This window comes from Scophthalmus maximus, chromosome 11 (genome assembly GCF_022379125.1).
Source record: "Scophthalmus maximus strain ysfricsl-2021 chromosome 11, ASM2237912v1, whole genome shotgun sequence".
Lineage (NCBI taxonomy): Eukaryota > Metazoa > Chordata > Actinopteri > Pleuronectiformes > Scophthalmidae > Scophthalmus > Scophthalmus maximus.
In genome coordinates this window covers 11300345-11365396 of record NC_061525.1, presented here as the reverse complement: position 1 = coordinate 11365396, position 65052 = coordinate 11300345, and the positions used below count along the sequence as shown (strand labels likewise).

The following is a 65052-nucleotide window of genomic DNA, read 5'->3' as shown; positions in this document are numbered from 1 at the left end:
TGAGTGCAGAAGCTGTGAAAGACTTAAATATGGTACATTTTCACAATTCTACCTGCATAAAAGTTGAAGTACTTTATCGCACAACTCATTGATAGTGGAAAGTAAGCACATTCATTCAAGTACTGTAGTTACTAACCTTAATACTCCACGACACGCAAGTAGTCTACATTTACGTTGCACATTAAGATGTTACAAGAAAACGTGATGTACAACTCGTAGGTTAAGGTCAAACCAATCGTTATCAACCCTTTTTGCTTATGATCCCTTACAAATTATTTTTTTTTGTTCGTAGCAACAAAAGTCCTCAAGCCTTCACAATATCAGGGAAGGGGTTAATGCATTTCATTCATATCAGCAGGATATGACGCAGTCAATTCAAAATAAGATGATAATCTATCTATCTATCTATTTGTCTAATGTAACCGAAGGTTGTTGCCTGTAAGACAACGCTGAGGGCATACGCAGAAACGTATTCGCCACAAGGGCATCAGGGCGGAAGATGGACCCTTCAGTGACAGGAAATGCCTGTACATCATTGTGCCAATGTGCTTAGTGTCTGAAGCCAACACCATCTCCACTGGACCAATACCGATTCCCAATACTGCACCAAATCAAATATTACAAAGGCATCTTAGAATCACTGATAATAAACAGATGTGAAAATTAATGAAAAACATAATTTTTTTCGCAGTATCTGAATTCCACATTAAAAAACAGATGCATCCCCTGTAAGTATGTATGTACTGCTGGCAACAAAGGGACCCTGCTGAGATTCAATTAATGTATTTTTTTTGATTCGTCTTTATTTCTTTGCTTGCATGTGGGTGCTTAGATTCCTGCTCATAAACAGCAGGTGGCAGTGTAAAACCAGACATTATTTCAGCTGTCAAAACATCAGACATCCAAATCATAGCACCAGCTTATGTTAATGTATGGACTGTAATGGTTTTCATATTATATATAGTTAATTTTGCGATTCTTCAGTTAACCCGATATTTTACAGGGAGAGTATATTTATAAATCCCATTCTTATAGTAAACAGTTTAGAAATGATGGTAGTCACCTTAGCTCCCAGCTCTCTGATTTCAACCCTCTGATTCACCCGCTAAAATATAAAAAGCCAAAACGGAAAATAAATGGATTTTTTGCTTGTTTAAATATTTCGGTACCATCAGACCATCCCAGCTTGACTTGTAACTGTACATTCACATTGTTTCACAGATGCAGTGACACAATAAATACATTTTGTAATTTTTCTTCTCTGAGAATAGACTCAAGGATTTATTTATTAATTTAATTTGTCATTGTAAATTCCTTGCAAGGACATTTCATATGTATGTATGGACTAGGGATAGGCCAGAGGTCAAAGAGCTTCTGACTGTTAACATTTCTCATTGGAAAGACAGTGCAATATCAAGAAAGAGATGTAATACAACCCCACAAAGACACAAAACAACCCTAAAAAGACAATCAAACCACAAGAAGATGCAAAACAACCACAAAAGATGCACAAATTACCTTAAAAAAACATAAACAAAGCACAAAACAATCACTGAGAGACTCAAAATGACCACAAAACGACCGCGAAGAGAACCAACAATCACCACAAAGAGTCAAGTGTCATCCAGGAGGGTGGGGGTCTCATAATCTATCCACGTGTTCATATTTCAGTCAACTGAGGTGAATCTCATCCTGAGCCACCATGACAGTGACTCATTATTATAAACTTATTCCTGCCTTCATTTCCTGTGGAATGTAGTAGTTACGTGAGGCGGTGACTGTGTTTTGCCTCCATGCATCATTTGCACATATCTTTCATGGTATGAATAACGCACTATAGTGGTTTTTAAAAAAATTTCAGCCTATATTCAGTCACAAACCCATGAGCCCTGTTCCAGTTAGCTTGACAGACAGGTCTCACACCAAACTAACTATTTAAGGTGCTGAAATAACCAGAGAATATTAAAGCACATCACATCAGCCTGCAGGATTATTGTAAAAAAAAAAAAATTACAGTGAAATGAGACTGTAAATGATTATACCACGGTGAATAGTATGTCAAGAAACATAAACAGAGAGCCCAGCTGTATTTATGAATCAATAAAAAAAGAGTTGACTTTAGTAGTGCGAAACATGAAAAAAAGCCTCATAAGCACAGTTAAACAGATGATTATCCACATAGATACACAATGATATACCAATGTTTTGCCTATTTGCTTTTTAAAATTTTCATCTAAGAGTTTAATTTAAATCTTACATTAATTTCCCCCTCTTATAGCGCACACGTCAGTCATTTGAAGCTTAATTTCTCTTAATTGCTGGATTATTTTATGGAAAATTATATTGAGTACAGAGAATACAGAATAAAAAGCTCACAGTAGTAATATTTTTCTGAACCCCAAATCAGTGATTTGTGTATGTTGGTATGAGCTATTGTGACACATGATCTCTTTTCTTACTACTCGCGATAACTGAGGCACAGGTTGGATAGTTAATGGCAACCCGAGTCTTAAGTGATTCAAAGAAATGCTAATGTACACTATATTGGTCATAACTGTCACAGTTTCTTTGATGGATATTCTTATCTCCAACTAACCTTCTGTGAGCGTCAAAAACCTGCTCTTTGAAGATTCTCATAAAGCTCCCAACCCCCTTTCCTGCAGCTATAATTAGTGTGCTTGAGAAGCAAGATTTTTGTTCCCCCTCTGAATGTTTCTGATTCGTGTTGTTCTTCCACTATCTGTGATTCAAGTGTATTTGAGCTATAGTCTGCATTTTAAAAATAAATGTTTCCTCGGGAAGTGTGTGCTATTTTTATGCTCTCTGCTCTGAATTTTATGATATAGAATGAAGACGTCAACTGACACACATTCTGCTTTGGACTTTTAAAAGCTGCAGCCAACAGCGTTGGCGAGGCTCCTCAGAACAGGAGGGGGACTTGAAGAAGCACCTTGAGGTTCTGATAGTGAGGTGGCTCAAATTCCCAGACATGAAGAGCTTCACGTCCTGGTGACTGTGACTTAAAGGTGATAATGAAAGGTTTTGTATTTCAGCAGGTCTCTCGTTTTGGCTTTGCAGCATGGCTTATTTAGTTACTTCAAAACAGTATAGTCAATATACATGATTTCTATTTATTTCTAGCGTCTCACTCCGTGCAATTGGACATTTGACAAAACTAAGACACTGGGTGCAACGACCTGAAATTGGAGTGACCTTTGGTAACCACAAGATAAATAATCAAACAGTTCCAAAAATGCCCCCTTGCTTACCCCCTAAAAGGTCTGTCATTGTGTTAGTATTATTCTCATCAGCAGCAAAACGTTGGTGTGCTATTGCCTTTGCTCTAGACAAGCAATCAACAATAAAAATATATAGGTCATGTAAACTATTATACATGGATGATATGTAAGGGATTATCATGTACATGCCATTGCTCTGACAATGCTTTATATCCATGCTAGTTTTCTCCATTGGAATCGCAAAATCTTAACTCTTTTATGTCCCCAGCTTTGCAGCTTCAATGTTTTTTGTTACCACCACCCCCCAGATAAATCCGATTAGAAAAGCCATCTACATATAATCTTTGAAGAAAACTAGAAGCAAAGTCATGCATTTAGAATGTTAACCCCGTACAAGTATGGACGTATAATCAGGAAAATGTACTTCAAGTATCAAAGAGTAGAAAATAAAAGTATCTGTCTGACCAATTGTCCAAACCTCAAAATGTATCAAAAATAGTTAAAACTATTAAAAAGAAGAGAAGTAAAATTTCACATCTTTGTTGCCAGAATAATAAGAAAAAACATGAAATGTTTGATATTGTCACATGAAAATTTCTTTAACCTCGAGCACTGTGTATATACAATTGGATGCTTTTAACAATACAATATTGAAGTATTGCTTTCAATCTCTTGTTTCTTAATCTTAATATTTGAAGTAAATAAATTTGTCAGATAAATATAGTGCAGTAAAATGTACAAAGGTTCCCTCTGATGTGTAATGGAGTACTTACTACCTAGTAGTTGAGTAAATGTGCTCACTTTCCACCACTGTTTGTGAGAAACAGTCTAAGCTTCTTAGCTACAGTAGTGTTAATCATTTGGGAATAGACTGTACAGATGTAGAGTTGGCTGATAAGCTGAATCAGTTTGGGTTGCCAGGCACTGCAGAAAGTTTCCACGTTTGTCGCAGTGGGATAGACTTTCTGAAAGTAATCTCAAGTCTAAAAACAATTACGGACTCTAAATACGCTCGTCTCCGTCTTTCTTTCACAGACACAAACAGATCCTCCCCTCGGCCGCAGCGGCCTGAGGTCCTCTCAATGAAGAGAAGCGGTCAACAGAGTGTCGTCCACGTGAAGTTCATCACAATCACAGAGGCTAAATGCTAAACAATGCTGTGCATAAGAAGAGTCAGGAATTAGAAGCTCAGCTCAATTAACACGTGGTATTAATAGATTTCACAAGTGAACTGAAAGATGACACGATGCACAGGAGAAAAATAAATGTTCAGAGACTTGACGATTTCAGTGTGATAAAGGGAGCAGGCAGAATTAGCTTAAGGTTTGTAAGGCTTCATCTTCCACAGTGACTTTCTTTTTGCCTGGAACATTAACGACTGGGTGTATTTTAATACCCACTAAGGACTACTATGTCTGGCAGCAACATGCTGTACACCTGTAAAGAGACATGTGAAACCATGGCAACCTGCTTCCTATTATATCTGCGGCTGAAAGGGGTTCAACAACGTGTTTTAATGTCAGCATTGGTGATACTGAAAGCTAACATGGGGCTTTTACAGTGATGGGTGTGCAGATATGGGGTGAAAATTGTCATATCAAGCAGAATGTAGAGCTGGATTATAATGAGTCCAAGTGAAGATTTAATGGACTGACATCAGACCAATAAACAGTCAGTTATTTAATTTCCTGAGGTTACACTGTGCAAACGTGTTTTCATTCAGTAATCTAAAAAATATCAAGGGAGGCACTTTACTCACATTTTCCACAAAGATCCACCATTTGGACGGGTTGTTCACAGACTCTGCTGACGACCACTGAACATCACCAGTGATTTAGCAGCAGTGCAGAGAGTGCCGACTGATAACTGGTCAAAAGCATGAATTATGCTGATATGAAGTGTGAGATATAAGGACATGAAGATCTTATAAAACACCATAAACAGACATGCAACAGAGAATCTGTTCAGCAGGTTAGTCAGCTGCAGGCTGGATGAGGCCTTCAGCGTACACAGCCACATGTCTCTGTCACTAAAGCATGTGAGTCTGGAAGCATTTGGGTCCGTGCTTAGTCAGACCAATGAACGGGTTTACAGTACATGGGAATAAAGGTATAATGCAAACATCTTCTTTGGTATCCTTGGAACATTATGGATAAAAAATGATCTACTTTTACCTTGTTCTCCGTTAGAGGAAATAAAACAAATCCGTCACCTCTTCAGATATTAAAAAGCTGTGAGCAAGCAGCTGAGAAGATCCCACTGAACAATGACCCCCAAAATAAACGAGTGTGCTGTAGACGAATATGTATTAAGTAGTGTATCTATTAAGTGTCATGCCATTATTTTTGGAAGGGCCCTTGACAGACAGCAGATACAGAAACTGAGTTTACCTCGTCAGAAAAGAAATACAAATATATAGTGACCTTCATTGGTTTCTGCTCAAAATAAGAATGTACTGTAAAAGTAGGGAAAAGTGCCCATAAAACAATGTAAAAAAAAATACTCATTACAAGTAAAAGTTCCACACTCAAATCTATGTCATTTACATAATATACAACATTATTAGATTGTTTATACTGAAGCAAGCTGGATGATAGGGAGGCAGTTATAACTAATATGTGTACAGTTAGCTAGTTTTGTCTAGTAGTTCCGGGCCAATCAGTTGATAACAGCAGTAACTAATATGTTTTGTTATTGCAGTTAAGTCTGAGTCAGTCCATAAATGTAATCAGTGTTAGATTTTAGAAGGGAATCAGTAACTAGTGAGCAGAGGTGGCGGAAGTATCCAGATCCTTTAAATTAAAAGTAAAAATTCTAACACCACACAGTAACAATACTCCATTAGAGGGAAAGGTCCATATTCCAGTAAAAGTATGTAATTATAATCAGGAAATTGTACTTCACGTTACCAACATTTAAAGTACAACTCATACATGAAATACCAATGGTCTGACCAATAGTCAGGGCCCCTCCTGAGAGGCAAGACAACTGTCATTACTAAATCAAACCATAGAAAAAGGTTGAGACAGGACATATGACACAAGGATACTAAAAAGTTGAAAGTAACTTACAATTTTTACACTTCTTGAGTGTGATGGTCATGGCCTCACATCGCAATGTTGCATGATGGCCACGGCCACACACGGTAATGTGGCTCAAATACTCACCTGATTAGTTTGCTGCTCACATAATTGTTTTCCTTTATTTCTCATTTCTTTAGTTTGCCACACCGTGTCATCTGATTTGCATTCAACAAAATTAATTTAATTAACAATACATTTTATTTCTTTGCAACATTTACTTGTCTTAGTGTGTTATATTAATCCTTTGTTTCATTGTCTCTGAGTTACCATGCGCATGGGAGATCTCTTCCTGGTTCTGCAAAAGGTGTGGCTGAGGGCTGAGGACACTTAAATGCTGGAACCAGCTGATTGGGCTAAACCATAGGCTGCTATATCATGGGGGGTGTTTGGATTTAGTTGGTTTGGCTTTGTATTCAGTTGTAGTTGGCGGCCATCTTGTGGAAAAACATGTGGCAAACTTTTTAAGGTAAACCCTTATTTCCTTTGTTTCAAATCCATAACAGTTCATCTCCCACTTTGAACATGAAAAGGGTGGAGTGGATACTGTGACCATAAATGGGAATATCCTTTTTTCCGATCAAGGAGAAGCCGTGAGTTCAAACACCCACATGAAACTGATGAACCATACATGTATCAAGGGTTTTGAGATGTTTTCTGCAGGAAATAATCTTTGAAGCTGTTTTTCTGGTCCTTGTTTCGTTTGAAATTTAGGAACATTTCACGGTCCCTCCGTGCCCTTTGGTAACATGCCCCCCCCCCCCCCCCCCACAGAGGCTGTACAGCTAATAGTTGTGTTGCATAAGAGATTATCTTAACTCTTTATATATATTATCTTCGTTGTGGCTTATAGTAAAGAACACTCTTTCCTGTGTGTGTGTGTGTGTGTGTGTGTGTGTGTGTGTGTGTGTGTGTGTGTGTGTGTGTGTGTGTGTGTGTCACTGTGGAAACAGTCTTGCCAAGCCTCATGCTACTGAACATATAAGCACACAGTATGCTGTGGTGTTGTGTCAGCAGGTCTGTGATTTTTACGTGAGGGTTGGAGGAGGGAGAGGGGCGTTGGCAACGTGACCTTGCTTTGAACGCAACAGCCAGAGCTATAGCACACGTCCACTAACAGTAACAGTGAGAACATCTGACGGACGCTCCGCCTTCCAAGCGGACGTTAACCAGCTCCTCCAAGCAGCCCTCTCTGCTGAGAAGAGTTTTAAAATGTGAATGCCTTCATTTCTCCTGTTTGGTCAAGCAGCTGTATGACTAACAAGGACTACCTGCTGCACAGCTATTGATTGTTTGGATTCAAAACGTATGACTCATTGCTTGAGTTGTACAGTATATGCCACTGAGTCTTCTGCAGAGTAAACTTTTCCATATTCATCCTAATCTCTTACTAGAGGAGAGTTTTTTTATGCCCAAGTTCTCTTTAGATGGGCGGCTGTATCTCAAGAGTTGGAGAGGGTCGTCCACAAAACCAGAAGCTCGATGGTTCATGGCTGCTCCAGTGTGTCCTTGGGCAAGACACTTAAGTTGCAATGTTCTTGTTGTGTCTTCGAAGTGCTTTGAACGGTCGATAAGACTATCAGCACTATATAGATACAGTTTATTTACATGTACCATTTAGCTCCCAACACTGGGTCTGGCATCTTTACCTGTTTACACTGAAACATGTACGTACAGTACATACTGAAGCATATGTATGTATGCTGTGCCCAGCTGTGAGGGAGGAGCTCAGAGGGCTCACTAGCATCAGATCTGAGGAAGCTGGCTCAGTTTTAGAGTTGTGGTTCCAAACCTTTTGGCTTGGAAGTTATTTTTCAGAGAAGCCGTGATGAGCCGCGTCCCCATTTTCGGTTTGATGAGCATGAAAATGATTTGAGCCTCATGTGCTGTGGCCTTCAGATTCACCAAATCACAACCTGACACCTTTTGGAGTGACATGACGGACAACGCTCGCCTGCCACCATCAGAAAAACAACACGAGGGAACATCTTTATGAAATAATGGCTTTCAAATCTTCCAGTACAGTTCGGAGACTTTAAGAATCTACGCCATGGATCAATTGAAGCTGCTCTGGTGGCACATGAGAGAACAACACCAGATTGAGACACATGATTCTTTTTTATTTCGCCATCCCATCTGTGTGTAACATGAATAGAGGCCTGATGAGATTACATCATTTAAACACACATCAAGGGTGAATGGTCTAGGGACCAAACGACATGAGCTGGTGGAAAAATAGTGATTGAACACGTTCAAATGTGTCATGAAACTATTACTCAGCAGGACGGAAAGGCTCTGCATAAAAAGACTGATTTTTTTTTTGGTGCCACTTTTTTAGTCTCTGATTTCAGACAGGGAATGTGACAGTCTCCAAAAAAGGAAAGGGAGGGGAGGGGGGAGACAGACAGACATAACTGGCGAGACAAAAAAAAAGAAAAAGTGACAATTTGCTGAAAATACCAGGATTTACAAAAGATGGTCATATGAGACTGAGTCTTCTTCACACAGCAGCAGGCGGGGGGGCTGATGTCGAGCAGCCAGAGGCGCACACAGGCGTCATGAGTCCTCTGTGGTCATGCATGTAGAAAACAGAGGGAGCGAGTCGGAGGCAGCCTCATCCTCAGTGGTACCCGCGTGTGAGCGCGGCGCGGCGCGGCCGTCGAGGAAAATCATCCGTATCCGTCGCCACACCCATCACACGCATCCAGACACGGTGCGGTACTGGCGAGGGGAGAGAAAGAGAGCGTTTTCTAATGTCGGTGACAGCGACATGACAGCAGCCGAGGGCTGTCGGTGAGCGACGGATGAGTCACGCACCCCCCCCCCCCCCCCCCCCCCCCCCCTTTCCTCACAGACACTGTCAACCTGCAGCACAAAGAGCCGCACGGTGCCAATATTGAAAATGACGAACGGCGCAGGAGGCCGCGTGGATGAATGGCCGGTGGTGCACGTGGGGCCAGTGTGAGGAGACGTATTCGAAGACGTGGCCGCGGCTCCCTGTCAGTGCGCATGATACTGCGGCTCCACTACTACGGCACGCTCCAACTCACCTTGAGTCGGCGCACGGGCCGCGCGCCCGTCAGTCGGGTGCGGGGCGTGCGGAGGACCAATACACGCCCCAAAGCCTCCAGCCGCAGCCAATCCGATGAGCGCGGAGGCGGACCCGCGGCCGCATTCTCACACTCGGCTTCACTATGCGCTCGTAAAACGGCTCCGTCTACTACAAGCGCGGCGGTGCAGGTGCTCTGTCTCTCCGGGAGAGGATGCGGATGGAAGGACGGGGGAGGGAAGGGAATGAAGGAAAACGCCACGCGGAAAGAGAGCAGGACATGAGAAGGGGCTCGTGCTGAAGAGACCGCGAGGCGCAAGGTCGAATATGAGAGATTGGCTGAACGGGGCACTTTGCGTGGTAATAGCTGGTCGGCAATAGTACTATGATTTGGTATGTGGCCACTCTGATAGCAAGTGTATTCAGCACCAGAGGAACGGCCGCTCAAGGTGAGTTGAAGTGCAGTACACATATACATCGCATAGGGGTTCTGCCGTGCGCTCGGTGCCGCTTGTTGTAGTCGCATGGACGTGGACGTGGACTGTGGTGCCGTTTCATTCTAACGGACGGCTGCACAGGCTGCCTCGTATGTCACGTGAAAGTTCATCCCCTGGTCTGTCGTGTTTCTCCAAGAAGGGGCCTGGTGAGTGTGCACGATGATATCGGGCGGTGGGGTAATTCACACGCTGGCGACGAATTACGCGTGTCCACGGTGACTGGCCACGGCACAGATAGCTTGAGTGACACGTCGGTGGGGCCGTGGGCCTGTATTGTGATTCACGTGAGAACCGTCTGTGCGATCGAACAACGAGAGAGAATTGGAGAAGATAACGTCCCCGCTGCCGAGGGGGAGGGGGGGGGAGATGTGTGCATTGTATCATGGCCAGCAGTCCCATTTGTGTTCTCCAGAGAGGGGTGTGACCGGCTCAGCCCTCAAGATGGAAAAGTAGCTAAATAATGCATCACATGTCAGATAAAATGCACTCCTGAATCGGATGGAGCCCGTCGCCGCATGCATGGGATTCATGTGTGCTGGATTCCACATGGCACATGCATGGGGTCACACTGCTGTGTGTGTGTGTGTGTGTGTGTGTGTGTGTGATCCACTGAGCACATATAAGCTGCCAGGTTCGTCTGGTGCAGATCCAAGTGCTTCATAAAACTAGTTATTCCTGGAGCTACAAACTGCACAATATCCCTTTTGTTCATTTTTTTTTCCCTTCTTCTCCCGAGCACTCTGCATTGACCCATGTACTTACTTAACCTTGCTCTTCCACTTATGTCCAGATGAGGGAGACAAGTGCCAAGCTGTCGTCTGGTAACTGATCCCAACGACCCCTCATACCCAGTCAGAACTGGTCTGCTCACAGGTCTGGCTTCTCCTGTGATGACAGACCGATTGAAGATGAGCACAATCTCTGCTAATAACATAGTGGAGAAAAAAAATCCCCACTTGATTTAGGAACAGAGAGCCTCTCGGTGATGTCATTGCTTAGAGCACAAATTCTCTCCATTTAATGGAGGCATAAATGTGACTCGATGATATCGATTCAAAGGTGTTGTCTGATATCGGCACCGCACTGAAGGTGATTTACTTTAGAATTACAGGCTGCACCAGAGGGTCACACATGACAACATACGGTATAAAGAATAAGAGCTGCAATGGTTTCTTCTTCCATTGCACTGTCCCAGGATTTAGTGTCTGATCATTGTCTGATGCAGCATGTGTAAAGTACAAAATAAATAAAGTAAACTAGAAAATATGTCAGTGTCTAAAAAACATTCAGATACAGTCTACTGAAAGTGTATGTAGTTTGACAAGCCTCCAGGAAGTCACTCTTTCAAGCCAAAGCCCTTGTATTTTTTCACTTTGGTTAAATAAGATTATGACATAAAATGTTCAACTATTCCTTTAAGTAAAGGTAGTAAGTGTCCAGCTGCTTACTCTGGTACGAACCTGCCAAAGAAAGGACACCAAAGGCGAGTGATGTTAACTGAGTTAGCAGCTGCCCTCTGATCTTGTCCTGTTGGATTGGATATAGCCAAATACTAGCACAGTGGTTGTCCACCCCTGACACCAGTCCACCCAAAAGAAAACAAACTTTTAAGTAATGTGATTTGATGTATTTCATTAACTTTCTCCCATTAATACATAGAAGGTGCATGTCAGATTTCCGTGTACCTACCAACATGAATGAAAACAGATGGTTAAAAACTAATATGTGCCAAAGCAAACAAAAGAAAAGTAGGCTTAGGGCAGAACAGTTGAGCTGAGATTTGGCTCCTTTCTCATTGTTTTTTGTTCTATTTGCACATTGCTTAGTGTTAGACATAAACCAAGAACCAATCTACAGCAAAATGAATACATGAAATGCTTTAATATCCTGTAGAAAAACACAAAAAGGACACAAACTTCACGATAATATTTCACACAGGCCTGCAAAGTAAAACAATATACAGGCACCATATGCCAGTTTTTTTTGTGCCATTACACAATGGGATGCATGTCTTGCTGTTCTTACCCTGACTTTAAGGTTGTGGTATAGCAATGAATGTAGCATCACCTGCAAATAGGAGTAGTTTTTGTTAGGCACACAGGCGTAAATGGAACAAACAACGTGGAAAGACACACATTCCAATAATACTGCAGTGTGGCGTTGATGAATCCTTTAGACAGAAAAGACAAATTTAGAAGTTTTGATAATATTGTTAAACAAAAAGGCAAGGCATTTGTTATTTACTTTAAAACATAAACTGCTTCATATCGTTTTCATCTGAGGGAGAAACTAAAAGCCACCAACCCAGTTATCGGGTGAGAATTAGCTGGGATTGTTTTTTGTAAAGTGACTGGTAAGATGGTGTTTGAAGTAGAATGTTAAGTCAGCGAACATAATCCTGACATAAAAGCCCAGAGTCTGTGTTGATTGTATACCCCCATTTACAAATTCACCTTTATTCATTCAAAAAAACAAAAACAAAACATTGCTCAGCTTTTATGTATAGTAATGCAATGTCAGCTAGCAAGGTGCCAATCAAATACAGTCAGGCCCACATTCCTGTAGGACTACATCGTGGCACACAACTTTATGAATTAATAACGTTACAATATTAATAAATATACAATTACATTCAATTGTGAGAATAATAGCTTACGGTATACTGTCGAACTCCTCTTACAACCAGTATAACCACATAAGTCAGTGATGTACACAGAATTGCTCAGGTATGAACAATCAGTCACAGTAAATGGATGGTCAAAGAAGTTTTCTGGTGCCAAGTGCCCATTGGGGAGGCAGCATATGGTCAGGGAGACTCAAGGTTAGTTCAACAAAGTCAATGGTGACTTGGCAACCAATCAAGGTGAAGCAACAGGGACGCTGATGGCAATATAGAAGTAATTAAATGTCATTGGCAAGTGGTGAGGAGTGGTATATTTGAAGGACTATTTTCAGCCCGGCTCACTGATGGCAGACCGAGTCTCCTCTGTGGTCCTGGTGTTTTTTAAGCGTTTGTTGAGCTGGCTTTTGGCCAGATGGTATTCATCTGTAATTCCCTACTTGGGAGACGGCTCCTTGTTGTTTCACAGGATCCGGAGCTCCCTCATGAACCGTGCCTTGGCGCACTTGTTCTTGTCACTGGGTTTCTTCTGAAGACACGTTTCTTCAAAGAGAGTGATATATGGAAGCAGACAGGAATCGTGAAGGTGTCAAAACTGTCACTCACATATCTGAGGCCTCCCACGTGGTGCTGAGGCCGTGTCTGAGAGCCCTACCCTGTCTCTGCGGGTCAAGTTTCAGAAAGGTGGGGCTCGCTTCAGTTTTTGTTGAAACCGGCTGCGATTCCATGTTTTGACAGCAGTGTTTTAATTGGTCGGACATATGCAGTGTTTTCAAAAAGTTTTAATGATATGAAGGTACAAGTGAGGGTACGAGTGAGTGACATTTCTTTAAGCATAAGCTTCCTGTTAGCTGATGTTTTTTATGACTGCTTTGCCAAATTGGTTGAAAATCCTACAAACCTCTCAAAATGGTAGTAAAAAAAAAAAGTAAATTAAGTTTTTTTTACTGAGAACAATCAAAAGTTTTGGTGGACTTTCTTTTTTAAATATGTTTGATATAAAGAAATCATGTCATGTAAAATCATGTCAAGTTGGTAGGCTTTCAACATCTATAAGAATCAAACGTCTCCTTACCCCTGAGAACTCTTGCAAGCCTGGGCAGTATATCAGTCCGGTAATGTGGAGTTCAGGGCAGGACTGCAGACGTGGGGTCAGTTTATTTAAAAGCAATCAAAGCTGCGAATGATTACAGATCAAACAATACATGATGGGTGTAGTTTGTTTTAATTATTTTTCTGGCTCTATAAGTTTATGAAATTGATATGTTGCAATTTTTCTATCTTGTTGTTTCAGAGATTGTGGTCATAAATGCTGTGCTGTCTGCACTGGCTTGTTCATGAACACTAATCAAAACATCTGTGAATGTTTTATATATTTATTCTTTATTTTGGATTAAGTTTTCAGAGCCTAGCTAGACCTTTGCTCATGTAAAAGTAGCAATACCGATATTTAAAAATACTTCAATACAAGTAAAAGGAAAAATATTAGCAGCAAAACATTATAAAGAATGAAAAGTAAAAATACTAAAATACAGAAAGACCCACTGACGAGGTTGGCTTATATTTGAATAACTGATGTAATTGCTATATTTTTTATATTTATTAATAATTTTCTTGTGTTAGAAAATTTATGTGTTAGAAAAAAGAAAGTCTGACTGATCCCCCTCATTTTTGTCCATTTTTTTCACTCCCGTACTGAAATCATGAGAGTAAAGCTTAGTCAAGAGCTCAGGAGAGAGTCTGTGCTCAACGGGCGGATGGCAGATTCTCAGTACTGGGCATGTGCCAGCTCTTCCTGGTGATGCCCTCTCCTCTATCCTCCCCCAGGCCAGTCCCAGTGGAGTCTCCTTGCAAACAAACCCTGCAGCATTCTGGGAATGCCAGTTTTTCAGATCATGCAGATCTGGTTGGATGGACTAAATTTCATAGGCATTAGATTATCATCTCTCTTATCATCACAGGGATATCGATGATGATGATGATGATGATAATATTAATAATAATAGTAATGGTAATAATAAGGGAAATGAAGAAAATGTCAGTGTCTACAGGTGTAAAGTAGGCTACCTGCTCATTATTTATTTAATACATTTGATAATTACCAAACACTTTCCTCATTTCCCATTTAATAAATGCTAAACTGCATGGGCCTCTCTTGGAAATATCCTTGAAGTGTACAGCTAGATACCAGGTAACTTATGGGAAATACATTTCACAGGAAGTTAAATGGAAAAGGGACTCTTCTTCTTCTTCTCATCATCACATTCGATTTTGATTTTCCCCAAACCCTCAGTTTCAGTTGCCTAAACTCAAACGTACCTAATCCTTAGGAGAATCTTACTTGATGCTGGAAGAATATGCTTTGTTGACATACAGTATTTTATTGTTAGGAGGACTTGTTGGAAATTTTTTTGGGAGGGAGTGGAGTAATTGGGAGGGCACCAATCTACTGGTTAAAGCCCACATGACAAATCAATTATCAAAATAGTTTTGAATTAATTGCTGCAGTGCTAGTATATTTAAATATAATTACCTCCATTAACACAGGGAGGAGGTTGTTGTATTCTATCATATTTTTATTTGAAATGAATCCTGACAACCCTAATGATTTTCACTATTTTTCATGATACTCGAAATTGAAAATGGACAAAAGACAATAAGGCAAACAAACACAAAACAATGCTGAGACATAAATCATTTTATAGCGTATAATTAAGCAGCTACAGTGCCATGCACTGATATCATATATTCTTCATCAGTACCTTCTCATCTTCACATTCACCAGACGAACTCCACCTTTAATCTGGAACACATTTCATGCAGCTGAAAGGATCTCAATCTGTTGTGTTTTTCTTCTTTTTTGGGACACACACACACACACACACACACACACATACACATACACATATGCATCTGCCAAAGAAGTAAGTATTTCCAGAGATAAGTGTTGAATCCACTCTGAGCACTCTTATGACGCTCGGAGCTGCAGCTCAAGTGTGTGTGTGGTTGTGTGAGTCATAGAAAGAGGAAGTGAGTGTGAGAGAGGGAGAGGCAGCGGATGGGAATTATATGGAAGTGGGTTTGTTGATTGGGAGATATGTGGAGCTGATGTGTGGATGTCTGAGCAGTTCACATGTAGCACGGGAGCTCTGTGTTGCTCTGTGTTTTCCACTCAGACTGTTTTATATGATTTATTGATCCTGAATAAACTCTGTCTCATAATCATTTGTAATTAGACAAGCCTCATATAAGCACTAATCATTGCCATTAGCAGCAATATGCCAGTGTAATTACTTTAAAACACCTTTTGCTAAAGCCTTAAAAACTCATGTAGAAAAATGATATGAGTCTTAAAAATGACTGAATCACGGCTGGACTGAGGCATTTCTGTGACTTACAGCTTCTGGCAAAGATGCCCTGTGATGTGCACCTCTGGTAGTGCAGCCGTGCACTGCTACTTCACCCTTTGTGCCTTATTTGGCGAGCCAAGCCCATGTCACACATCTCTCTCTCTCTCTCTCCCCGTCCTCGCCGTGTGCTCGAGCAGGTGTCAGCACATCCATTGCATCCCTGACTGAGCATTGCTTGTCTGCGAGGGGACCTTTGCTATTAAAGAGAGCTAAATAATGAAGTGACCAAATCTATCTTGAATTGTCCCTGTACAGAAGTAAAAGCAGCAGACGCTGAGGTCGTTGTCTGCGGAGTGCCACACTGGTCAGCATCTTTGGTCCATGCCGGAAAGTATATACCTTCTGTTCTGCAGACTATTGTGCAAAATGTTTGCTGAATGAGCGGCTTTACACTTTGACTGAACCAGTTGTGGCCTTTATGTTTGAATTACAAACTTCTGAGCTGTGTGTGAATGTATTTTAATTGCCTCACTCTAGATGGCAAAAATACCAACAAAGATAAGGCTGTTTGCCAAAATAAAAAAAAGAAGAAAAAACGACTTAATCCCACAGCGACTATAAGTTTGACGGCTCAATTTCTACCTTGACTGCCAGGTGGGGCAGGTCGATAGACAGAGTTGAAGTAAAACCCAAACTTCTGTGTTCTGTACCAGCAGCAGGGAAATCTCACTGACATTTGTAACTACTACCACCAATGACTAAAAACTCAGAGCAAAGTCTCAACAGTGTGCTGTGTGGCTCATTTTTTTTGTCCCTACAATGACAGTAGTTTTCTGAAAAGCAATCCAGCATTGTTGTCTATCCAATAACTTAGCTAAATCAAGCAGGGTTGTAATTGTGGCTATAGAAACAAAATGTGTTGCTCCTACAACCACAGAGGAAGAATAATGCAGGTGTTGCCCTTCATGCCGTAATTTCCGTTTCAGAGCAAATGCACTTTATATGCCATGTACTGTTTTTGTATTCTGTTGTACTTTTGCCGTTGTATACTTGAATTTTACGGACCTAGGCTAAAACTGATGTGTTTCACACACACACACACACACACACACACACACACACACCGACCATTCTCTTATGTGACCTTCAGCACTTGCAGACTGGCATTCAATTACCGCCGTGTCAGTGGCCCATCCAGCCCAGTGGCTGCACGTCCTTGAGTCTCACTCCAGCCTCCGTCCAGACTAGATTCCATTACATCCTCCACATCACGAGCTCTGTCCAGCATAAAGTGGTGCTCATATCCTCACCGCGGTGTAAAACACACAGCTCTCGATGCACCCTTTGCAATATCTGCAGCTGCAGTGAGCAATTGGCTGTGCTTCGCTCATACAATGAATCAAACACGAACGCGAGGCAAATATTAGATTTGAGACCAGACAGTCCAAGCACTGCTCATCTAAAATTGTCTCACATTGAACTCCCTCAGTTTTCATATTTTTCCTTAAAATTGTTCAGTGTGTTATTGGACATCATTACTGTCAAAACATTGGACCAGCTCTGCTCTGCCTGATTATTGCCCAAAATAGCATTGCGAGTTTATTTACTGCACAAATCTGATCATTGCTCATAAAACAGTGTTGTAAAAGAAAAAGCCATTGTCATTTGAAGAATGCTGCTAGTTGAAATCTGTTGCAGATTTAATTTGCCCCTGTGGTTCCGCTGCAATGATTCGTGTGCTGGTAAGATGTCCCTTATGGGTTTATGATTTTTGTTATCATTAAACAATTTTCTTTGGCTGTTTCACTCAGTTCTTTTTTTAATCACAGAACTGTAAAATGCAGCTTGAATTAATATATATAAATAAAGATTACTGTAGTTATTGACAAAATGAGCGGTTACAAAAGAAAGAAATCACTACAGCTGCAAAGTTATTTAATTAATTGATTAGCCAATTGACAGAAAAATAATTCCTTGGTCAATCATAAAGTCATTTTTAAGACCTAAACACCAAACATGCTTCACAGATCCAGAATCTCTTTGTTCTTATGTTTGGTTTTCCCAAACATGTGAGGTCAAGAAAACTTAAATGGGTCACACGTTAATTCTGAAGCATCCACACGACGCTTAATGGAACAGGTAAAAAGAGAAGAAGAAAATTCTTTGATTCAACCCGTCTTGGACTGTCTCTGCTAAGAGAGCTCGGGTTTAAAGAAGTCCAAAACATTGGACGTTTGTCTTCAACCTTGAAGTCTTTTCTCTTATGAAACTGAAAAAGTTTGAATGTACAACAATGAAAATCTCACCTTTGTGTCCAAGTAAGTATCACACCTCTTTGTGCCGTTCCAAGCTGTAACCAGTTCATTACAGCCCCCTGAGGCAAGAGGGTGGAAAACACTTGACGCTTGGTGAAAACTGCAGTTGTTGTGGCTGTTTTTCCTTCAATGTCCACGAATGCCAACATTGAGCCCATTAGTGACGCAAAGGTGAGATTTACACCTTATCTGACGTGTTTTCAAACAAGATTTTTTGGTTCGGCAAGAGTAACAACTGTTAGGATGACGAATAACCAGTTAGTTTTTACAAATATACTTTTAAGTTAAGTGTAACACACAGCCACTTTCTTTGTGCCTCTCTATTAAATCTTTTGACGGACCGTCTCCCAAGCAAGACAGTCGTGAAAAGAGGAAAATTAAATTCAGAGTTTTCAGTAATCTACTAGTTTGACCTCTTTTTCACCAAAATAATTTCAAGGGAGACAATCTGAAACGGTCAAAACTTTATTTCAAGGAGTTTGGCTTTTCAACTGAACTTGTTTGGTTTTGTTGTTTGGACAAAATAAGTTCTTTGAAAGCTTCAGGTAGTTGTAACAGGTATTCAGGGTACAATTTACCTGGGAAGAAGCGTGGGATTTCTGGTCTATAAAACCCTGCCTCTGCTAAATTATTTCTATTCCCACTGGGGACAAAACACATGCCTTAAGAGACGTGCTAGCGACAGATTCTAGAGTCCATGGGCTTTAACCTCCTTGTTAGTGCGTCCGTCTCCAATGCCGGATGTCGGGAGTTCCAGGCCACTCCCGTTACACAAAAAACAATTCCCCCACAAATCAAACCAAGCAAGTATTTTTCACAATAGACCAAACGATCAAAGGGTCAGTTGTACACTGAAACATTCAGCAGGTTATTCGATAATAAAAACATTACAGTTTCTCACTCTGACTAACTAAAGTTGTGACACTGGCTGTTAGACCTTTGCCCAACAATGACTGAATATGAACAGCCTGTCATATAGGTGATTTATCTGACAGGCGACTGTCGGATAAATACACGAACATTGAAGTAAGTCAACTATATGCCGGGGATAGATTCATAAAACATATCGGTCTCCTGGATTTATTAGCTGTCTGATTTATGTAGATCTTACTCAACAGATTTCTGCCTCTGTGTATTGGGGGAGTTTCACTCTTCACTCTGCAACCTCACTTGAATTGAAGTTTACAGTGCCAAAGCAATCGTGAATTGCCACCGTCTTTTTAGTGTATTGATTCCTTTACAGTACATCTATAGAACTGATTATTTGGAAGAGATTAAGCTTGATGATTGTACCACATTTGTGTTTTGTTGACAGCATCAATAGTTCCCCTGTGTAAGCCCCCATAAACCCCACATCACCATTAAGGAAATTAAAAACTTAATAGTGGTGACCAAGCTTGTGCTGATTGTCCCTTCATGAGGACCTCATAAAGAAATTGGAGAATTATAAGCCCGCCAGTATGTTATATCCAATCTTAAACGTCTCTTCTCTGTCCAAAATAATGGAAGGGAGAAACCTGAGCCGCCAGACTTCAGCAACCTGAACTGTCTGCAGAGAAAACAATAGATTTCAGCAGCAGGCACTGTTGTGCCAAAGGGTTTGAGCCTGTGCTTCATGTCAAGTGACTCTACTTACTCAAACCAAACAATGTGTCCAGTGTGTTTCATTATGGATGGGAGTCTGCTCACCCTTTTCTGCTGAAAGCCATAGAGCACAAGAGCTCGATTGCATATAGTAAATGTTAAACCAAATGGCACTGCAAGTATCTGCTATAATTTGTCTTCCAACACTCCAGGTCCTGAAAATCTGCAACCGTGGGTCCAAGACTCGGTTGTCGCAGATCATATTGCGGCTGGAGGTGTATCTTTGAGTTCTATTCACAGTGACAAACCTTTCTATTGCTTGGACTCACTGTAAAACTTGCATAATTGCATATTCAATAAACGTGAGCCTTTTCATACTGGGTGGTGCATATGGCCTCCACCAGGGCCCGCCAACATAAAATGCTTTCAGGCATGCACTGAAGTCCAGACATTTTCCTGAAATTTTCGGAGGGGCTGCATGTGAGCATATGTCCTCAAATGTGGCTTTGGACATTTTCCAGAACGTTCCTTGCCAGCCCCCTAGTGAAATTTCTAGATAATGTCCCAGTGAGCCAACATGAAAATATAGCAGGAATAATCGCCGGAAGATTCACAGCGAGTGAGCGTTGACGGCGGTTAACAGAAACACTGCTTTCCGCTGTCGTCATGTCCTGCCTCCTGCGTCCTCTACCCAGACGCCACACATCTTCCTGTTAGTGTGAATGCGTTGGACTCGAACAATGGTAAATCGACTATATATTATATATATATACTTATATAGCGCTTTTCTAGTCATATAGACCACCCAAAGCGCTTTACAGGAAAGTCACATTCACCCATTCACACGCATTCATACATTGCTGCTATTTACCACGCATTTTTCTGTCACATTCATACTCATTCAAGAGCCGTCAGAGGCAAGTTAGGGTTAAGTGTCTTGCCCAAGGACCCAACGGCATGTGTACTGGCAGGAGGTGGGATCGCCAAACTTCGGGTTGGTGGACGAACGACTCTACGTCCTGAGCCACAGCCGCCCACAATCTCCCGTTCATCATATGTGAAAAGCAAACTCAAGAACATTTCCGGAGCCAATTTTCCGGACATTTTCTGGAGTTAATGTCTGAAAACAGCTATATTCTGTCTGCAGCTGCCAGAAGAAATAGTTAATCATTTTGAGAAATAACCAAAGACTGTATATTAAAAAAATGGACGCATTTCACCAGGTCTGGAAACTGAAGCCAATGTCTGTCAAGTCTGAAGCCTGTATTCTCTGGAATGACCAGCAGAGGGCGACTCCTCTGTCCCCTTTCTCACCTGATTGATAACGTCAGTAAACATTTTCCCGAGGAGCTTATGGTCTCAATAACGAGTTTCAAGTCTTCAATAAAGCATGGTGTTTTATAAAATAGGCGATGCATTAGACTGTGGATACTATGATTGACACTCACAGCACCCATTTTGGGATTCCATGATAATTATTTTAAAAATGTGTTTCTAAACAGGATGTAAAATTTAGTGTGAAATGCCTGAAATGTATGTGGTGTTGAAGGGGGTTGTTATAATCGTTTTTAAAGGTGTTATAAATGAGGTTGCAATGGAGTGTGCTCAGGTGTGAATTTCAGGCTTTTGGCAAGCCTGAAAGGATTAGTTTAGCAGATTTCTGATTTTGTTGTGCTTATAACTGGATGGGACAGGTTTCCGCAGAGGCGCTTTAAAAGGTCATAGTTTGTTCAGTTTGCGGGGCAGCGTCATGCCGATGGAGGCTCCAAGCAACAATCAACTCCCCACTTCTTCATGCATTTTGTCAGGCTTCGCTGTGTTTCATCAAACACCGACTTCCCCTCAGTTTCATTCTAATGAAAAATGCTGCCTTATTATCGGTGTGATTTAGAAGTTCCAAATTAGTGCTTGTAGTTTTGTTTGTGGCTTGTCAATTTGCCTCCTATGAGCTTTTACATCTTGTAGCACAGCATAGCTGCTTTTACCGTCTCACCAAGGAGGCACAATAGAAAACAGATTCCAGGACTGAGGCATGTAACTGTCTAACCACATCTCCACTTTTAAAAAGTGTAATTGAATTACATCTGCTCTGTTTCAGGCCAGAATCTGTGCTGGTTGGAATGAATAAAGTGGATTAACTCAGTCACAGGATAATGCAGATTAAACTGGTGAGCACAATCACTAAGTGAGTGTGCATATGGTCTTTTGGGGTGGAGTTGAAGAATATTTCAGACTGAAGAACTGGGTGAAAATATTTAGGTTTTAATTTCATCGGGCACAGTTGAAAAGTCATAGTGCTTGCAGTCAGGAACTTTCCATTTCACACCACAGTGATGGCGGTGGAACATGAAGCAATGGTATCACCTGTTTGAGCCCAGAAAACCTCCAAGTCCCAGCGTCATTGGTTCTTCCTCGAAAAAAATTTGCCCTGATAATGCAAATGATAGTGCTAATGAAAGCGTTACGTTATTCAGGTGGTTTTACTCTGGAGTGAAACGTCAGCATGTCTCCTGATCCCTGAAGCATTTTCCCCCTGGGTGGGGGCGGGCAGTCATGCTTGCTCTGACGGCGGAGATGCAGCCGGTTCAATGAATGCAGGGGTGGCAGCTGGAGAAAATCCATTGCCAGAGTGAGTGTTTTGCTGAGGCAGGTATGCCGACCTTTCAGTCATCTGATAGGTCAACGCTCGGCAGCGTGCCTGGATATTCATGGCTAAAAGCCAGGCCTGGTGGTGCTCATACAGTAGTAAGGCTCATCTGAGCAGCAGCCAATGATCAATGGAACCCTTTGGCAGCTCATTTATTGTACAGTATGGCACGGCCACGAAACACTCACCGACAGATGCAGGTGACAGATGACGACGGAGGCACGGGGAAAGCTGACGAAAGGGAGAGCTTTTACCCATGTGCACGGTGACCATTGAGAGTCTGCACAGCGATCTTGTTGTGGGCCATGAGCTCTCAATGAATCTCGAGCAAAATCGTTCCGACCTTTCGGTCAATCCTCTTTAATTGTCACCTAATTATTGTTTGTAAATTAGTCTTGGATGACTCGGCTGCAATTGCATTCTTCTGCTTTGTCTGCAGGAATGCTGTGCAGAAGAATTTTTCCTGCACCTTGTTCTCTTGCATGTCAGACTCGAGACTCAATTGAGATGAACATTAAAATTCCTTGGTCGAAAGTGAAAGTAGCATCTTTCTCCCCAGGTGCCCACGCAGTGAGAGAGGAGCCCCGGTTTGTGACGGCACGCGCCGGAGAGAGCGTGATCCTGGGGTGTGACGTGTCCCCTCCCCTGGATGGCCAGCAGCCCCCCTATGTGGTGGAGTGGTTCAAGTTTGGAGTGCCTATTCCCTTCTTCATCAACTTCCGCTTCTACCCTCCCCATGTGGATCCAGAGTATACTGGTAAGACAAATGTAGCTCAAGAAGCTCTGAAAGAATCTATACGGAGAGATGTTGTGAAAAGCCGTCTTTACCTTTCACTGGTTGAGTTTAAAATGTTTGATTTAATGAGCATTTGAATGCATCTTGGGATGAATCAGGATCAAGTTTTTTTTAAAATTGGCAATTGCAGTAGAAACACAGGATTTTTTTACAGCAGAAATTCACAGCACATACTGATACACAGTGACTGTTTCCTCTGGCCTCATGTGGCTAAACAATCACTCATTTTTCAATTAGAAGCCAATCATTTGTTGGCTACAGCTTCAGAAAAGTAAAGATTTTCACGATTTATTTTCACTCTTTCTAAAATCCCTGTTCCATATGTACACAAATTGGGCGTTTTAATATACTTTTGTGCTGCATCGTCACTGGAGTGAGCAGGAAAGCATGTATGTACAATGCAGTCGTAAACTGCTGAGACACAGTTATTTCCCTCAATGCACTTAGATGTAGCAGATGTCCCTGCACAGCCCTGAACGCCATGTAAGAACAGAACAAATAGCAGCTTGATAACCAGTACTTTCTGCAAAGACGACCAAATCTTTCTCCTAGTACTTACAGTACTTACAGAGTCCTGTACCCAGCTTTGTACTATAAGGCCAAACACCTGAAGTGCCATTGTGATTCGGAAAACACATTGTGGATCGTGCTGAAATTGCATGCTCGTCTACAGGGATGCCACAGAATATTCCAGAAACGTTCTTGTTGGTTTAAACGCGTCTGACTCGGACAATCCCTGGCTGGGTTCATCAAATGTGAGATATTTTTACCGAGACAAGGTAAAACAACTTATGTTATCTCTGATGTTGTTTCAAACAATAGTTTGACATTTTTGGAAACATTCCTAATTTTTGGATTCTTTTTTAAGCTAGAAGTTAGATGAGAGGATCAGTACCCCTCTTAAATGTTTCTGTGAAAACACTAAATATGATTTTATTTTTCCACATTCGCCATTACACAAACGTTCAAATCCCCCTCTCCTGGCATAGACAATGCGTCTGCGACTTCCCTCACTCGCACTCCTTACAGCAAGAAATTGGTACTTCTGATGTTGCTTCAGTGTCCGTGACAAGATGGCGAGCTGTTCAAACGAGGTCAGAGTCATCCCTCTCTGTTCCCACCTCTTCACCAAGCACAAGACCTCCTGTCTGAGCAGGCAATATGCTGTGAAAGCATGGCTTGTCAAAAAAACAGGAGGATTTATCTCCCTTGTGTGAGTGTCATGTGGACAGAACAGATTTTTCTGTATTTATACATCAGGATCGAGTGTGAATAATATTGAATTGCTCCCCCGAGGGCTTTTCCTAGCAAGGTCATCGCTGCGGAGAAGCCTAATGGCAGTGACTCACTGTCAGGGGATTCCTCGCTTTTTTTGTTTTGTGGTGGCGACTGTAGATGCTGTAGCAGCTGGAGCGTTTCATTGTTTACTCTAACCTCCTGACTAACAGCAGGGTACAAGCGACCGGCACTTTTCAAACAGCATCACACTCCACTGTGCTCACTGGGGCTCTAGCAGTGGGCCTCTGCCATGTGCCGTCAAGCCCACTGCTGAGGAATTACCAGTGAACAGATGCAACACAAATATGGCCAGTCTCATTACATAAATGAAAGTGTATTCAGGGGATTGCATGTGCACGCTGACAGTGTGATAACGACACCGGACTGTAGAGCTTAATAGATTCATAATAGGTCGTTTGGGCTGTTCCCATGAATTGTTATCATTCAATATGAAAACAATTAGTCATTAGAGTAGTTGTGCTATTATACAATCACACAGTTGATAACAAGGTAGAGCAGATTATCCGTAGATACTGTACTTATGTTATGGACAAAGTGCCGATCCCACTGATATTAAATCCTTCCACTTACACCTTCCACCCCAGCCCGCCCGCTACGCTCAGCTGCTGCCACGCGGCTTGCTACGCCCTCACTGCGAGGGATGGGCAGCCACCGCTCAACTAAATCCCGTCTGTTTGCTGTCCTGGTTCCACAATGGTGGAACGAGCTCCCCATCGACATCAAGAGGGCAGAAACCCTGCAAACTTTCCGTTGCAAAATGAAAACTCACCTGTTCAGACGGCACCTTAGTCCATAAATCATTACAACAACAACAAAAAAATAATAGTTCTAAAATGGGGCACTTGGAGCCGTTTTGCCTATTTGATCAATTGTTATGTACTTGTATGTAAATTAATGTAATGTAATGTAACACTGGCACTCAGTTTGATTTATCATTGTTCAGTTTCCAGTCTTACTACTTAATTGAGAAGCCTGCAGTATATACATTTTAATATGTCATTTAAATCTGATCGACGACGTGTTATTTATTACATCTATGTATTTCCCTTTAATTCACTGCTAAATGAGAAATGGTGCGTACAGTCTCCCATCGCAGACTAAAATCTATCCTGGATAGTTTTGCCAGTTTGTCCTGCAGCTATATGGAAATTACAACATTTAAAAACATCTATTTTGGTTCCCACTCAGGCAAAAACACACTCAATAATTCAGATGTGCAGTTTGTGAAATCTCAGTGTCAGATTCTCCCGCTTTGGGACAAGCTGTTGGAAAACTAAATCACTCACATCTCTCTTAGCACTGGATTTAGCCGCAGTCTGTGCAGAAATAATGTGCATGTGTATGTATATGTAATGTTTATATTATCTGAGCTACTTTTCCTACATTTACACAGGTTATTGTAAAATGCAGAATAGCCTCTGCACTGGCGACAGTGGTAGCTGTAGGCATTGTGTTTTCAGGTTGTCTATCCGTCTGTTCCTCCGTCCCACGCATGTTAACGCGATACCTCAAGACTGCCATGAAGCGATTTCATCAAAAGGTTCACTTGCACTCAAGCATAAACTGATTGGATCAGGTCAAAGGTCAATATTGCTGTGATTCCACAAAACATACTTTTGACCTTTGGAACGTGGCATCTCAAGTTTCTTTTGAGGGGATTTATTTAAATTTGGCACAAACCTTCACTTGGTTCTGGGTTCGAATCCCGGTTCAACCAGGGCCTTTCTGTGTGGAGTTTGCATGTTCTCCCCGTGTATGCGTGGGTTCTCTCCGGGTTCTCCGGCTTCCTCCCACACTCCAAAGACATGTAGAATGGGGTCAGGTTCATTGGAGACTCTAAATTGACCGTAGGTGTGAATGTGAGAGTGAATGGTTGTCCGTCTCTGTGTGTGGCCCTGCGATAGGCTGGCGACCTGTCCAGGGTGAACCCCGCCTCTCGCCCAATGTTAGCTGGGATTGGCTCCAGCGACCCCCCGCGACCCTTAATGGATAAAGCGGTAGACGATGAATGAATGAATGAACAAACCTTCACTTGGACTCAAGGATGAACCAATTACAATGGGGTCTTCAAAGGTCAAAGATCATGGTCACTGTGATTGCACGACACAGTAAAGGATTAATACATTTATTGTGACAAAAATACCATAATATCTTTATATAAATTCATTCAAAGTCTTTGTTAAATGTGTGAGTTTGGACAGACATGAATTTCAACTGCAACCTCACAGGTTGGTGGAGGCAGACGACAACGAGGTGGTTATTGTAGCTTTTACTTTGCACGTATAACGAGTCACTATCATGCAGTCAGTGCTTAGACTGGAACAAATTTGTAACATTTGTACTTCTGTCAATATTCATGCAAACAACTCCATAATCACATGGAATGACAAACATTTTTAAATGCTATTGCTTTATGCTATAGAGCTCATATTACAATAATGCTACTTGAATATTTGTTCCTGTTTAACCGTAGCTCTTTGGGATTAAAAGTTGTTGTGTCCCACACTATGTCTGTCAGCTCTGTCCCTTTGGGCTCTTTAGTTTTTCCTTTCCCAAGCGTTGCTGTCTGACAAACGCTATGATGTGATCTGGACAAGGTGTTGGCTCCTCTGTTTTCACAGTTGACAGAACCCTGTAAGGTGTAAGTGGTGTATGCCCAGGGGAACGGTCCTGACGTGGATACAGTGCCGGAACCCTCTCACTCCTTGACAAATGGGAGCTGAGGCTGATCCCCACCCTTCGAGCCACCGCCCACCCCACTCAGCACTTCAATGTCCGGGCAAGAATGGACCTGACTTTTTAAAGACAAGCTACCTTTTTACTGCAAGACTGCATTCCCCACTCCCCGCTCTCTTCCTTTTTGCTGTATTGATTTTCTGCTAACAAAATAACATCAGTGTTCCGCCCCAGCTATGGCAGCATTCCCACGCTTGGGGTATCTATCGCTCACATGTGTATACAGTTGCTGGTGGAGCAATTCAGCCCATCCTAAGCATCAATATATTTGCCTGACACTCAGTCAGAAGTAACAGGAAGCAGTGCTTACACTACATCTACACATCAAAGTTGGGAAAAATGCTTCATCCGAGAACACTCGCCAGACGGAGGAGGAGCGAGTGTTTTAGTCTGTCGGGCTGTCAGAGGCAGCCATGTGAGCAGCGGGCTGCAGGCTTGGAGACAGACAGCTTAGCAGCGGAAGATTTCACCATGCCTGCTTTCCTGAACTTCTCTCTTCCCTGGTGATTTCCTCCTTTTTAGAATTCCAATTCATCCTCAGCCGTGAAGAAAAAAGAGGCGGATTAGAGAAGTTTTATAAGAAAATAGATGATTTCTGTGAAGTCGAGTGCTGGTCTTCCTCCACACTGACACCAAACACTTCATTTGAATTCACATGAAGGTATGGCTCCGAGGATGTTTGTCCCATACATACTAATACCTCGTTGCTGGTTAGGGTTAGCTGTGTGTTGTTAGATTGAAAAATAATTGATGGCCCTTTCACACCTACTTTGTTTGGTGCGGACCTTCAGACTTTTCAGTTTAGTCCGAACCAAAATAACAGGTGTGAAAGGTTCCTCGGACCACGGTCAGGACCAACAGACCAAAATATTATTTTAAGATGTGAATTTTCAGTAAGTGTTAGTGATTGTCTGTCTCTGCTCGCTCTGGTAGAGACTTGCAAACTATCTGGGAGGTTTTCCTGCTGTCCATTTCACCACTTTGACAAACTGTTGTTCTTCCGGAACAGGAACAAAGTCAGTAAAGAGAGCATTTGTTTGTCTCACTGAACTGAGTTTTCTGCCTTTGGCTTGTGCTTGTGTTGATTCTAATAGCTAGTGGTTCAAAGGCTGAGTTTTGATAGAGAAAAAGAAAACATGAGATTTCCAAACTTTGCACGTTATCCTTACACATACAGTAACCACTGAAGGAATATGATCTTTTTGAAAGCTTCAGGAGTTAAATAATTATTTTGAATTTCTAAATCCTTCTCAAATCCACACCATGTGTTGTAGGCTGCTGCAGATGCAAAATTAAAAAAAAAATGTTCCTCAAAGTGTAATAAGAAGAAAAAAGTTGAAGTGGAGCACTTAGCCTCCAACTGCTATAATTGATCTCTGTGGTGACAAGCAAAGGTAAAAGGTTTGAGTTTAAACGGAGAAGCCAACCACCGCTGGAAAAGAGCATATGTCTTGAAAAGCAGAACAAGATAAATATATACTGTACAGCGCAGTAGGGTTAGTTCCGGTGTAATTTCCCCCCCTCTCTCTGTCTGCAGGTAGAGCCTCTCTGCATGGGAAGGCCTCCCTGCAGATCGACCCGGTGCGCTCCGAGGACCAGGGCTGGTACGAGTGCCGGGTCCTGATGCTGGAGCAACAGTACGACACCTTCCATAACGGCAGCTGGGTGCACCTCACCGTCAACGGTGAGTCAGCGGATCACACAGGCTGGGAAATGTGTGTGTGGTGTGAAAAAAACTAAACAAGAAACATAAAAATCTGCATCACACATTTTAGCTCCATATGTGTTAATCTGGTATTTGTTCTAAAGGTGACAAGTACAAGTTCAGCCTTTTGTAATCTGATGATAATCATATGTTTAGCCTTTCAATAAAGGGCTGTCTGAGTGGATTTCAGTCTCTATATTTATTCTTTGAAACAAGTTGCAGTCTTTTTTGTACTGTACAAATGGACTAGTTTTGGTATGTTTAATACATTTACTATTAATTTCTTGTACTTTTTGTATTTTTGAAAGATTATAATTTTTTTTGCATCAGAATCAATGATAGTTCCAATCAAACATGTAATTTATATTCATAATGTACATACTAGTATATACTGTACATACTGGTATGTTTTTAATGTCTAATGTGTCATCACAACTGTTTTTTGTTTTAATCGTGACTTTGATTTTTACAGTAACACTATACTTTAAGTCCACTGTATATAGCATCTGTACGCGTCATCAATACATGGTATATAACACAATTGATGTATTTGTGAGCAGCTATAACTCTTTATTAATGTAAAAATATATAAACTATATATAAAAATGATTAAGTCCTGTTGTAAGTGTTGGCTGATATATGAACCAAAAATTAGGTTAAAGCGTTGTAGTAATATGAAAATACTTTACAGCTATATTTTAACGTGCTATAACCCTATGTTAAGTGTTTATATGCTTCTTAGATAAGTATCACTTTTTGTCATTGTAGGATGAAGAGCAATATTTATTGAAAATGTTATAATCAAACATTTAGATTGGAAATTCAGTTGATTAATTGACACTGTTTTGGATCCATCCTGCAGCTCTCTTTCAATGAGTCCTCGGGTAAAACAGGATGAGGGTCTGGTTAGAAGAAAATTGATTGTGGCCTCATTCCCTGTCTGTTTGGCAGGGATCGCCTGTGATAGTCTGAGAGCTATCAAGCTGATGACCAGGCAAAAAAAAAAAATCTGCAGCTTTTGCATTTCCCAGGAATGCGCCAGTGGCTTAGACTCTCCTGTGCAAAGTGGGATGGAGACAATGGTGTCTTTGTGTTTTAAATTTCTGTGCCATGTATCTGTGACATTTAAAGAAATGCTTCATATGTTTTCATAAGCATTTTTAAATTGGGTTATCCCTAACTGGTTAATAATATGAGTGGTAAAATATTTGTTTAACAGACATCTAAAAGAAAAAAAAGGTTCAGCCCAGAAGTGGTGATTTTCTAGCATTAAAGCTTCACAGGTCTCTAACTTCAGAGAGCTGTAATCCTCTGTGATGTAGGAGTGAGAGCAAAGTACCGTCAAGCTCATTCACATGTATATTTTGGTCTGTGAACTTATGAGCACTGTGCGAAACTCATACATATTCGATTTGATCGTGCATATGTTTGACAATTGATGCAATTCTCGTATTTGAAGAATGATTACAGCGTGCTGTATGCAAAACACTGCGTAAAGAACCATTTGTAAAGCCCATTGCACTGCATAATCACTTTGGAATGAAAGAAAAAATGCTGATCTGTATAAATGGTTATTGTCAATGCAGAACATAATGTTTTCCTTTGTGTGTAACTGTGTGTCGGGTAGGGTTACACAATGCAAATAACTTTCTGTGAATTTTTACAGCATGTAGTGCATTACATCAACATTTACATGTGAGCATCTTGTGTGTGTGTGCGCACGTGCGTGTGTGCGCCTAAATGAGATCTCTGTCCACTGGTTGAAGTTGTTGTTGGGGAGTGAATAGGTCGTACTCTTCTGCCAAGTGTCACCTGCACACTCTCGTGATGTTGTGTGTGTGTGTGTGTGTGTGTGTGTGTGTGTGTGTGTGTGTGTGTGTGTGTGTGTGTGTGTGTGTGTGTGTGTGTGTGTGTGTGTGTGTGTGTGTGTGTGTGTGTGTGTGTGTGTGTGTGTGTGTGTGTGTGTGTGTGTGTGTGTGTGTGTGTGTGTGTGTGGCTTGCCTCATCAGTATTCACTCTTAACTTCAACTACTCCCTTGTCCCTCTGTCTTCTGCTGCTGCTCTCCGATCCTGTCAGGCCTTTCAACACAAACTGAGTTCTTTGGGCTGGAGCAGAACGAATGATATCCTGCATGTCATACATGTATTTGTCATTTTTTAATCACAACATTTTACATGGCCTCATGTGTTAAACGTGTGTGGCTAAAGAGATGCAACACCAGTCGTGCATATGCATAGGAGGATTTTTTAAAAATTTAAACTGCTTTATTTAATGTTCTTACCAATTTTCATTACTGTGTCCGTTTGTTTTCAAAGAGGAGGAGACCTCCGGGGAAAACCTGTCTCTTTTCATACTGTGGACACTTATACCTCTGCATCAATCGACGTCATCTGAAAGGAGTGACATCTGTATGTCTTGTAATTTGACAGGTTTCCGGTCGGTGTTATTTGAATAATGGACAGACATTTGTGGAATTTGCTAAAAGCAGCGGTTGTTTCAGCGTCTAGACATCTAACAGGGCAATTCATATGAAGACTTTATGCTACTGTTGTTCTCTAAATGGCTGTCTGTGAGGGAAGCAGGTGCCATTTTCGTCTGGCCTCCGCACAGACACTTAGGCCACCCATTTCCTTTGGCTGTTGGTATTTGCATACACTCCTCCTTTGAGTTCCTGTTTGCTGGCGTTCACTTCCTGCCAAGTGGACAGGGAATTCATGCCCAGTCAGTGGCAGGTGTCAGATGGCAAGGCCTTGTGCCCGAAAAGACACTAAGGCCACTCTCTCTAACTCTCTCTCTGCCCTCCCTCCATCTCCTCCTCTCCTCTTTATTCTTGTTTCCCCTGTCCTTCCTTATCTTATTTACTTGTCAAGCATCAGCATCCTTTTTCAGAGATCAAAAACTGTAGCATCACAGCACCGAATTAGCCATCTACACTGAAACATAAAAAAAATAGACTGTGTCACTGGGTTAGTGATGGCCTGGCATTTAGGTCCAGTTTGGTTGACCCAGTTGGGGCTCAAATGTAAGCTCATTTGTCCAGCAGCTCGGTATATTCCCCAATAATAGGCCCAATGTGGCTAAAAGTGGAGCTGTCAACATTCATCCTCAAGACCATCTGGGAGCCCAAGGTGCAAATTTAAATAACGCTCACTTGTGTTGTTTTTTTTAAAATAGAAAAGAAAATGCTTTAGTGTAGTGTCAGAATCAAATTACACAACATCAACGCAATAATGGCACGACCTGACGCATGTGGGACATAAAAATCCTGAAAGAAAAAGAAAAGAAAACAAAAAAGTCTTACTACACAACCGTCAGCTCTGTGGCGCAAAAGAGTAGTGATTTGTATTTTGTAAAATGCTTTTAACACCTTAATGAGCTATTGAGTACTTTTTGTTTGTAACAAGTTGCGCTGAAATATTTGAGGCCCATGATGAGAAATCAATGAAGTTGTGTACTATTCTCTCAGGAGCAGAGACATGAAAAGAACGACTGAATGAGGGAATGAAATGATGGAGACGCACTTGAGTTGGAGAGTAAATAAGAGCGAATGTGAACCTGATGCGCTGTGTGGTCTACAGAGAGGAAGGATCTTCTAGCATCTTTTAAGGTATATAATTGATGAAGAGTTGCAGTAAGTAGGGCGACAATATGATGCTCAGCTAACTCTTTTTTCGTGGAGCAACTCCCAAGTTTCCCAGCCAATGTGATGCATCTGACGATGTGAAACAACTCCCAGGTTGTCCAATCTACAGTACCTGCTGCCGTCACTACCATGTGTGCCACCTATTTCTTGTCAACTGATGCTTAATCCTTTGAGAAAAATCTAAATTAGGATTAGAATTAATAACAGCACTAACAGCGGCGTACTCAAATCCTCTATAAAAGCACTGCTGGAAAGTACGTGAAGTAAGTATTAACTCCAGTACTTTACTTAAGTATATGTTTGGTATTTGTACTTTGCTATACACTTTTTACTCCACACTATATTATTTTGTATTGTTAGTAACATTTTAGATTCTGATTAATAATATAACACAATTAACAAATAATAAATCATAATCTGTTGCCATAGACTAAGACAAGATAAGGCTTTAAATTTACAAGCTACCTAGCATTATAGTAATTAGTAATTAAAATGAGCCCCACCTTTACCAGATGCAACATTGAAGTGCAAATGCAACATGAATGCATTAAAAATTATAATCCAATCACACAACATTGATTATTTTTGAATGGGGCATTCTGCATAGAGTTATTTTGTTTTGTTAATTTTAGTACATTTAAATTTTCTGCTTGGTTGTAGATACTTGAAGACATTTCCTCAGTTCACTGTAGAGGCTGCTTTAGAAATTACTTGACGTCTTGATTCAACCTTTCATAGATTTATTTGTGAAATGTTGGATCAATTTACCTCTTTATGCCTCAAACTGTTATTTAAATTGAACCATGTGAGAATTTTAGAGGGAAAATGCTGACATATCACAGTCATCTGAAATATAAATGAGGAACCCAAACTAGACACTGATAGGTGACAATTGGTTCATTATCTAACAATGCATTGTACCTTATCAGCTGATCACACATTGTTTATGAATAATATTAAGTTTAAATTGGAGTGAAACTGACAACAATTCACCCTGGACTGCAGTGGAGAGAAGAAGTTGCAGAAAAATGGAAATCCTCAAGTACAAGTACCTCAAAACTGTACTTAACAGAAGTACTTTGGTAAATGCACTTGGTTACAATGCACCACTAAGCAAAGCTGGATGCAGGTATGAGCAGCTAAGAGATTAAATAATTCTGCAAATGAAAAATCAATAAGGTATATTTTAAGGTAAAAGCATAAACTTACAGAGAAACGGCTGCACTCAGTTGCCTCTTAATTACTAAAATGATGCATCATCATCAGTTCACTGTGACCGTTGACCCGTCAAATGCGTTAACAAGGGGCACATAAACCAGTCATGCATGTAATTAGGATCTCCATTAATCTAATGTATCGTATGATGTGATGAGTGTTGGGGAGTGAGAGGGCAGTATGGACAGGCAGATGTCGAAATGTGCTAATTGATCCATTTTTTTTTACTCCATACCAGGTGTTTGTGTGCAGTCTGTATGTATGGCAACACTCCCATCAGCAAGCAGTGACCCACTTGTATAGCAGCCCCCCTTTGGCTTCTCTTTAACTAAACACTGTGCCACTATTTATAATCCAAATGTTGTAAGACGTGAACTCCGGAAAATGTCCAGGAAATTGGGTTTGCCTAGGTTTGCCTTTCACATGTGACGAACGCAGCAGGGGCTTTGCCAAAGTAAGACGTGTTCACACCTACAGGGTTTCCCTGAAACATTCTGTGGCGTCTAGGTAGCGCATGACACCCACTCGCTCGCTGAGAATGTTCGTGGAGATTTTCCTGCTGTGTTCTCACATGGGACATTTTCTGGGAATTTTACCAGGGGGCTGGCAGAAAGATGTCCAGAGTTCAGTGCATGTCCCACAGCAGCTTTAGATACTGCGCTTATGTGCCCACAATACAACAGCCCTGAGTTTACAATGATCAGCAATTGTTTTTAGCTTTTTTTTAAACTAATGCCGTGTTGATTCAACTCAATGCTCATTCAGAAGGACATAGTTTGTGAGGCATCTTAAATAAGTGGTGTTTTTAATACTTTTGTAAAACTGACCTCGTTGAAATGAATGAATTGGACTGAATATTGAATATACCTCACAATGTAACGCAACACTACAAACTATCGTGAAGTATTTTCTAACACAAACTCCATCCATCCATCCATCCATCCAATTTAGAGTCTCCAATGAACCTAACCCCATTCTGCATGTCTTTGGACTGTGGGAGGAAGCCGGAGAACCCGGAGAGAACCCACACATACACGGGGGGAACATGCAAACTCCACACAGAAAGGCCCTGGTTGGTTTGAACCGGGATCCGAACCCAAAACCTTCTTGCTGTGAGGCGAGAGTGCTAACCACAACGCCACCGTGCAGCCTCTAACACAAACTGAACATTATTTTTGCAGGACCTTTGTTGTAGTCTCCCTTTTGAGTTACAGTTTATTACGTGAAGCGAACTAAGTGTATTTTTGATTACGACACGTTGTGTCATTTGAACCATTTCAAGTCTACAGCCATGCCAGCAGCTCTGTGAGGCTGGACTTTGGCACAGAGTTAAATGCTAACGTGTTGGATCTGGATCAAGATGGTGGATAGACTATCACTGTCATCCGTAGAACCACAAGCATGGCTAAAAAATTGTTTATGTAAGAAACAAAAAGATAATCTGAATTTGGTGAAGAATCTAGAAATAACACATTTGAATGCAATGTTATGATTACTGTTTTTATTATCCATGTGATAATGACGACCGTTTGCTCTTTCACTGTCTCCGCAGCCCCACCTTCATTTACAGCGACGCCGCCACAATATGTGGAGGCGAAGGAAGGGGGAAGCACTCTGCTTAGCTGCTCTGCCCAGGGAAATCCGAAACCAATGATCAGCTGGCTGAGGGAGGGGGAGGAGCTCGCAACCAACGCGAAATATTCAGTAAGACAAAACAATGGCCATAATTCTGATTTATGATTTTGTGCAAAAATAGAAGCAGGGCTTGTGCACAGATGGCGTCATCCAGTGAGTCCATCTGTACTGAAAGTATGTAATGGACTGTATCCCACAAATATTCATCTATTATGTTGTTCTGCTGCAGAAATGTGTTGTAATATCACCTATGTCAATGGGTCAATATTTCTGTCTTCAAAATGTGTAGATCTGAGACTCTATTTGATGATAAGTTGTGGTAAATTTACATGTAAAAAATATAATAAAATTAATGGGATTTTTTTAAATAAAATTTGAGAAATATTCTATCAGGAATAGTGTAAATTGATTACTGTATGTGGTGACCAAGAAGTTGCAGACATATGGTTAATTAAGACCACTGTCTCTCAGTTTCTTCCTGCTTCTCTGTAGTGTCTTTGCAAAAAATAAAAATACAGGTTGAATCACTTTAACAATGTGAAGAAGAGCTACTGGCAGAACACCTCACACGTCTTTGTTGTGTAGTGATGCCTGTTTGTTTTTTTTATTCCTGTGGATAAAGTCCCAAATGTAGACAGAGTAATGTCATGAAAAGATATTTCTGGCTCAGTCTCAGTGTGATACCAAAGCGGAGAGATGTCTCAACTATATAAACCACCAACAGTAAACATCAGGTTTGTAGTATTAGACAGAATCAAAGACATTTTCATAACCCGTCCCATTACAGATGACTAAGACTGCAGCCACAGGCTTTTGTATCGTGAGCTAAAAAGTGCAATTGTCACTTCTTCTTTTTTCATGTGGAGAAATTTGCCCCCTTTCTCTCAACATACAATCACAAGTACTATCTCCACCTAAACACGAAGCTGTCGGCTGAATGCAACATGTTTACTCCCAGTTATTGAATTGTCAATCGATCATGCAAGAGTTGGAAGTAGAAGTGGAAGGAGGTCAAGGTAAAAGCACAAAATTAAATCACAGCAGCTCATTACAACAGTTTGTTAATAATGTATAAAGAGTACTAGCATGCCTTTTATAGTGATTGTAATTTTTTGGGGACTTTTTGCCTCCTCCCTTTTCAGCATGCCTTCACGTTGGCCTATGTCACTGATATGGCAGACTTCTGCAGGCGCTATCAACCCTTTACAGCTGCCTGTGTGACACAGTGAACAGGAAGTAACAGAATCTCACACACGAGTGTCTGTTATGGGTATCTTCCCTTTTTTGTCCCCTTTTATTTTCCCTTGGATCCCCCCCCCCCCCCCCCCGTCTTCCCCTCAGTAAATGATTAGACAACATTCTGATGCATTATTAATCCCCTTCTCCTGCGTCAATATTACATTAGTCCTGATATAAATGTTACACTAAAGATGAAAATCAGTGAGAGCCAAGTGCCATGCTTCACTAGCTTCAGCGTTATGTACTGTACGGAAAAATATTTAGAAAAGCTGCATTTTTGCAACTTTCTTTGTCCATTTTCCAAACCTCAAACCTGGGAAAGCTCTACATAAGTGTGTGTGTGTGTGTGTCTGTGTGTGTGGGGGGGGTTTCTTTGCTCCCCCGCATGCTCAGATCCATGGAGACATCATGGAGAAAGGGGGGAATGTGACAGACAGGGTTAGACAGGAGGCCGATGAGGACTGCTCCTCCTCCTCCTCCTCCTCCTCCTCCTCCTCCTCCTCCTCCTCCTCCTCTCTTTACTTCATTATGCACAGAGCTGCAGCTACAAAACAGTGATATTAAATAAAATGGCTGCGCAGGAGAGAATCATGAGGGTATTCTCCAAAGTGCAATCAAATCACACAAAAAAACCAACAACCCGCCAACAGGAACACAACATGGAGCTCCTGCTGTTTCAGAAGTCACTGTCGCTTCTCTGTGGATGTGTCAGTATCGTGTGTCACAGAGATTCTGCCTTCATCTCACGCTTCACCTTATCTACTGCTTCTGTCCCTTTTTCCCCGCAATCTACTGCAGACCTCCTGCTCCTTTTCTTTCATCGTCCCTCCCTCACCTTGGATCGAGTTCAACTGTTGCCCAGCAAGTGTTGGAACGGACTGATGACCGTTACGTATTATCACATCCTGTCAATTTCTAATGTCTTGGAAATCTGCTTCAACAGGACCGTGTGTTTGATTTGAATCAGTGCAGCAGACGAAATGATACTACAGCGGAAGTGTTTGGACGGAATGTTAGAGAAATTTCAGAGGAACGCAAAGACACGATTAGATGCGAAGTCGCATTAGATGAAAATGTTTCGACGCGGCAGAAAAATTGTATGTATTGGGAAAAATAACAAATTATAGTAAGAAAAGGCGGTGAAGAAAAACACAGTACGCTGTAGTACACTGAACACTGTTAGTGTGTCCAATGTTGCGAGGCCACAGCTAACCTCTGCACAGTCGGTACAGTTCTGTACATTGGCTGTTCAGAACAAATAACTTTAAATGTGAAGGCCTTGAGCAGCAGCTCCACGGGTCGACTCCCGGTCAGCTGTCTTTCCCCTATTCTCTCACTCTTTTCCCTGTCTCTCCTTCACTTTCTCTGTCGAGAAGAATGCCAAAAAAAAAGTACTTAAAAAAGTCTTGCACATTAGAAAAACGTGTAAATGAGCAACCCACACTTTCACCTCTTACTTTATGTGACATTGTGCCGAGCACCCGCACGTTTCTTTGTATGTACCTTGGGTCCTGTAATGATCCTGTATCGTCCCAGCAGGGCGCTGACTCTCTGTTGTTTTTCGGTGGGACATTGTCTGCCAGGGGAATTTCACACTCATTCCATTAAATTGGCTTACTGTAAAGATTTTTTTTAACTTTTAAACCCCTGCCTATTTTAGCATCACTGGTCATCTCCATATCCCCCAAAATCCCACAATGCCTTGTAAAGCGATATGCTCACGTCCCAATGGTAAATGAATGATAGGGAACGTGAGCTTCTTAGGAAATCCTCATAAAAACTCCAGCGGTCAAATACACGCAAAGACACTTTCTGTCCGATAACTTGACCTTTACAGCTCCATATCTAAGAACTCTGTGAAAAGAGTCAACAGTAATCACACACATGATACTCAACGAGAAGCTCTCAGAAAGAATGCCATTTATTTTGAGGGCAGCCATACATGACAGCTGATCAGTCAAAGTACATGAAGGAGGCTGGACAGGACCAGAATTTTCATCAAACCAGTCTGACAGGATTCAAGTACAAGTGTGTTTAAAATAATGACACTTTTAATCAATTTCTAATTAATTTAACCTCCTCCAAGTTTTTAATCATTGCAAATCTCTGTCCAAGCGTCAGGCTGCTTCGCAACGCGTCAATGTTTAGTTCACACTACGAGCTCTCAGCACACCACTGAGCACATTGCGGCAGTGATACACAAAGTGTTATCTTGTGACAGACAATCTGAGCGATCACGACGAAGTTTGCCAAGAGGCTGACAGAAGTTAGCTCGTACCATCTCTTGGCTGTAAAACACTCGAGAGACAGATGAATAGGAATAATTCTGCAGGCGAAGCAGATTCTCCCTCGGCTGCATGAATGGACAGACTACAGCTGTGTGTGACTTGAATGGACAGAGCCTCTCGCAAACCTGTTGCATAATTTATGAGGGTGTTTCTATTAGGTTTGGTTAATGTGTTTCTTCACCACTTATTGGTTCTCATCACTGCCTGGCTACAGGGACGCACAGCAACACAGAGTTAGACGTTTCCACGGTGACCACATGCAGGAATCATACCTGGAGTAAATTAAAACGTGACACCTTTATGACTTTTAAGTGTCTGGTGTATTTTTCTTTAGAGGAGATTATCATCACAAAACTTTTTCAATCTTTATTGCAGTTTTATGCTCTGCTACATTTGTCAGCTTCATACTTTACTGATATGCAACATTTACACACAAAAAGCTTACGAACTATGATATAAATTAAACTACATATTACTGTAAATTAACATAATCAATTAACTTTAGATACCTTTAAACCTGAAAAAGTAAGTTGAATAATCAATTGGTGTATCAACAGAAAATGAATCTGCAACTATTTTCCTAATTGATTTATTGAAGTTTTTTTCTTATCTTGCTGACAAAACAATTATGTCAGTTAGATTGTGATAATAATTTTTCACTATTTTCTGACATTTTATTGACAAAATAAATGAATCGATCAATCAAGAATAAAATATTAGCTGATTAATGAAATAACTGATTATTTGCAGAAATTGGATCGACCCAACCAACTACAACAATAAAGTTGTGCTTAAAAGTAATATATTTATTTGAAGTGATACTGATATGATATATTGTCATGATATATTGACTTTTTTTCTGCATTGTGTTGCAGAAATTTTTGTTACTGCTCTATAGCTTAGCATTAACAGCTGTTTACTTATCTGGCATAAATGTTACATGTTCAGCGTCAAATTTTATTCCTTTACTTGCCAAGAGCCGTCTCCAGCGGCGGAAAACAACGTCAATGTTAACTCTTGCTGAGCTTCGAGTTCTTTAACTATTTTGGTTTCAGCTTGGACATTTTTGCTAAGTTAACCACAAATGTAATGTCAAAACAACTAACTGAGTCATCGACACATTTTTGGAGCTCTCATCTGAATACTTCCCGGCACCACTGCCGATGACAGCACCTGTTTGTGTATCATGTGACTTGACTGTTGCGTGTCGGAGGTTCATCAGTGTCTCCTGCACATGTGACTGCAGGTCCATGATGGCAGTCTAACCATCCTTGGCATCACTAGAGATGACAGAGGGGCGTACACATGCCGAGCCTACAGTGACCAGGGAGAAGTGCTCCACACTACCCGGCTGTTGGTCCAAGGTACTGTATCCGTCGAATGAGCAAACTACACAGGGACATGACAGAGCAGTTTATCAATTAGTGCTGTTCATAACTGTATTTGCATGGATCACCAGATCATTTAAAAGAAAAAGACAAATGTTTCCTACCCATGAGCTGTGGCCTAATATTGTATTTGCATCACTTACTGTAAGTTTCATACTCAAAGACATTTACTGTAGGAGCATTCAAAAGCAAAGTCATGCTCCTCCGTGGTGAACCGATGCATGTAACACACCTTCTGGGTCTGTATCAGTCAGTCAATGGCTCAGTCTGGGGCCTCGCTTGTGCACAGCCATGTGTGTACAACGGGATCTGTCTGTGAGCACGTCACTGTCTCTCTCCGGTCCATTAACTAGGCTCTCTGCTAGACATTGATCAGATAGATGGTTGTGATACCAGCCGCCAGCTTTCTCAGTCTTCGGATACAGCAGGGCTGGGGGGAGTTAACAGCATGTATTTAACAAGCAACCGAGCGTCTTGCTTTTTATGGCAGAGGTAGCAACATTTTTATCCTCGACTTCTGTAGGAGGAAACAGAGCAGAGGAATTACTCTTCCCTGTGTTCCCGCTGGAGTAAATGTATATGCACGCATGCTCGCGCACACACACACACACACACACACACACACACACACACACACACACACACACACACACACACACACACACACACACACACACACACACACACACACACACACACACACACACACACACACACACACACAAACACACACCACAGATGTAGATTAAAATATCCAATGTGTTGTTACCTAGTAAAGAGTGTAACCAGTGGTGCATGCGATGAAACTGCAGACCTCCACCCACACTGCTTCACCTGTAGCCAGAGCACGGTGCAGCAGTGGTGGTGAAATGATGGACAGTTGATCCTCCGTCATATGAAAACAGGATTAAGCTTCTTGTCTGTTCAGATGAGGAACAACTCACTATATAAGAGACTATATTTAGAAAAAAATACTTTCTAATTTCTCTTGATGTGTATGTATATATGTTTTTTTGGTTTTTTTGAATATATTCTTGATCTTCCTTCCTCATCCAGTTTTTATATTGCTGCTGGTGTCTCCGTGAGCTACCAATCAAAATGTTGTTGTACATTTCTCTTCTTATGCTTATGACCAAAATATGTGCACTAAATGGTATACATGTATGATACTTTTGGTAGTACATACAGTAGTATTAGGAAATAAAAAGAGTTTAACATAATATTATTACATTAATTATGTATATTAGTTTTTTTTAGATAATTTTTTATATTTTTATATTTCATATTTTGAGATTACAGTTATATTTTGATAGTACAGTTGTGATATTATGAGTTAAAGTGACTTCATTTATTCTTGAATGATTATGAATTTGTATTTATTGTTATATTTCTAATTATTGTCAAAACATATCAGATAATTGTTTCCCTAAACCGTGGTATTAAAACTAAAGTATAGTTTTTGAGATGTACAAGTTTATTTTATGATACATATATATTTATACACACTGAAAAACAGCCTGAAAACATGAGACCAGATACAGTAGGTTTGAATCTCATCCACTGCAATAACCTTCCTCTCTGTCAAATTAAATAAATACACCGCTGCCTTAAACAGTTTTAACTCTGCCCTCGTAAAATCCTCAGATTGTTCACACTTGAGCACAACACTGTAGAAATCCAAAGTGAGGTCTAGCGAGAAAAACATTGGAAGAAAAAAAAAAGATTACACCCAGATATGTTAGGAGTCATGATACTCATGTCTTCTGTGAGACACCCGGACAGCGGCGTCAGCAGTCCCACCTTATGTACCGTGTAAAGCTGAGAGGAAAATAACCAGGAGGCTTGTGTCTGGGCCCACTCATAAAAGACAGCTTACCTTTCATGGCTTCTGCTGTTTTATTGAGAGTTAAGAGCAAACCTAGAGTATCTCGGGGGAGGGAAAGGTTACAATGTGAAGCATGCATGAGCGTCAACACCAACTACTGTTAAGGTTATGATAGCTGGCTGTGCACTGTATTTCACATCACACTGCTGTGATGTATTGTAAATAATACATAGTGTGCGCACTTTCTCACTCACAAAAATAGTTTGCATTCCTAAAGTAGTAGTGTTCCTAATGCTTGAACAGGATTTGATAATACTTTTCACCCCTAAAACAGGATCCTCTGCTTTGTTGTTTTAAACATTGTAATTCAATGTTGAAAAGTTACTAGTAAGTAAACTGAGCTATCACCAGTACAGTGTTTGTTTGTATCACAACTTCCAACAGCAAATTAAAAGTGTTTTACATTAGACATAAAAGGCACTAAGATAGAATATAAAAGAAACCCAATAAAAATATAAAAGGAAAATTAAGAAGGACAGTTACCGCACATGTCATATATGATATGTTATTTCAGTACATTTCAAACCTTAATGTCAATATAATAAAAACTAAAGTTACTGCAGTTTATTTGATGAAATTATTGTCTTTGTATCATTTGTTGGAGATTTTTTTCTAGATTGTTTCCATCAAAGTACAGGAAGTGATCAGGTAAATCCAAAGTGAGGCTTACAATTTATGAATATTTCGCAACAATTTAATAACTAGATAAAGACACATAAATCACGGTGAAGCTGGTGTGACTGTCTGAAATGAATGTCTAAATTGAAATGAACTTTAAATACTCAGTTTTCTAGTCAGCATTAGTTTATAGAGAACAGAGGATCCATTGGCCAAAAATCTAGTATAGCTACAAATGTGCTGCATAATAAATGTTATTTATAACATAATGTATTGGGATTTGGACATCGCCTGCTCTATAAGGAAAATCTTTTTAGTCTCACTTTTTTTTTTTACTTTATTGGAGAAAAATACATATAAAGAGTCGACTGAGCTTTTACAGGTGCACAACAAACTAAGACACATGTTTCATATTTCTCCTAGGGCCTCCATACATCGTGTCGCCGCCAGAAAACGTCACTGTAAACATTTCCCAGAACGCACTCTTCACCTGCCAGGCGGAGGCGTATCCCGGCAACCTGACCTACACCTGGTTTTGGGAAGAGGATAACGTCTACTTCAAGAAGTAAAGTTATGATCGAGTTCACTTCTGTACCTCTGTAACTCAGTGTGTAGTTACAGTAAGCACGTGGGTGTGCGCATGCTGGTGCCCTGTCCTGCTGCGGCCCTGGTGGGCAGCCTGGCGGGGGCCGTTCTGGAGTGTGCCAGTCGAGTTAGTGCGCTCTGATGGCAATATCACATGACTCAGACCTTGTGTCATCATTTGCCTCTCATGCAGTGATGATGTGAAGCGTAGCCAGGCGCTCTGCAGTGCTCCCCAGAGCTGGGCCCTGGAGTCTGAGAGGGCTTTTATTTGCAACGAACAAGTGACAGACAGAACAAGTGGGAGGGAAGAACGAGGGAATGGGGTTTTGAGCGGCAGTGAAAACAAGTGTCTGTGGGGCAGAGGAAGTGCAAAGTGTCCAGTGTGTCTTGACTTTTACAGGATACGTAAAATATACTTAACATTTTATTCGTACCACTTTCTCATAAGGCATCCGTTGCATTGATTTCATATTGTGGACCTGCGGTCTTGAATCCAACACTCTGCTCCGAGGTCTCACTTAGAGACACGCTCACAGAGAAAGACCTGCTGCGTCAAAATTCAGACATTGTGATCAACTTAGGATCAAATTCTCACACTGTGACTGCAGATACTACCAAACCCATGTCTATCAACCAGCCAATCAGACCATGACGTGAAATGACACAGTCGTACGTGAAATTTTAGAATAGCGTTCAGGGTAAAACACACGTGCACACACTCGTTGACCAAACAGATGGAAGAGAAAATCAAAAAATTGCAGAACCTTACAGAGCATTTTCAAATCATCAGAGCAACGCGGATGGCTGATATGAGCTGATGGCATGCCTCTGCTCTCATTTACTTTATTTCTACGTGCACCGTAGCGCTATACTTGACTACAAACTCATTGCACAATCTGACGTGCCTCAAACTGACATGGTACAGTCTCACATAGATTTTATTAGATTCATCTCACGCAGAGTGAAAAACTCCGTTGCACAATCGTTGCCGTTGCACAGTCCAAGAGCACCTTAAAGGGGTTAAAAAAGGTTCCTTGCCGAGTGTGAGGAATTAGACCTACTAACCTTTAACCTCTCAGTTTATCCCATGATTAATCACAGAGCAGACCTTACAAGTTAGAGGCGAGTATTTGCATTTAGTCTTCCTTGTAAAATATTTGAACACATAAACATTTAAGTTTTACTTTGTGATGTTTTTCTGCAAAACCATGTGAGATTGTCTTTTCAAAACCTTTTATTTTATTTGTGTGAAATGTTGAATTTTTTCATTGTGAGGACAAAGAGGGCAGCTCGATTGAGGAAAAAGCAAAACTGAATGTTTTAGTATGTTTAATTTTTAAATGCTACCAAGGGGCGAAACATGTCGGCTGTACCATTTGGCGACCATGACAATTGGCAGATTTTTTTTTAATCTCTTGCTCTGTACTATGTGTTCTGTGGATCCCTCTGACAGCTGGCTGCTCTTTGACTCTCTGCTGCTCTCCTATGGCACGTTCAAGAAATTCAGCGAAAAACAAAGATGGGTGCTCTGTCCTGCTGGTGTGTATATCAGCAACACCGTGTTACAAAATATATCTGTATCTTCTTGCAGTGATCTCAAGCTCCGAGTGCGCATTCTCATCGACGGCACCCTCATCATCTTCCGGGTCAAGCCGGAGGATGCTGGGAAATACACCTGCAGTCCGAGCAACAGCCTCGGCATTTCGCCCTCAGCATCTGCCTACCTGACTGTTCAGTGTGAGTGTTACCATGGCGACAAAGTGGAGGGGGAGGGGTGGGAGCTGGCTGTGCGAGGAGACGGGAACAGCGGCAGCAGTATGGAGGCTGCCGGTGGTGGAGGCTGCTGTATTATTCGCCGGCGCTGCTCGACCACTCCAATGCTAAGTAACCTTCTTGAGTTTCAAGGTCAGCCGTCACAGAGATGGAGAGGAGGTTCCCCCCCTCTTCGTCTGGGCTCAGCCTTTTTTGACCATTTTCAGTCTCTCAAAGGAATGTAATGATTGAATTATCATCGGTTCCGACCCCAGCCTCGTTCCCATGCACGAAGATGGACGGGGGCTTGTGCTCAGGCTCCATTTTTCTGTGTCTCTTTTGAAACCCCCCCCCCCACTCAATCAAATGTTGACCTTGCTGTTCATCAGCTCAGACTGATGAGAGAGAAACAGCACTCCTGGTCAACTGACTGTTTCACCGTCAGCTGTATCGCACGTGTTGAGCTACTTTGCTCCCAAGTTGCTGCTCGTCATTGATTGAGAGAGAGAGAGAGAGCGGGAGAGAGAACAAGAGACAGAGAGAGAGAGAGAGAGAGAGAGAGAGAGAGAGAGAGAGAGCTGGGGGTTCACAGCACAGGGACTGATTTCATCACTGGCCTCAGGTACAGCAGGACATAATGACACCTGTGTCCTTGATACTTCATTCAAAACTTGCTCTGAGCCCGTTTTTATCAAGCATCTTAGAATCCCTGCTGAAGTTAACCCACGAGTAAAAAATGCTCCTACTGCAGATCAGGTACATGAGAGAATTTCTTTCATTAAATGTCCAGCACTTACATTTAGCAAAGAACAGGAATACTGTTTTTACTATGTGTTCCAAGGATTCCCTCGAATACAAATAAAGTGAATTCCATCAAACCCAAGTCAGTCCTCAAGTATCAGCTGCCGAAGCCACTTGTCCATCAAAGATCGGCTCAGTTACTCAAATTTTGTCTAGTTGAATCTAGTTGTTGCACTGATTTATGGTTTTCTGAGTGCTGTTATATGAACAGGTAAATAATTTTACCAAGGTTATATATGTAGAAGTATTGTGATGATAAAAGGTTAGCATCACACTTTAAAGTGGCTTAAATTATAATAGTTTTTATTTGAAATAAAACAAAAATATAATTTAGCTAGATATAAAGCCTGATATAACATTTCTAGAGAACTGAACAAAGCCAAATTGTTGGTTCTGACAGAATCACCACTGCTGCACAGCTGTATTTTCAGGTCAGATCAATGTCTATATTTATTCTGTCAGAAAAAGAAGCGTTGTCATTTCTCCTTCCACAAACTATTCCTACCTGAACGCCATTTCTTGACAACTCCTACCAGGAGTTTTCTAAAAATTTTGGCTAGGTTGATAATGGAATTCCTTTACACATCAGAGCATATCAAACTTGTGGCCCATACATTATTGATTATGTATCTGACGTCTCTGACATTTATCTTCCTTCGTGTCCAGACCCCGCCCGAGTGATCAACATGCCCCCGGTCATCTACGTCCCACGGAAACTGCCAGGCATCATCCGCTGCCCGGTGGACGCCAACCCGCCTGTGACATCAGTGAAGTGGGAGAAAGACGGCTATCCTCTCCGAGTGGAGAAGGTCGGTCTCTCAGCCTCCTTTGTAAATCAGTCAGGTCTTTTTTTTTGATGTTTTTGTTTTGCTTTTTTGTAGCTCTGCATGTCTCAGTGTAAGTTGTTTGAAAAAAAATTGGCCCCAGTTTTCTGTGCTATAGATTTTTGCAGTTGATAAAGCGATGGCTCGGTACAAACCCTCAGCATCAGCACTGTTTCATTTCATTAGCTATGATTGATTTATTAGGATTTTAACAATAACAGCATGGAAACTATATTTTCATTCTGAATAATATTTAGTCCAGAACCACCTAAAAACAGAATCTTTTTGATCATCCGACATACAGTTTTTAAGGATTTGTGATTTTATTTTACAGGCTTTAAAGTTACAATCAAAGTTTCATTTGACCATTTTCTGTGCATTTTACCAGAAAAGGCAGGAGTTGAACCTATTTTCAGATATATTCTATTATGTTTAAATTCAGGTAGGTTTTATAATAGCAGATTTGAAGTCTATAAAAGTCTCTTGGGTGATTAAAAGTAAAATCAAAACTTTCTTCTCTGTGAAATTTTAAAGACAGTTCAAGCTCATTGACCTTTTAAACTCTTCCACTGTGATTCAAAGATTATGATCGATTGTCCTGTTAGCTTTGCAAATAAACTAGTCCACAGCTATTAATACCACAGCTACACAATCTCTTTATTATTTCAGCATTATCTTTCTGGTGTAAGGCAGTGTCAATTTCAAAATGTCTCTCTCATTAATGTATAAATGTGCGATTTCAGGAGCCCTGAAATCAAGCTTTTTACACGGCCTCTTGTGTTGTAGTACCCCGGCTGGAGCCTGATGCCAGATGGAAGTATCCGGGTGGCGGAGGCCACAGAAGACTCCCTGGGCACCTACACCTGTGTGCCTTACAACGCCCTGGGTACCATGGGCATGTCCCCCCCTGCCACTTTGGTGCTAAAGGTACATCCCTGCGCGTGTTTGGAAGTGTCTGAGGCTCTGCATGTTTTAATATGGTCAGAACTGCCCACAAGTCTGCATGATGCGTGTTGGTGTGTGTTTATCAAGGATCCCCCTTACTTTAATGTGAGGCCTGGGGGGGAGTACCGTCAGGAGGCTGGGAGAGAGCTTGTAATCCCCTGTGCTGCTTCTGGAGACCCTGATATACCATCCATCACCTGGAGAAAGGTACAGTAGAACAACAAACTCTACTGAAAGAAAATCATCTTGCGTGTGTGGTTTTAATCATGCACAGAAACATGGGTTTGCCCAAAACTTTCTTAACCCTCTTACTGTCGTTGTCATGTCCATTGAAGGTGGGGAAGCCAAGCAGGAGTAAGCACAACATCTTACCCAGTGGCAGCTTACAGTTTCTGTCCCTCAGCAAGGAAGACCATGGAGAATGGGAGTGTGTAGCCACCAACGTGGTCACAAGCATCACTGCCAGCACGCGTATCCTTGTCATCGGTACAAACAACCTGCACAATGCTCTCAGCTTCCTCCACCACCAACCTTTCCTTTCTGATTTTGAAAAATGGTCAGCTGATATTTGTGTTACAACGGCTGCAGGGCGGCTGATGTTATCTTAAAAAAACTAAACAATTAAATAATAATAAAAACAATAATCAACTAAAAAAGGAACTTACTGAAAATGCACATTAATGTTACACATATGCACTATTCACTTTAATACAAAAAAGTAGTGTGGCCTCTGCACTAAATGTATTATTTCAAATTTTAAAATATGTCCAGTAACAAAAAAGAATCTTCAAATTTTTTTCTTCAGTTCAGTAAAAACTTTTTCTTTTTCTCCGCCTTTTGAGCACATGCATCGTTCCTGCTATTTGATCATTCTATCATTAATTTCGAGTGTGTTGTTTAATACATTTTCTTTTTCCTGCCTCTACCCCATTTCTCCTTAAAAATCATTAATATATCAGTGAATCTAATCTGAAATAGCCTTAGACAGTTACATTAAAGCCTAAATCTGTAGCCTCAGTGTGGTATCCACCCAGATACGGCCCGTGTCTGTTCACTCTTCGGCCCAAGGACAAACTCTAACTCTTATATTGATTAACTGAAGTGTTGACAAAGGCTTGCAGGCCCGTTAAGTTTAAACAGAGTTGTGAAGGGTCAGATTGTGCATTGTTAGGGCAGGGTTTACACATTAATACTCACTCAGAAGTCTGTGTGTATAAGAGTTGTGGTACAACAAGCCCTGAAATTGAACATTATATTAAGTCTCCTTTAAAGGTTCTATATGTAAAAAAATGTATATGAAATTTATATGCAATTTATATTTTTATTGCCAATATGTGAGCAGAAACACAACTTTAATGAAATTAGACCTTTCGTCACTTTCTCGGTTGCCTTCAAATAATCCAGGATGATTTTGCTGTGTGCATGTTCCAGCAGATAAATCCAAGGCATCACACACTGTCATGTCACTGCCGGTTGCTCGTCCGCAATCCCAATCAAAACTCATCGCATTCAGAACTCCACGTGGTCTGACAGGTCTGAAAGGAAAGACTGCTCCGTCTACTTTTCCTGATAATCCTTGGAAATTGGCACAATCCGAGCACAATGCGGATATGAATCCCTTTCCCAGTCCAAGCATCATGTCGCTGTTTGGCCTATGCCCATGATGATCGCTCGTGCGTACCTACAGAGTATGAGCACACGCGCGAGCACATGCAACAGGATATTGGCTTCAACTCATTAACGGCCACCAATGTCATCGTTTCTGAATGTTAGATGCTGAACCAGTAACACCAGTAATGCAAATTATAGGGTTACAATATTAAAAACTAGGTATGGTGCCCCACACAATGAATATAGCAGCCATACTGAGTAGATAAATGCCTCATACAAACACAGTCTTACTGGCATATAATTATTATGGGGAATTATGATAATTATGTTAAATATACATATGCACAGCCAACAAAGTCATACATTCCTTGTTCTTTGGGAGTAGCTGATTCTACCAAGAATCCCTGTGCAAATATTTAGTAAATGTGTGCCTTCTTTATGAATATCCATCATCTGGAGGTTGGAAAGGTTGATTTATAATGCATTCATTAAAAAGAGAGAAAGGGACGAGTCAGGAAACAGAGGGTGGAAAGAGAGGTGTACAGGCAACGGTGGCTCCCGGGTTCGCCCACTCGTGCATTTATAGTATTGTTAGAAAACTTGCTGCTTTATTGTTGTTTTTTTATCTTTTTTATGTGTGTTGCTCTAAAGGAAGGGTTTGATATTTTTGGAAATATCAAACCCTCTCTGCACACTAAATATGAAGCAACAGCCAGGTAAAACAGATACAAATCCACCTCTAAAGCACAGTGAATAACACTTTGCATCTCCTCTTATTAATCTGCACAAAAATGTCAAGTTGTGTCTGAACTGTGCTTAAATGATTAAGCATCACAGTACAAATGAGCAACCACTGCCCCTGGATTCAAATGAGGCATTTGGTGTCAGCGCGGATTAAACACCAACTAGCCATCTCTCTGCTCTAGCTTTATATTTCACGTACAGATAAAATAAGATTATCCGTTATATCCTCCATGGGGGAAATTGGGTATAACAGCTCTCCAAAGTCCGAATGAGTAGAGGTTAAATAAAAATAGAATAGATTAAGAAGAAGAAGAAATGACAGCATCAGGTTTTTTTCCATCTATCTCTCGGCGAGAAAGCTAATAATCGTATTTTGCAAATGTTGAACTCTTCCTTGAAGTCTGTTAGTCTGTGAAATGTCAGTTGGCCTGCCCCCGTAGCCCATGGCGTCATTCCAGCGCCGCACAGCTGTGCGACCAGCCCTCGGCTCACAGGTGTCGCAGACAGCTGTGCTCCTCAGACCGCGCTCAGGTCTCCCCCTCGCTCTGAGTGAGGAGTCGCTGGCTTCGGGCCACACTGCACAGCTGTTAGGTGGGTGGGATGAGAGCAGCCGCAGACGGGCGCCGCTGCTCTTGAACTTGACCTCACGCTGATCACCACCTCAGCCAGTATCCAGGGAGGGAGCAAACACAGGATGCAACACAACACAATTCACACAGTTTCTCTTGTTTTGACTTGAACCTGAGTCAGTGCGATGAAGAGGCTGACTTACAATTACCACTTATATGAAATAAATGTTAATTAAGTGTTCATATCATCATCATATCTATAGCTTAATTGCTGCAAGTGATATAAAGTAATCGTTTCAACTCGTTATGTATTTGATAATTAAATTAGTACTTGTGCGTTTTATATTCTCTTCCTCTGTCTCTGTGTCTTTAAACCACTCAGGCACCAGCCCACATGCTCCTGGTAACATCCATGTTTTACCCTCAACAACCTCTGCTAATGTGTCCTGGGAACCAGGTTACGATGGCGGCTTCGAACAGACCTTCTCCGTGTGGTACGGTCCAGTGTGAGTGCTCTTAAGTTTTACCTCAAGTCGACAGCAGCAGTCTACAGATGTGGAGAGACGGACTTTCCACAGCCAATATTTTTAAAGATTTTTTCTATAAATAACCAGATGATTGGGTTGTAATTAAAGGGAACATGGAGACTAGTTGGTCCAGTTAGGCTTTTAATTCAGTTGACAGCAGACGAGCTAAACATGCAAAATGAACAAAGAAGAGTACAGTGCATCATAAATTATGAATAGCATTTCCAATAATTAATTGAGGAGTATTAAATACACCTTGGGGCTTAAATTGTGCTACATCCGTTTTGAAGATTCATCTGGAATTCAATAAAACTAAGTAAAATAAATTCTCTATTCTGTATGTCTCTATTTTCCCTGTGATTAGACCCAAACTACATGATTCTTTCTAGGGCACCTTCAGGAAATGATTGTTATTGTTAATGCTTTTTCACTTGCGTTTACTACACAGTAAATCATTTTTCTTAAAAAAAACTCAAACATAACTGTAGCGACTAACACTTTAACTTTTCCACATATAACTGATTGTGTAGGTCTTTCTTGGAAACATCCTGGTAATTAAAACAGTTAAGCAGCATCTATAGTTTTGAGTTGAGTTTCCAGGAAATTCCCTGGAACAAGTGGGAGCAGGCTGGTGCTAGACCACGCTGTGCCTCAAAAAGAGACAAAGAAATTAATCCAAAACAGAGCTATTTTGTGCTTTACCCTTAAAATACAGTTTAACCACCCACCTACTGACCAACACTGTCATGTGACCATTCACCATTGCACAAATGTTACCTTCTAAACGTGCTTCATATCATTTTCTTCTGTTTTCTGTGTCGTCTCTGTTCTTAGGTCAAAGAGAGTAGACTTTGGTCCTCACGACTGGCACTCGATGCCAGTTTCTGGTGCTCAGATCTGGTTGGTGGTGCCGGGGCTGGAGCCTGCGACAGAGTACCAGTTCAGTGTGTTGGCACAAAACAAACTGGGCACGGGCCCATTCAGCGAAGTTGTGACAGTCAACACTGCAGGTGGGTACAGTCGATCAAAGGTTTCTCCATCCGTGTTGGGCTCTTCTTGACTTCAGAACCAATCCAGCCAGCTGCACTGAGCTGAGCTGTACTATTTATAATTTTTTCGATTTTCGTCTGACACGGTGGGGAAGACACTGCCCTCTAGTGATTTTTTAAGCTGCCCAATATGTGGGTATAATTTTCCACTGCGCTGATTTTTTTTTTCTTTGTTTTGTCGTGCTACCATTACTATGGAAAGCCACCATAACCATAATCACCACATTATCTTACCTAAAAAAATAGTTTCAATATATACAATAAATGTTCTCAAACCTACATCGTTGAAGGTTAGTAACTGTACTTCCAATGTTTGTGGAGTGTGTTTGGACCAAACATCCTCTTTTACATGCACAACAAACTGCTGATTTAATCCTCTTTTTAAAAACTGAACATAAATCAAAGTCTTCCAAACCTCGTGTGAATTTTAGTTGTCCTGTCCGGATTTAAAAGAGGTGTGGCTGAGATGTACAGGCATCATGGGCACAAAAGTTAGTCAGAAAAGCGTTAAAATGCGTTGATCTTTAAAGCTGCTGATATTTATTTAGTACAACTGTATAGATTTTATTGCACTGATTAACACAACAGATAATTATCTCTAGAAACGTTTAGAACTCTCATAGCATGAAGAGCACAAGTGTAACTAATGACATTAATGATGCCACTGTTCCATTTAGGAGTGCCAATAAAGCAGCATGTACAATAGTGGAGGAATTTACTAATGTTATTAGTTCCACACGTGTTTGACAAGTCAGTACGTTTGCTGTGAGACAGTTTGTCAGTCAACCGAGCGGAATTAAGCTGCTATTTGATCTGAAGTACATTTTAAAAAGAAAAAGATTTACAATCTTTTAGATTCGTGCGTGTTTTAATCCACCTCATGCCTCAAGGGCACGCTGCCAATTCAGCCTTTGTTTGCCGGCTGCGTGAACAGAAACTGAATTAAAGATGCATGGTATTTAAAATCAATGTCTCAGCAGAAGTGAAGGCATGAAGGGAGAATGGAGCGGGGCTAGATTTACTCGCTTACTAGTGGAAAGGACAAAGAAGTGAAGGGTTTGAATGTGGAAATGCCGACGCAGTTCAACTCTGTCATTGAAAGAAAAAAGTCCAGTTGTATCCTGTTTCCATCGCTATGGAAATCAATGCATAATGTTACCATTTACCAATAAAACCCTTAGTAGTGTACCTGTTTAAGGGTTTTTATTTAGCTCTGACAAGCAGTATATTAAAAATAATAAACATACTATGTTTGAACTGTACTACACTAGCAGATGTATGCATTTTTTTGTGTTCATTAATGCACAAAATTTGTCAATATTCTCCAATTATGGCACATTTTGCTGTGTTGTACTCATGGGCGCCCACAAGAGGAGTTAAAGCTTTTAAAAAATACATCAATAATCTTATATTTGTTTAGAACCACATCATAAAACCCACATATTAAAATGTTCATACACTGCTCGTATATTCTAAATAGGGGGATGTATTGTGGGTAAACAGGTGAACTCTCTGGTCTCAAGAGTAAACACAATAATAGTCAAAGGTCACCAGTGTGATTGTGGAGGGCGAAGATAGAGAAAAGTCCCTCAGCAGTTAGTCTGAGGTCAGGAGGAGCACTTGTGACGGTGACATGACATTTTTCAAGCTGAGTGACTCAATGCAACATTTATACGACACTTACAGTTTACAGCCTTTAATGACTCAAAGCTACCAAATCATTTTGTTCCACTCATCCCTGTTGGTAGATTCACTGAAGCTACTCCGTTTCAAGCCTCTAACAGTCGCAATTTTGGTCAGTCCATCTCTTTGGTCCAGACATTTATGGCATCCCATTCCTGGTCCGCAGGCTCTCCTCTGGGTACCCCAGAACCACTGGTGCTTCTTACTCCACCACGGTGCCTCACAGCCAATCGCACCCAGCACGGTGTCCTGCTCACGTGGCTCCCTCCGGCCAACCACTCCTCGCCCATTGACCGATACATCATGGAGTTCCGCCTCGGGGAGAGGTGGGAGGTGCTGGATGACCTCATCTCCTCCACGGAGACTGAGCTCATAGCCAGGGACCTCGTTCAGGTCAGTTACATACACACATACATACACACACACACATGGGAACGTAACTCTGTGGGAGGTTTTCAGGTTGAATGCTTTTTTATTTCATTGAAAGTAAGGGGGACAGATGACGTTGTAAGAATAATTGACTAAAGAGTTAATCAACTTTGTAAACATTATTTTCAATATCCTCTCTCTCTTTCTACAGTCCAAAATGTTATAATATACAAAGAGTTTTAGATCAGTGACGCCAAAAATGATTTATTTCTTTTTGCATTTCAATACATTTTAATAACCATTCGGTTGTAGAGGTAGATGTAGAAAATAGAAAATTATCTTTTAACAGAAAACCTGTGTGTGAGATGGTCATAGGAAGGTGTTTTGTGTGTCTCCCTCTGAAAGGAGTCCTGGTATGAGTTTCGAGTGATGGCTGTCATGGACGACCTGATCAGTGAGAGCAGCAATGTCGTCGGCGTATCTAGCACTGGTCAGTTTTTTTTCACAGAAAATTGTAACAAACTACAGAAATTAATAGTTCTTGTGAGGAATCGTAAAATTTGTGAGGTTTTTGTTTGCAACATCTCGATTTTATTATCCTCATCTGCCCCGTCAGATCCCTTCCCCCCTGCGGAGTTGCCTGATGAGGGGCTGGCGCGCCCTGTGGTGGCGGGTGTCGTGGCAACTATCTGTTTTCTGGCAGCAGCAGTACTGTTCAGTACGCTAGCAGTTTGCTTTGTCAATAAGCAACACCGTCGCAAACTCAAGCGCAAACCAGGTCGGTCTCCAATGAATCTACATATATTAGATATAGTATGTCTCACCATGGATGGATTACTGAACAGGCCTTCCAGCCCCGGCCCTAGGGCCCCGAAGATTCATTTTAGGGACTGTTAATATTTAGATCAAAAGACCTTTAAAAGGAGCAAATCGACTATAAATGCAAGATGTCTAGAAAGAGATGGACACTGACCACAAAAGGATTCAAAACAACCACGAGGCAGCCTGTGTATGAGGAGTGGGAGGTCTGTTGTCCGTGCCCAGCAGCTCGTTGTCTCATAATCCATCCATGTGGGTTTTTTTTATACCCCTTGTATTCAATAGAAGAATTTTAAATATTTTAAATATTTTTGTCCTCTCAGATCCTCCCTTGTCGGTGACACACTTCAGGAAAAGCATTGAGTCACCGTAAGTAAAAACGACGCCAGAGCCCCTGCAGTCTTCCAGAAGTGGCTGCTACTGTGCATCTTCTTTTGCACCTTTTATAAAATGTACTGGAAATGCACACAAGTCTTAGTGGTAAAGCTGCTTGATACACCCAGTATGCATTCTCCTGTGCTTTAGACAAGAGGTTATATGGCAAGAGATGGTGTATTTCCAAGAAAGTGCCAAATGAATAAGAATACAGAAGAAGAAGCAGCAGCAGCCTGGGTTTTATGGATTATATTGATTATCCAGAGTTTTTTTCTTGAGGGTGTGGAAGAATGTGTCCAGTAGCAACCTCTAGCGGATCATGGGCAGATTAGGGCGAATTCAAAGCAGCTAAGTCAGCATTTTAAACACATTATCCAGAGTGCCCAAGCTGCAGTATGTGTATTGATTTTTGATCCATCTGTATTCTTTAACCTCAAACGCTGTCCGCTTTCTGCATGACTCTGTGTTTAATAATGCTGTTTTTTGGTTTAGCTGCACATTTAATGTACAGTACCAGCCACATGTGCACTTGTCTGTTTGTCTGTCTGTCTGTCTGTAAAAGTTGTGTACATGTATGACTGCATTTCAATCTCAGGAGAAGCTCATTTGTGACAATAATCTGTGTAAATCCCATTCCAGAAAAAGAAAATATTTGCCTGAGACTTTAGGAGAACTCATTAGTATCAGATACCTTTTGTCAATTTTCATGAAATGGTCCGGGCAGGTCAGTGTGTTCACACTTCCTGCAAGTGGCCTAGTTAAAGATGAACCAGGCCCATGTCGTTTGTCTCCCATCGCAGGCCTCCTCTCACCCCCTTGCCAGGGGTAGAGCCCTGCTGGGACGAGCCTGCCAGGAGCAGTTTCTTGCCCCCGCCCGCCAGCCCCCTGTGAGTGCCTGCCTGCACCTAAATACAAAAGTGTGCTGCACTGCACTGGCTTGGCTGCATGGTTAATGCATTGCATAGGAATTATCAACTGACAATGATTATTTTACTAGTGAAGTCTACCGCTGGGCTTTATTGCATGCTCAGACTTCCACGCACCAAGCAGGGATTCAATTGCATTAGCTCAGTTGCATGTACAGTACAGTACTGTGCAAATGCACTCTTTACAATGTATGTCTACGTGATGCATTCAGTGACCCAGTAAATGTCCACTGTGCTGCTCCTGGTGTGGGCAAATGAGGCCTGGTTAGATGTCATCTGCTTTCCTCACAACACCATTTGGTGCAGCATATGGGAATTGGTCTCACGTCTGCTCAAGAAGATGTACAGTAGCTTCAATGGATACGTGATATGGTTGTCATGGTTGCGTCGCTGGTTCTCCTCTCATCCTGTCATTGTTGCTTGATTCATTAGATGTTGTCCCATCAGGATGCTGCCGCCGCCATAAACTGGTCATTATCATAATGCTCTTCATTATGGCTGCCTTGATAGAGTGCTTTGGCTTTGTGTTGTATCATCTGTTCAGTTCAAGAATGAAACTTCAATCATCCCTATTGATTTACAGCATCAGAGATTATTTTTCTTATGAGATATTATCTTTCTTTTGGTGCATGTTAAATCAAGCATCTTGTGTCCACATATTTTTATTAGGTTATCATCGGGGAAGATAAGTCCAGAGAGCTCCCCTCCATCTCGGCCACGCTCTCTTTCTTCTGAGGGGTCCCACGGTCCAGGCCTGTACGTCAGGAAGCTGCCCAGCCCTCTGAGAGAAAAAGACAAAGAGCTCTCCTTCTACAAGAAAACCAAGCGTGCCATAGCCAGCAAGAAATACAGTGTGTCCAAGTATGAAGCAGAGGTCACAACGCCTATTGAGCTGATCAGCCGTGGCCCTGATGGCCGCTTCGTCATGGAGTGCAGCCCACCGCCCCGTCGCATCCAGGGCTTCCCCTTCGCAGAGGAGTCTGATATGTACCCTGAGTTCCGGCAGTCTGATGAGGAGAATGATTTTGACCCAGGGCCTCTGCCACCCATCATGCCCACGCTGCGGCGCCAACTCTCCCCAACGTCCTCCAGCCAGGAGTCAACACAGCCACCCACCTACAGCCCCCGCCTACACAGGGCCATGGAAGGTATGAGCTTTGCAGAGGGCAGTGCACTTCACGCCTCAGGGCAAGCCCCGTCCTCCCGCTACAGGGGCTTTCCCCAGGGCCCATTCTATGGGTATATGGGCAGCCGTGGTGAATCAGGGATTCCACCACCATTCTACATGCCTGACATCAGCCCGCGTAGCTCCGCTCTGTCCTCTCCCCCGGGCACCGCCGAGGGGCCCTTTGGTTACCCCTCCATCCCCGAGGAAAGTGGCGAGATGGAGCACCATCAGTACACTGCCTCTGGCCATTCTCTGTCTCACACGCACAGCCCTCCTCGCTCGCCTGAAAGCTGGCAGCCTCATGAGCTACCCTTCCTAGGTCTGCAAGGTCCACGGTTCATATACCCACCTCACCATCCCTTGCGTCATCAGGACCTCCCTGACCCACCCCCATACCCTCCTCACTCTCTCCCCCCCAGTCGCCTGCACCTCTCATCACTAAAGGATCCGACAAGCCCTGGACTCCTTCAGCTGGAGGTCCCTGTGGCTCCCCCAGGCAGAGACAGGCCCCCGGTGCATCCAGTTAGGCGTTTAGCTATGCAACAGGCCCAAAGTCTCGGCCAGCTCAGACACACGGCCCACGGTGTGGGTGTACCAGTGTTGCCTTACCCTGACCCGGCAGCCCGTGCAGGGAGCCCAAGCACAGCCCCCAGTAGTAGTCCTCAGTCCTGGCTCAGCCCGAGGGCAGGGCGCCGGGCAGACCCCAGCCTACCGCCACTAGTACTCCAGCCCTCTCGCCTCTCTCCGCTCTCCCAAAGCCCCCTTAGCACCCAGCCAGGTTCTCCAGATATTTTAGTACGGCCCCCTCCGCGCCCCAGCATCCTCCGCACCTCTCGGTCTCTGGAGATGCCTGAGATCACCCTGCAGCCCTCAGCCACTGTCAGTTTCTCCCGGAGGTCCTCCCTGTCCGCCTCTTCCACTCAGAGCCAGGGCACCACGCAACCCAGCCCCAGTTACCACGCCCACATGTCGTATGCCTCCACTGCAGCCAGTTACCCCTCCCAGTCCCCCTCTCCCCCTCCGGAAGGCAGGGATGTTTTCGGGCAGAGGCCATCCCAGAGAAGGACAGAGGAGGAGATGCTACCCTCAGAGCCCTCCCAGCTCCAGATATCAGCCTCAGGGTAGGTGATCCATTCCAGCGGAGAATAGTCACATATTTATTTGATGAGGAGACTTGTCTCCCAGTCTGCTCTCTAGTCCAAATTTCCTCCGTATTGATCCACAGTTTTACTTTGATGTTTCCATTAAGGCATAATTAAAATGCATATTGAACATAAATATGCAGAAGGCATGTAATTGCATTTAGCACAGATTTTGTCAGTTCATAAAAGTGACAGTTCTTTCAACTTTAATGACGTCATGTGAAAGCTCAATTTGATTTTAAAGATTTTAAGATCATGTATATGTCTATATTATTTATTATTTAATCTCACAACACATTGATCATAACAATTAAATATTCAACTAACTTTAAAAAAATGACTGAAGGAAGATTTAGATGAAACACGTAAGCTATAGAAACCCTCAGGTTTACTGTTTATAAAACTGTGCCATTTCTTCTGTCCCCCATTTTGAACACTATGAAACTACGAACTGAAGTATCTTAAATACAATTTTAATAGATCAATTATTGGTATGAAAGTGAAAATGTGTGTAAAGCACGAGCAAAATCATCCTCCTGTTTAATTTTAATAATAACTATGCATTGAATTGAACTCTATATGGAATGAGCATTTACACTTTTACATTTTAGTATACATTTATACTACTACATAAAATGGTACCACTTTCTATTAAGTCACCCTCTTTAAAGCATTCATAAAATGACTTAATTTATGGTTAATAAATAGTTTGGAGATGGTTTGTTTTCGTAGAGAGGGCATAAAAGCCAGCCACAACTTGGCAACCCAACATAGTTGTATTCAATGTTCTCTACATGAATTAGTCACAAGTTATTAACCTAAATAAAAGGTGCCTAATTAGAAAGTGGTAACCATAACAATAAAAACTCAGCAAGAATGTACTTTTCATGAGGAAATAAGACAATTAAATATCACTAGTGGGCATTTTTCCCAATACATCCAACATTTTGATGAATCGGTGTCTGTGTATGCAGAATTTTAGACATAAGGAAAGCTTGCATAAAAACATAGCCGAGAGTCATGTAGTTTTATGCCCCTTAGTATTTCTACACTGCACACAATCCTGCGCCCCCTCACACCCACCTCACCACCCTGTAGCAGCTGCAGTGCTACAGAAGCTAAGGCCAAGAGGCAGAGAGCTGCTCCTGCACTATCACTGGCCTTGAAGGGAAAGTACCTTATAGGGCTGCTGCTGTATAGAGGGTAAGGGTCTTACCTGATTTGTTTTTGATTGATCTCAGCTATCTGGGCAGCGTTGTTGTGACCCGGTCCCCTACGCCGCAATAGGTAAGGGTCGGACCCATGTCTGAGAGGGGAGGGGTCAGCAGGGGGAGGGCTCTAATCACTCTCTCCTTTAAAGGGGAATCGCTTTGGGTTGTGCCTCTGTGCTGGATTCAAGTGAAGTACAACTAATGGTTATAATGACTGCAGGACATATTTGTCAATACACTTGCAGTACGCCTGCTATGCTGTGGCGTACACGACAGTAACATGGGGTTTTGGACTGTGGAGAAGCATTTGATTTTGTCTTTTGACTGTTTGAATACAGTCGCCCTGCACCAACAAAAAAAAAAGGCTTGAATCAATAGAGGACGCACATGAAAGATTGACTGGAGTATTCCCCTTTAAAGTTTTGTTCCATGTGCAAAATGCCATGCATGCATTCTCTAAACTTCTCTCTACAACCAAACAAATAACAACAATTCTCAAACTAAATTCTTTGTCACATTTGTTGTCTTAAGTGCTTTCGTTTTTTCTGTCATGTGACTGTTTTTTAATGGCCATTTCCTCTTCCTGTCATGTGACTTGTTCTTTAACGGCCATTTCCTCTTCCTGCCATCTCCTCCCGTCAGCATGGTGAAGCCTCTGTACGCAGTGTTCATGTTTATGAAAGTGTGCTGTACGGTGTTTACATGTCTATGGAAATGTGCTATATTTGAACACACTGTGGCCTCTGCACACAGTCTGTGTGGTAAAGGAAGTGTTCTCTATCTGTCCAGGACTGTTGCAATTCTCAGACTTGTCTCGCCCTCTCTGCTAATGCCTCTCAATCTCTCTCTCTGCAGTGACAAGTGATGGACAGCCTCTCTAAAGCTTTGTGTTCCTATGCCTGTTGAAACAATACATGTGTGGCACAACAACTTGGCTTAATGACAGCATTGAGTCAGGCTTTGAAGTGGTTTCTATTCGGTTCTGTGAAAGGCAAAGACATTGAGCCAACATGAACCTCATCAAACGTAAATATTGTGTTTGTGAGGTCATTTTGGATTTTAATTTTTACTTTATTTTGCATATTTCTATGCAAGATGGACAACAAAGCCAAGAGTATTCGGTATGAGGTGAAACTACTGCTAAATCATACTGCATACACAGAAAAAGAAGATACTTTATACTTGATGTGATTATTGTTTTTCTGATTATACACTGATTATTTTTCGTTCAACTTACTGTAGCATGTATCACTCATGGGATGAAAATAGTTCTTTGGGTTTCAAAACACCTTGTCCGCACATTGAACAATCAGCCATGGAAATGCTCATGCACCTGCTGCAGGGGTCAGCAACCTTTGACGTGAATTTACTAAGATGAAGACGGCCACTGTGACAGCCATGTTTGGTAACATGCCTGTCGTTAATTTATGCGCTCAAAGTTAGTTTGACCTTGTTTATTATAATAACAGAGTTATTATTTGCGCAAGAGCCCTTATCTCAAAAGCGTGTTGAAACTGGCCGTAATAATTACTGCGATCCCGGTCTCTGCCCAAATACATTTCATTTGGTCAATAGAAGATTATGTAATCTCCTTAATCTAATTCATCAACTTCTTATTATGGTATCACAGTAAGGTAATATTTAACACGTTAGGGACAAACAGTTTGTCTTTATTGTAGTATAGTATTTGATGTCTCACATGCTGCTGGAAATGTCTTTGGTTGTCATAGGTTGCTGACCCCTGACCCCTAAAAAAGTGTATTGAAGGGATTTTAAAAGAAAACCTCCTCTGTTACAGGAGCAGTAATTAGTTCCAGAACAGAACAGTTCCAGAAATTATTTTCATTGTATGAGTTTTATACGAGACCAATAATGCGTGCACATCTGAAGCAGTCACTATATAAAGACCCAACGCACTATAATTGCAAATATTGTCTGATCTGAAATGTGTTTCCCACTGTTGCCAACATGACAGAATGAACCTAGAATTAGTGGACTGTGATTTTGTGTCACTAACAAAAAAACCTTCAATAATGAATATTTAGTTGTGTTATGACAATGTTTATAAATCCTGGACTGGGTCTTTAATGTAATGACTGTTTCAGAACAAACTTATAGCCAGTAATGTCACCAAATCCACTGCCACCTTATTTAAAATGCTTTCTTTCTTTCTTTCTTTTTCATTGTCTAACTTTTATCATCCATCAACGCAGATAGAAAGTGGAAATTCATCATCTTAGTGAAAGGGCTCTCGATAGACGTATACGAGCTCATCAGATCATATGATAGCACCTGCTGGAAATCACAATGAATGAGCCATGAGTCTGTCTTTTCTCTCTGAGACAGGACTGAACACGACTGGTGGATTAATGCAGAACAATGTTTGCTGTGCTGTCTCTACTCTTCCCAGGGAACCTCTAGGTGCGTCTAGTGATCCTGCCGGGTCTGAGAGCTTACCAGCACTGCTGCACCACTGTATTACTAAAGCCAAGGGAGTGGCTGCCAACAACAATAACAACACAGCCCCGGCACGGAGAACAGGTTAGTCAGACGATTAGAGAGAAAAAACATTAATGTTTAAAAAATGTGGGTGGCGTGTTACTCCTGTGCCTCTCCCTTTCAGGTGTGTCTCCCTCTCAGACCCAGCAGCAATCCCAGACACCCCAGGATAAAGAGGATCTCAACCTCCGCAGGACGAGGAAAAGGCAAAGCAAGAAGAACCCCTATCTCTATTTGACCTCCTTCCTGCACCGCAGGCAGTCTGCGGAGGACCAGACAGGCATCCTGGCCAGTGCAGACTCTGAGGGCCAAAATTATGGGACTTTACGCTGACCTGTGTGCCCGCCAAGCCATTGGACTCGACTAAACCGACCACTACATGCACACACACACACACACACACACACACACACACACAGACACACACACACCCTCCCTGCTCCATGCCAGTCTCTCTATCAAGCTAATACATTTTCCTGTCATCCTTTAGAAGTTCATTGGTGTTTGGGGAGCGGGAAACATAAAGCCTCCAAGGGTTGGAAGATCTTATAAGTAGAAGAGAACAATGGCTGTCACCGAGACTTGTCTCTGCGGAATTTCACTTGAAAATGCTCTGAAAATATATAATGTATATAAATAGTAAAACAAGGGATTTTAGCTTCCTCCTACAGTAATAAAAAATGTGTTGGTTGAGTATGCTGCGACACATAAGATTTTTCACTCACTGGTCATCGAGGGGTCCATATCTTTAGGTTTTTCAGTGAAACACCGTACTGTTAAGCCCGGTGCATCTTTGGACAGGGACATGAGTCTACCTTTCCTACAATACAAATAGTGTCAGTATTAAAACACAGGGTTTTTAACCACAAAATATACCTCAGAGTAAATGCAGAATTGCTGTAATTCTTGTGGTATACTGTACGTACTTGACCTTTTTACATATGAAACATATGGATAAAAAGGTTTATATCACACACCATGCTCATTCGAATGGATAATATGGCCTAACTTGATCTAATTTGGAAGCTTTTTTTTACTATCAGTAATAGCTGGCATATTGTGTTTGTTTTGATTTATGATCCAGTGCCAACCATTAGGGAACGCTGTCTTTATTTGCTCGACGGCTCAGTGTGTTTACGGTCATCACGACACCACTGCAGTAAGACAAAGATCACAGCCTTCATGAGATCTCTCAAAAATAATTTGGGACTAACACGCTCAACGGAGGTTGGATTTGTGGGATTAGAGGAACAGGGTGATGAATTGTGAAGTGTACTGTAATATGTATTTCATCATTGAGGAATCATTCGTGAAATGTGGCACGTTTTGCTGTGCCTTTTTTCTCGCTCATTTTTTTCTAACATTAACTGCCTTCATCTTTTCGTATTTGTTTCTGCGGGGGGAGTGAGAGACTCCAATATCCTGCGTGTTTTTACTTTCTTTGCCAAGGACAAAATGCTACAGAGGATGCATTATTCATTTTCACTTGTTTTTTTACACTTATATCCTAAATGGGTAACTGATTCAACTGTGTATATCGTAAGTAGTAGGACAGAAACAGAATAACTATAAAAATGAAAAAATACAGAAGTTTGGATTCGTAAAAAAAAGGCAAATAAGTCAAACTTCAGTGGGAAAGAACAGGCGTTTTCATGCGGAAACAACAAGGATGTTAATGTTTAACAGCAAATGTTAGATGAGAATGGGATTGCTTCATAAACCTGTTAACAAGCAATGGGGAATATTCAAACAATGGCCACCCTGACTGTTTATCTTTAACAACTGTATATTACCTGCTAGCTACATCTCTGTGTGTTTCTTGATTAGGGTTAGGGTTAGGGTTAACCCTAACCCTTTTTTTCTCGACACTAACCGATAATGAATGTATGTTTTGCTGTACAGGAAATGAATGTCCCGATGTCACAGTACATTGAATGACCCATGACGTTGTTTATAGTGCGGCTGTGACAGGTGAGATGAACATTTGGCACATTAAGTCCAAATTGTTTTACGTCTCCGCGTTACTCGTGCATGCGATAACATCCGGTGGACCCCACAGAGGTCCTCGGCCAGGCTCCCTCTGCCCCGACAGCTACAAAAACAGCCGTTATCCTTCTATTGCTTAATCTCGTTCAGTCACTCAAACAAATATCAGATAGATTTCCATCTGCTACCAACAAATCTGAGGTTTTTTCTGACCAAAAAAAAAATCCACCCAAATCAATCGACCCAATGTCTGCTTTCTGAAAAACTCTTTTGACACGTGAGAAAGTGATTATTGCCTGAACGTGAGCGTCAAAGAGCTTATTCTACTTTAACAAATTGGTTTCGTGTAAGATATGAGGAGAGAAAAAAATCTATATTTGTTATGTACTGTACATGGCGTGTATTGTATTTGTAAAGATGAATCAGACCATGTTTTACAGGAAGACGTTCTTGTATGAGGGTGAATGAAAAGATGGGAGGGATCCCAAGGAAAAAGAAATTATATATAAAAGTATTTGCCTACAGTACGGCTTTAAGTGGATAATGTTTTTAAAACATTTGAAGGTGCCTCATTTGTCATACTTTAGCAGATGTTATTTTATCTGAGAAGAAAAGAAAAAAACCTTAATGTTAGTACC

The 65052-nt window shown here is 41.6% G+C and overlaps 1 protein-coding gene across 3 annotated transcripts; it reads left to right on the top strand.

Annotated features, from left to right (window-relative positions):
* The first annotated feature begins 9411 nt into the window (after positions 1-9411).
* Positions 9412-64247, top strand: igsf9ba (immunoglobulin superfamily, member 9Ba). 3 transcript variants are annotated; one of them, XM_035623381.2, is made up of 21 exons: positions 9412-9817; positions 22941-23138; positions 28750-28896; positions 35329-35480; positions 40185-40302; positions 43253-43394; positions 45006-45151; positions 46634-46776; positions 47578-47718; positions 47824-47943; positions 48072-48222; positions 51043-51166; positions 52022-52197; positions 54086-54312; positions 54694-54778; positions 54905-55066; positions 55431-55476; positions 56283-56369; positions 57078-58697; positions 59960-60005; positions 62340-62474. In XM_035623381.2, the coding sequence occupies exons 1-20, from the start codon at positions 9754-9756 to the stop codon at positions 60003-60005; spliced, it is 4095 nt and encodes a 1364-aa protein (XP_035479274.1). In that variant the 5' UTR covers positions 9412-9753; the 3' UTR covers positions 62340-62474. The 3 variants fall into 3 exon arrangements, with proteins under 3 accessions (XP_035479274.1, XP_035479272.1, XP_035479273.1); XM_035623379.2 differs by lacking the exon at positions 59960-60005 and adding an exon at positions 62553-64247 and having other exon boundaries at positions 9414-9817; positions 62340-62470; XM_035623380.2 differs by lacking the exons at positions 56283-56369; positions 59960-60005 and adding an exon at positions 62553-64247 and having other exon boundaries at positions 9416-9817; positions 62340-62470.
* The last annotated feature ends 805 nt before the right edge of the window (positions 64248-65052 follow it).

Bases quoted from the DNA above. Each gene is read 5' to 3' on its own strand.
- igsf9ba (XM_035623379.2), top strand. From the start codon at position 9,754: ATGATTTGGTATGTGGCCACTCTGATAGCAAGTGTATTCAGCACCAGA. The intron at 45,152-46,633 runs GTGAGTGTTACC...CTTCGTGTCCAG, and splicing joins TGCCTACCTGACTGTTCAGT to ACCCCGCCCGAGTGATCAAC. The intron at 54,779-54,904 runs GTCAGTTTTTTT...CTGCCCCGTCAG, and splicing joins CGTCGGCGTATCTAGCACTG to ATCCCTTCCCCCCTGCGGAG.